Raw genomic sequence first — 72089 nt, 5'->3', positions numbered from 1 at the left:
TATTTGTATTATCTTGTATTTCCCTTCAGACGCATTGTACTTAAAAGTTGTTGATCATAGTGGATTTTGTGATGGTGTTCTTGTAGTTATTGTTCGTGGGTTATGCTATATCGAATCAAAATCATATTTGAAATCCTCCTTGTAGGATCCCAGGATCGGAACCTGGTGTATAGATGCCGGGAGCCGAGAATGGGGTACTACAGAGGCTGTCAGCGCCGGATTCGGCAAATCGGAAATTTTATGAGCCCGGTTTCCGAGTTCGGGGCGTGACAGCTTACTTATAGGGGCCCTTTAAAGCCCCCAGGAATCAACTCAGAGTCCGTCGAGGATGAGTGTTAAAAAAATCATATATCTAATCCATATATCCAAAGCACCATAAAACAAAGAATTAACAAAAAGTAATATAATGGCTTTACACACATTTATACACAAGAATATAAACAAAAATAAAACAACTTTTGTTTTCATTTCATCATTTTTACATCCATGTAAATCGTCATCAACCACATATAGGTAGGTATACGATTAGCCTATACTTAAGGGCAAAATGTATATGTAACCCATCTCTGCACTTGTGTCACCAACTTATTCAATTCGTAGGACCCTTGGATCGAATGCTCACGACTAGGACATGGCAACCTATCGAGAGAAATATCGAGCCAATGCTTTAATATGCTCTTCATGTAAATGAAGAATCCTCTGTGTAGAAAATTCACTCTCTTACTAAAGCACCCCTCCTAGAGTGTACCACATGCCCTTCAAAGCTAAGGCAGGCCCACAATCAAAACAAATGACCCCACAAATAGCCAAGTCGGTCCCACATTGATGACACCCACAAGCTACCACACGCCTGCTAAATCAAACATCTAAATCATCATTACAGCCTAAGTAAGCATCTATCCAGCTATCCATTCCATTTCCATCTGCATGCATACAATACCTTGTTTGATTTTAATTTTCAAATACTCTGATTAAAGCATTCAGATATTATATAACAGATCGAATCCGCACATCCATCACAACATATTCGATCTTAATAGTTAAAATGCTTTGATCGAAGCATTCTGACGATTATGATAAATCGAATCTACGCATCAATCACACCATATCCAATCTTGACTATCTAATGTGCTAATTGAGGCATTTGGACATTGTATGACACGTCGATCTCGTATATCCGATCTTAACCATTAAATACTTTGATTGAGGCATTCTGACATAGTATAATAGAACAATTTTGCATATCGATCACATATCATGCATTCACACACACCGTGCATTACATTTCATACATTTTTTCCATTCCCTAATAGATCCCTGGTCTTGACCGTCTAGCATCCACTCAGAGCCCTCTGAACATCGGATGACCAATCAAATCAATTTCATTTCATTACATGCATTTTTATTTTATTTTATTTTATTTCCCTAGTGAATATCTGATCTTGATCGTCCCGCATCCACTTGGAGCCCTTTGGATGTTGGATGATGGATCTGATCCATTACAGTGCCTCACACCATGACCATTATTTCATCATACCATCATTTCCATAAGGGGACCCTAATTCCAACCATCCAAATTTCTAATTAGACATTTTGTACACCGTGTGGTAAATCAGGACCATTCCATTTCATCAAGCATTTCTGATCTTAACAGTCTAGAGCTTTAATCGAGGCCATTAGACAATGTATGACAAATCGGATTTACAATATCTACATCGATCAAACCCTGATTCTGACCATCCAAATTTCCCCAGAAGACCTTTTGGATGCCAGATGGCAAATTAAACTTGTTCCATTGCATACGCATCTCCGATCCTGATGGTTTAAAGCTCTAATCGAAGCATTTAGACACTATATGACAGATTGGATCGACACATATCAATCACCCCAAATCCTAACCACCCGAAGTTTCCATCAGAACCAATTAGACACAGTATGATGAATCAAATCTATCATGAGTCATACCACATTTTGTACATGTAACACCTATGCGAACGACAGAAGGTAGATATGTCTATTAAACACAAAATTCATAAAAAAACAATAAAAACTTTCAAAAATATCAAACGCGTTCAACATCTTATACAGTGATTAGTTTTCCATACTCCCAATGGATACCAACGCAATAATAAATTTGATTTTGGTTTAATCTCAAGTGGATTTCACCCAAAGATTAAAAAAGCAGATATAAGATGATCAGCCTGAACTTATAGTGTTAGTCCGATCATTTAGGAAAATGATAGATTCAAAATACGTTGTTTTGATACTTAGATTAGTGTAGTCGTGCTCCAACTTGCGAAAAAAGCTTTTACGAAGCACAATGACAAAATTCAAAACTCGAATAGTTAAAAGCATAATCCAGACAACTCTAACCTGATACAACTAAAAAACTATCGCATTGTAATGCGAGATATCTATAAAGTCGTAAAATGTGCAAGCAATTGTCCATTACAAATAATACACTTGTAAGTGATCCTCGGGGATTGTGCAGTATCGAAAAAACTACTCTATATTCAACATGTGTTATTCTCGTAAGGCCGCGCGTGCAGAGACTTTAACTATTCAAACATCCAACTCGGTTGATTCTTTCAATGTGTACGTCAGTCAACAATGCGAAAGTGTTGTAATTAGATATTGCAACATTTTTCCCCTTCGTGAATTATTTGAGTTAAACCTCTAACCAAGCAAGCTTCTTAACTACAACACTGATAAGCAGAAGTTCTAATTAAATCATCATCTACTCCAAATGGGATATCCACTTACTTTAGCAATCAGTTGTATCCCAACCTCTGCCAAAGAGAGGCATCTATAGACACCCTATTTACACCCATTTACACCCGAGGTTATACTAAATTAGGTGTACCCCAGTTTACACACTAAAACGGTGGGGTTGCCAACGTCTTTATACAAAGATGACTAGGTTGCAGTCATTCCAATTGAAAAACGACAGCACCCTAGCTGTTTACGAGTTTTGACTCCTGCCAACATGGACTAGCCCCGAGTTGACAGGTCAGCACTACACAACACTCTACCAATACCCACAACGTACCTTTTGACACAATTCACGCAAGCGCTCGAGGTTGTGTTCGTCACTGACCACACCATCACCCATGCCCATCCATGACTCAAGGGATGACATGGTTCACATGAACCTAACCTTGCATCCGAATCTGTGTAAGTTCTTAACCTATCCTCCCAAATGCTTATAAAAGGAGCTAGGGGAGTGTGGGAGAAGTCCCAGAGAGTTAAAGTCCAAATGCAATGATTCGAATGGAAAGCCTGACTTCTTACTTTTTACCCTCTACTTTAGCTTTTATCATCTTTGGGCTTTCCTTTCCACTTATTTACTCTTTGCTCTTATGTCATCTTAAAACTCAACCCTTTTTGTTTCTTGTTCTAAAACCTGATATGTATTTTCTATTCATTCATTTTCAATCTGCTTATTCTAACCTCTTCCCAACCCCCTACTTTGAACACTTAGGAAAGTAGGATTTGCTCTGACATCACGTAAAGTATGCTTTACAATCGCCTTTCTTGAGGATATTTTGTATTAGAAGTGTGACCCAAAAGAGTAATAAAAAACTCTATGTTTTTTTCTGTTTTGTTCTCATATTTTTCTTTTATCGTTTTTACTTCATTTTTACTTTATCTTTTGTATCTTAACTTAGTTTCTGACCCGATCCGGTGGATCCGACCCGATCCGAACCGAACTGAAGGCCTGGATCGGTGCGGTTCGAGTAGGGCCAATCAGATCCGATCATTCATCGGATCGAGTTCGGATCCTGGTTAATCCGGACCGATCCGATCTGACTAGATCCGATCCAATCCGATTCGATCCGATCCGGATCTATTATTAAGTATATATATTTTTTAAATATTTTTTATTTTTGTACTTTTTTTACCCGTGTCTATTTTATCTCTTTTGCTTTTTATTTTTTACCCCTGCACTTGTCAATTCCGTGCATAAGAAAAAGTTCTTGAAAAACGACGTACCACCCTCCATACCCATCTACATATACTTTGTGGGCCGAAATATCATTCATGCAATTTATCCACTCCATCCATCTCTTTTAACATGTAATTTTAGGGATTTATCCAATACTCAAGTGGAGCACACCACCGGAAACAGTGCGAATTGAACATCTACTGTTGAAAAACTATTAGGAGCGAAAGAAGTTTTAGATCAAGCTAATATTTATTTTTTCCCTTAATCCATGTCTTTCTGATCTTTAGACAAATAAACATCACTGGGCCTTATAAAGTTTTCAATGGTGGAAATCAATACATTTACTTTTTCTTATGGTATGGTCCACTCAAGCTTTGGATATACATGAGTTTTGGGTTCAACCCCTAAAATGATCTGGAAAAACGAATGGACGGCGTGGATAAACCTCATGCATTCACGATGGGCCCAACAGAGTTTACTCAATACAATAAGAGCGTACTGAGTAACATACAATAGCCAGATTTCTTGTGAGACATGCCAGCCAGTAGGAAACGAATTACATACTGAGTAACTCAATATGCTAAGCGTGATGAGTAAACTCTGTGGGATCCACCGTGATTTATGTATTTGATCCACCCCGTCCATCCATTTCAAAAGTTAATTTCAAGTCCCAATACCAAAAATAAAGTATATCCAAAAATCAAGTAAACCACACTACATGAAATAGTGTGAATTGAGTGTCTACCATTGAAACATTCTGGGGGTCACAGAAGTTTCAAGTTGATATTTTTGTTTTCCCTTCATCCAGGTCTTTTTGATCTTATGAACATGTCGGATGACAAATAAAGATCACTTTGGGCACTAGAAAGGTTTCAACGGTCGAAATTATTATTCCCTTTGTTTCATGTGGTATGGTCAACTTGAGCTTTGGATATGCTTCAATTTTTGGTTCAACGTCTAAAATTAGATGAAACAACAAATGGACTGATTGGATAAACCGCATACATTCACGGTGTGCCCAACTGAGTTTACTCAATACGAGAAAAGCATATTAAGTAACTCAGTACACAATCTGATTTCCACCTACTAACCCGATTTCTTGTGAGACACGCCAGCCAGCGATACAGCTGGTGTAGATACGTGTCGTGCAAAGACGAGCCTGAACGTGCCTCGAGCTCCGAGTTGTACAAACGGCTCAAATGAGACCAAAGTTACAGGGGCCCCACCATAACCTTTATTTTCCATCTAATCTGTTAATAAGGATAAAAATACATGGGTGAATAGGAAAAACAAATTTCATATTGTTTCGAAACTTCTGTGATTTCCAAAAATGTTTCAATGGTAAACATTCAATCCCCAACTGTTTTTTGCAGTGTGGGCCAACTGATCTTTAGATCTATCTTATTTTTCAGCTCAAGCCTTAAGACGAACTCTCCAAATGGATGAACGGTTTGGATATAACACATACCTCATAATTTGACCCACAGAATTTGCTCCACAATTTCTATTACCCCGTAGATTATTTTTATTTTTATTTTTTGGACAAGTCCCAGCTGAGTTTGGTGTCTGCCTGATTTGTCCCGGACTTGGTCTCGATTCGGATCGAGTTCAGATCAGCCCGTGTAGATTTTTGACCGAATCAAGTTGGACCCAATTCGATCCGACTCAATCCGATGCCCAGCTCTAACCGTACTGGAAGTTCTTTAAACTCCTTTTGAAAGCGTATAACCTAACAAAGTAGAAACCATGATTGACACGAGCAGTAAAATGGTGCCTAAACTCTTCCTTTTATGTAACCGATGCTCTTACTCGGAATTAACGATGTAGATCTATCCAAGAGTCAATTGAGTTAGGAATTCTTAGGTTTTCCTAATTTCTAGGTGATTCCAAGGATTCTATCCAACTATGGATTTTGGATAGGGGCGACTCTGATTAATACATGGACACAAGTGTGTTGCATGAAGTTCATGAATGGTATACATATAATTATTAAGCTTTTCTTCTCAACCCCTTTGTGATGTTCGAGTATGAAAGTCTTAACTATGAGTTTCGCTAGATCTGAATAGACTTTGGATATGGGCCTTCATTTGTTATCGCCCATATCAACCAAGCACCTTAAACTATTAACATTCTCTTCTTAATCTCTCCACGAGGTGCAGGTATGGAGGTCTCAAATATGGATTTCATTAGAGACATACTTTAGGTATGGGCCTTCATATGCTATCGTCTGTATCAACCAAGTACCTAAAACTATTAACCTTCTCTTTTCAACTCCTTAATAAGGTTCAAGTATGAAGGTATTAGTTATGGGTTTCACTGAATTTGGATAGACCTTAGACCTAAGCCTTCATATGTTATCGTTCGTATCAATTGAGCACACAATATGCTAGGTTTACGAAAGACATGTTCCGTGACTTGCCGGATATTTTGATCCTGTCACATAATAAATCTGAATAAACTGTCACATAATAAATCTGAATGAACTCTAGTTCTACACTTATCACCGTATATGCATGCACAAATCATTTGACTCATGCAACCATTACATGATATGACACAAATGTCTAGTGGCCCGTCATGGAGAATCACCATCCAACGTCCATAGATTCATTCCCTAAAATATGCTGTAAAAATGAATGGACAGTGTAGATGTAAGGCACATACAACACAGTGGGCCCCACAGTTAGAAATCCACCAACCTCGATGTATTAAGGATCCACCCAAACCGTGCCCGGAACCACGAGGGTAGGAGTAGGAGTATCAATGAGCCGGGCTCAAGCCTAAAAAAATTAAAATTTTGAATAGGGTCAGCCCAATGCCTGGTTGAAACAGTTCAAAATCCAGGCGGTGACTTAGCCTGGGTCCGGCCCATTGACAGCCCTACCCAGGGGTATAGATAAAATCCCTATTCTTAAAGTATGGGCCTCATCCAAGTACTAGATGAATGGTCGAGATCTCCCGTATATGCAGTGCAAAAGGGATGGAACCGAACTTCCCACCCGTAAGATTTCAAATTTGAAATCAGTCTTTCCGCTCAGCTCTTTTATAGCCATTCCAAGTGTAGAAAGCCTTGAAAATGGAGTTATCAAAATACAGATACCAGGTACAGATCACCACTTGGACGTGGATTGCCCACTGACACTGCCAGTAGGACGGTGCTGTGGCCCCCACCACGATGTATGTGTTTTATCTAAGCCGTCCATCCATTTTGGATCATTTTTTTAAGGGAAACGGATTGGCTGCTCCCCCTGCCACCAGCCAATGGCTGATGGATTGGTCGGTGCTTTGTGGACCCCACCATGATTTATGTATTTCATCCATGCCTTCCATCTATTTTTCTAGATCATTTTATGGTATGAGACAAAAATGAGGTATATCCCAATCTCAAGTGGACCACATTACATGAAAAGGTGTTGAATGAACGTGGACCATTAAAAAACTTTTGGGGGCCATAAAGGTTTTGGATCAAACTGATATTAGTTTTTTACCTTCATCTGGGTCTGTATGACCTAATCAACAGATTGGATGTTAAATAAACAATACAGTGGGCCTTTGGAGGATTTAAATGGTGGATATCCATTTACTGTTATTTTCCTGTGGTGTAGTCCACTTGAGATTTACATTCGCATTTTTGGAATCAAGCCCTGAAATGATGTGTAAAAATGGATGAACTGAATGGATGAAACACATACATCACGTAGATGGGTTCAATGGGAAATTTTTAATGGGTCTATCATGGACGGTTCAGATAAAGTGATAAGTGTTCTAAATTTAATGGGAAAAATTAGACTGTTGAGATTGACCAATACATACAATCAGCCCGCGATTTGGACAGTCCATATTTCCATACAAACAGTCCACGTGTACAGTAGATGGGTGACAAGCACCCGGGATGCAAATGTAAGGTGGCAGGTCAAGTACGGTCAGATAGGGTGGACGCGAGCTGCGTGTAACCAAAGCTTGATGGGCCATTGTCATATTAGTGTGAAATCCACTCCGTCCATCACTTTTTATGCATGATTTTATTATGTTGGGTAAAAAATGAGGAACATAAGAAACTCAACTGGATCACGCCACAAGAACAATCCAATTGAATTCTCAATGTTGAAACCTTATTTGGGCCCACCGTGATATTTATATATATATCTAAACCGTTCATAAGGTGATTTCAACCAGAAAATAGGAACACACAAATATAATCCTGATCCAAAGCTTCTATGGGCACAATAAGGTTTCAATGGTTGCCGTTCAATCCCCAATTTTTCTTGTGATTTTTCCCACCTGAGTTTTCTATTTTCCTCAATTTCTGAATGACTATCTAAAATGATCCGTAGAAGCTGATGGACAGAATGGATGTCGCACGGATATCTCGGTAGGCCCCACTGAGCTGCGGGTTACGCGGGCTCCGTGCAACATGGGTTACACGCAGCTCGCGTCCATCGCGAGTAGCCGGGCGTTTCGGTCTGACTATCAGTGGAGACGGTATTTTAATTTATCGCGGTTTTCTCATTGCGACAAATTTCGATAGAGCGAGCGGATCAGTGCCCCGAGATTTTGCTTTTTCCATCTCGAGAAGATGAACGTGAATCGGTAAGACAAAATAGAAATCGTACGGTACAATGGGAGGGGAGCCGGATTAGCTGGTGTACCTCACCCCAGCTATGTAGCTGCTGTATACGCTCCTCGAGCTTCGAGTTGTACGAACGACTCAAAGGAGAACAAAGTTACATGGGCCTCGTTCATTTATGTTTAGAGATAATTTTAAACATTATAAAAACGATAAATCATATCCAAAGATTATCTGGACCACACCTAAATAGCACTGGTGATAATGATTTTCACCGTTAAACAATTTGTAGGGCCCACCATAACATTTATTTTACATCCAATCTGTTCATAAGGTCAAAAATACCCTAATGAAAAGGAAAAACAAATTTCTCATTGATCCAAAACTTCTGAGACCCCTAAAAGAGTTTCAATGGTAGACGTTCAATCCCTTACTGATTTGTGCAGCGTGGTCCACTTGATCTGTCTTATTCTCTTTCTCAAGCCTTAAGCAGAGCTCGCCAAATGGATGGACGGTTTGGATATAACACATAATTCATGATAAGACCCACAAAACTTGCTCTATATCTGGTGTAAGGAACACCGGCCAATCCGCTTCCATGGGAGGGAAGCGGATTGCACGTGCCCCGGGCAGAGAGACATACCGAGTGCCTAGGGTTGTGTGGGTCATACAGAGATGTTCGTGACAAATCCACTCCGTCCATCTGTTTTTAGAGGCCAAAATAGGATATGAATATAAAATTAAGCTATATCCAAAGATCACGTGGGCCATACCACATCAAACAGTGGGGATTTAACGTTTGTGGTGAAAGAACTTTTTGGCAAAGATTATATTTATTCCCACAGTTTATCTGAGTGGTTATAAGCATATGAACGGTTTGGATGGCATATGAAGATCATGGTTAGCTCCATGAAGATTTCAACGGTGGACATTTCGTTTCCCACTGTTTCGTTTCTAGTGGCCTACATGAATTTTGGGATCTATCTGAATTTTAGAATCCTATATTATTGTGGTCTTTAAAAATAGATGGGCTGAGTGGCTTTGTCATAGATATCTTTGTGGGACCACAAAGCCCCGGCCATATATCACGGTGCAGGGGGCACGTGCAATCCGCTCTCCTATGGGCTATGGGTGGGTATGCTGAACTGTACTCATGCATACATCCACCGTTCTCATTGAGGAGGTTTGTTAATTCGATACGCCTATGGGAGCCGTCCACATTCCACACGCGGCGACATGTGTCGCATGCCAGACTCGGGATCCGAGCTTACATGGTGTGTGATATACACTGTTTAAAGAGAGTGTCTCGAATCTAATTGGTCGGACCACAAGTTACGGTCCACCCGGCAACCCAGCAGATAACTTACAATCTGTTCTGTCCATGTAACATCCAACCTTTCAAATAGGTTTCCCATCATGATTATCCCTTAAAATAAAAATCGGCCACATCTACTCATCACGTGGACCACGCCATAGAAAACAATAAACAATTTATAGCCATTGATAAATAGAAAAAAATAGAACATGTTAACTCAATAAATCTATAGGACTGATTTTTGAATAATGATTTTTGAACAATGTGATCCAAGAGCAAATAACAGTTAAATAAGATGCTTTGGAGATCTTAATTATTCACCCAAAATAACCTAAACATTTATATAATCCTAAACCCAATAGGTAAATCCTTTTTTGATTACCCTTTAAGCCATGTGAGGCTAGATTGACTATCCTTTTATTGACTTTAGAGATCCCGTATTGTTGGAAAAGCTGCACAATTTCAACGACTTTTAGTTCCACCAATGACTAAACATACCTTTGGTCCAACCGAAAACGGGTAAAACAAGACAGCATGCTGAGATAGAATTATGGGTAATTTAGCTGTAACTGAATGCCACTTTCGGTCTCAACAAAGACTTCTTTCGGTGCGATCGAAGACCGCCTTCGGTGTAATCGAAAGTCCTCTGATATGTCCGACGACTTTCCTCCTTAAAATCTTTTCGACCGAACCTTAATTAGGTGCGATCGAATATAATTCGATGCAACTGAACATCTACTCGGTGCGACCGAAAATTAGCCATTATAGATCCGTTAGAACTTTTTTCTTATAAATTTAGCAATCAGATCTTTGAAGAAACGATATATTTTGACATTTTAGAGACTTTATTGCATCCCAAGCTCTACCAAACCCCATAAGCTCCATCTCATTGAAATTCATGCTCTCTTCTCAGCAATTTTTTACTCTAATAAGCATTTCAAGCTTATCTACAAGAATATCATGATCCCAAGCTCTTTCTAAAGTTTAGAAACAATTTCTCTTTACAAACCCAAGTGTCTATCAACCTCTATAGTGTCCATTAAGTAGAATCCAATAGGCTTTATAACTTCCTATTAATTGTAGGAGATTATACCTAACTTCCCATCACCTTGGTCATCGCATCGAAGCATCACATGCAAGGTGTTTGATCTTAGAACTGAAACATTGACAAAGCATCAACATCATGATCAGGAGGAGCAAATGAGAGCCGATTGAAGCACGAGAGAGCATCAATCATACAACACAAGAAGGTGCTACAAAATGGGTTCAATCCGACAAATAAGTTGTCATATATAAGAGTCCGCATACACTTCTTTCTTGTGCAGTATTGAATATAAGAGTTTGAATTTTCAAACTCGATTAGGTTCTTATTTAGTACATTGGCTTTTATGTAAGGTCTAAATGAAAGTCCTTATGTAGGCAACCGGCTACTGGACATAGGTGTACATATTAGTCTCCATAGGAGCTTCCGACGAGAGTAAATATAGGTCATTTGATTATGACCAAGGTTATAGGTTAACTTATAAAAAATCAATTTAAGTCTCTTGTGGGAGCTTTCGACGGAAGCGTACATCAATATGTTTTTATGTAGGATCGAGTTCGTGGCGAGCTTATACAAAACCATATAAAGTTTCTTGTGGAAGCTGATCCTTGTATAAGATTTTAAATGTTAGAGATGAACCTGATTTAAAACTTTTGATGATGAAATCCCATACACTTATAAGTTAAGTACATTCGTCAGGAATAAAGTAGAGAAATTGAACTACTATACGTACTTGTGTTTGAGATTGAATTTGAACACTTGTTTAGTTATACTTATATGGTGAATGCTTAATTTTATATATGCCTATAAACCCTAAATTTATATAAGGTATAATGAAGGTACTTGTATCATAACTGAAGTCATTATGATCATTATACAACAGGGTAAGGAGCATGGCGTGGTTTCACAACATTGTTCACGAGCACTTGTTGGGATTGGGTTGCATGTCCATATCTAGCATCGACTAGCAATTGTAGGTGATCTTAGGCGTTGATTTGGTGGGATGTGTGGAGGCCAATGGTCTTTCAAATAATCGAGTAACACTAAAAATAAATGGCAATCCAATGGATCTCCATCGAATGGACGGTTAAAAGTACAATAGCGATGGAAAGTCAAGTGATTAATATCATCTTCTTGGTGTAGGTTTTCAGTTTTGTTCTATCTGAACTAACATAGATGGCCATATAACCATGCATCCATGTCGTGGGCAATTAGTGAGATTATCCCTTAATCCGACTTGTCACCTTCACACAGATGGCAAAGATTGTCCAACGGGTGTGATTTTCAGATTGCATGTGCCATCACATCAATCCGATCCTAACCTTTCTTAGAAAGCTAAATAAATGTCATTTCGTTCCAAAAATCTCCAACCGTTGATGGGAAGTGTGCAGGTATCCCTACGCCCATTTCTTGTTTTTTGTTAATGCTGCATCCGTTGTTTATTCTGCAAGTTGGATGGTTTGGATTATCTTATAATTATGACACAAATACAATTTTCTGTGTGAATGAATGTGAACATTTGTAATATGAACGATATGGACCCACCGATTTCCCTAATAATTGATTGGACGACTGGGATCATTCAATTGAAGTTATTTTCTTGGAATGATTGGCATTCAAGGGTACGTAGGATCCAAATGATGGCTGATGTAGAAATGATTAGACCATTTATAGTATTATCAACATAGATCCCACGGACCCATGGTCATTAAATGGACCGTTAGGATCATCAGCAGACGTGATTTTTTGAGAAGGATGAATGACCAGGAGTGGGACCCACATGATGGGGATAGTCAGGGTAAACGATCAAACCATTTGATATATGATCAATATGGAATGGATGGTTGAGTAACGTGACAAAGGTGAACCTTTTTTTTTTTTTTTTAGTGATTGGTAGTAAAGGGTAGGATCATGTGATGAACGGTTTAGATCAATGATCGAACCATTCGTAGTGTCCATTTCACTAACCATTAAATGGGGCAGTTACAATTTTCCAATAAAAGTGATTTTTGACCGTGCGTGCGATGAAGCCTGAGAACCACATGATGGACGGTGTAGATCAATGATCAGAAGTGTGATCAATATAATCAATATAGCCATGCATTTCTCTCGCCATTGTGGAGTACACGTGCAAAGTTGCTCACATGTGCAACATCCAATCCACTCATCAATTTAATCGCATGATATACAATTATCATCAAGGATAATAATCCATCAGGCGATGGAGCGGGCCACATATGATATGCAATATCCAAGCTTATATATATTTATTTATAAAAAAAATTAAAGAATTATTAACTCCCAAAAAAAGGGGGGCCAAAGATTGAACAGCTGAGATCTTCCAATTTTGGAAATTCTGGGAGGACGGTCCATCCATTGTGGAGCAATGGATAGGAACACGTAGGTACCTCCCCCTAAGCCAGTGCCACGTGGGATCCAACCGTCCATCAAGTAAGTAAATGATCAACATCATCATGATCTAAAATCAGGTGGGCAACACCATAGGAAACAATTGGGATGGAAAATCTACTGCAAGTTTTTTGTATGGCCGCCATCCGATCCATTCATCTGATGTGCCTCATCATAATGAAAGAACTACCTAAGAAACCCAGTATTCTAAAACTCAGGTGAGCCATACCATGAGAATTGTAGAGGGCTATGTATGATTTTAATATAAGTGAGTGTTGAACAAGCTTGATTTTGGGATCAAGCCCAAAGAAAGGGTGGTCTACCCGACGGACGGTGTGGATTTCATTCACGTTAAATATTTTCCCATATGGTTAGAGAAGTTATCCCTTAGGTACCTACCAACCGTTGATTCCATCTAGGTATTAACAAGTACAGTTTATATTATATATTAAAAATGATAAAAATATGCAACAAATATCAAAGTGGCGCAGCGGAAGCGTGGTGGGCCCATAACCCACAGGTCCCAAGATCGAAACTTGGCTTTGATATTTCTGTTTTTCTTTTTTACTATTTAATCAGAACCGTTCATTTTCATTGTTTTTTCTTTTTTACTATTTCCTCATAATCATTCATTTTCATTTTAAATCAGAGCCATTCATTTTCTTTTTTTCTTTTTTACTATTTCATCAGAGCCATTCGTTTTTTTTTTTTCTTTAACGAACCGAATCAGGAGGGCCCATACTAAGAACTGTAGGGAAGAATGTGCTTCAAATCCAACCCATCTGATAGGTGCACCGCCATATTTTTGTAGTGGAGCCTAAAAATCAGTTCAAACCAAGATAGGTGGGCCACACCACAAGTAATAGTGTAAAATCATGCCTAAAAACGTGCAGTGAAGGTACTGCTATCCTGGCAGAAGTAGAGGGGCATAATGATCAATTCTATAGCAGAGGTAAGGAGCATTGCATGGTTTTGCAGCATTGATCACAAGCACTTTTAGAGATGGGGTTGCTTCTCCATTTCAGGCATCAACTAACAATTATTTGTGATCTCAGCCATTGATTTGGTCGGATGTGTGGAGGTGGATGGCCTTTCAAATAGCCGAGCATCATTAAATAATGGCAACCTTACCTTGATTGGGTAAGTTTTGATAGTTGCTAGGGAAAAAGACAGGCAAGCAAATGGTCTTTTCTAATTGCTAAAAGTATGCATTTTTAAAATATATTAAAAGAGTTTTAAACCAAAATAAAAGACATTGGGTCCTTAACAGGACAAAGCCATTGATGCATATCCCTCTTTTTTATAAGGTTAATCCATGAGCCTCCCTCTGATGTGTTTTACCATTTGAATGGTTTGTTTTAAGCTACACGTGTGGACCAATTAGTGGAATGAACACAATGTCTATGTATTAAGAATGGAAATTACAAACTCAAATTTTAAATGCATGCATTAATGGAAGATATTTCTGATACCGTGATGCCTTTCAAGGGAGGATGCTAGATCTTTTGCACATTACACCTTTATGAAAAACTATCAATAAAACTAGTGTCTCCTATTGATGCTAAGTGAGGGGATCTAGATATGTATTTATATATAAAAAAAATAACTAAAAAAGCTTACCTATCACACTTATTGTCACGTCTCAAATCTTATTTCCAACACCCATTCATGATAACTAGAATCCAGAGCTGACAACTTCCGTAGCACCATGATTTCGACCCGTAGCTTCTATATGTCAAGTTTCAAAAACAGGATCCCGCAATGAAGATGCATAAAAAACTTAATAATTGAGCATAAGCAAAAAACTCCACAAGTAATATACATCTCTATTAAACAATGGTTCAAGACAGTGTTTTAAGTATCGACGATATCGGTTAATATATCCCACAATATATCTTATATCACATGTGTACGATATGAAACATACAAGTAGTGTGATATATCTCACATGTTTGATCCGGTGAACATTTTCAAAATTTTAATCTTTTTTTTCTCTGTAAATCATATTAAATTAGTGTCAAATTATTACAAATCTATGATTTTTCATATTTTGTATAAAAAATCATGAATTAGGAGCTTCAATTTCAAGATTTAGAAAGAGACTAAGTTATGAAAATTTTTAAAAAATAATAATTTAATTGCAATATCCGCTACCACGGCACATAGCTCTCCTCCAACTCATCCAAGGACTAAAGACATAGCTTGCATAGGATTCCGAGCTTACTCTTGACCATATCTCTAGCTTGGGTACATCTATTGCAACATCGGTGCCTGGCACTGAGGGTCGTGTCACAATGTAATGACTCGTTGAGATCCAATCTCATCTCATCCCAAGCATGTGAGATTCATAGGATTGTTGGACTAATTACAACTTGTGTATGCTGAGGTCTTCATAAGCTACCTCCTCTGCTCAATTAACAATCTGACTACTCTGAAGCTAAATAATTACAAATTAGAGATAATGCTACTTATGCCACACAACATGATAGTCTGATTGACTTTTATTTTTCAATGATTTTTTTTTATTTTTTATTTTTTTTTAAATTTTTTGTAGTGATATAATTAAAGGCTTGTGCTATACCACAATCTGAAATGTAGTTTTACCCCAGATATTAATAAAAACTACTTGGCATGAATTATTAGGGATGTGCATCATGCATACCATAGGCTTGTTTATGAATTGAAAGGAAAGATCATCCAACATCTCCCATTGTTTTGAATATTCAAACAATACACATGAAGTCTATAGCTTATAAGATATTTTCCACTGGACATTGTCGTTATCATCTATAAGGATATTAAACGCTTCTCTAGCTACATTGTTATCCAACGTCATCATCTCTTATAAACAATCCCATGATGCCAACCTCCTCTTTATGAGACGTTTGATGCCCAACGGCTAAATGATACACTTGATGCCTGATAGCTAACGAAAACATCAAGATGCCCTCATCACAATCTTACAATTAATAGAAGATATTTTATTGCAAAAAATAAAATAAGATGATAACTTTGGTGGCGACGAACATTGATCTTCCCTTTTGCCTTTTTAGAACAATAAAGAGTGTTTGATGTTTAAAACATCGAGGATATTGGTTGATTCTCCCATTTCAATTCATGACGATGCGCACTATATGAATTTTATACATCAAAAATACTAATTACTTAGCAAAAAATGACGACTCTTAAAACGAACATTCTCACCTTCATCCCTTAGAATAAAAACTAACACAAATATTTTATGTTCACGTGCATGCCGACTCTTCAACCTACTCACCTTTGATATATCTAATTGTTACCATTGTGGCTTGCGGGAATTACTGGCCATCCTTAATAAACAACAATAAGGAGATGCGCTACTATAAAAAGGGGCAAAGGCTACTAATAAAAACCGTAGAATTAACCTATTGCTACGGTTATAGTCCGTAGTACTACCGTAGCAGTTTTGCTGTATCTAAAGCTGAAAATTATGGCTACGGATTAAATTCGTAGCAATAGATAGCAATAGCTATTCGTAGTTATACTTTTTGTAGCGAAATGTACATATAGCTACGGATAATATCTGTAGCCAAAAGTAGAACGAAATGTGTAGCAATATACTGAAGTTAGCAATAGCTACAGTTTTTATAACAAGAGCTACGGCTAATATCCGTAGCTAATTTTTAAAAATTATAACAATGATCTTTGTTACCATTGCAAGAATCATCTAAGCTAATACAATTAATGCTGCTAGGAATAGTACATAAAATGCAATCAGGAAAGAAAACGATGCATTCATATTACAAATAGCAATCAAATCATAAATTCACATTTCTAAATAAACAAATTTCAAAATACAACAGATCGCCGGTTTTAAGTATAATAAGAGTAGAGGAAGATGATCAAACAGAAGAAGTTATAGGATCAGATCCAAAACCATCTAGAATTGCTAGCGGGTTCGCTGGAACACAACTCTGAGAATAACCACTACAGCCTTACTCTGACATGGTGACACCAAGCACATTCTAACTCCGATTCTCCATTAAGACTTCATCATCTATCTCCTGGATTTGAAGAGAAAATGCTTTCAGTCTTCGGCTTTGGCCAGCTTGTGCTATGCCCATGCCAAGCTTGGGTCAGGCCTTTGCTCTTAAGTGTCAGGCTGGGTTTGCGACCCTTACTAAAGAACCTGGTTTTGCCCTGCCTAAAGCTTATTATAGCTCAATGAGGATAAGCGCTAACCAAATTCCAAAAAGAGTGCAACATACACAAGCAACTTGTGAATAAACCTATTGATCACATACTGGTCATTAGCACCACATCTTAAAAGAAAGAGCACACGCACCTAGAGGGCATAACCCACCATCTTTGAGAAAGCTGTAATGGTCACATCTTTTCCTTCTCGTTCTATCTGTCAATGGAGGGCATGAGATGTGGAACTTGAAGAAAAATATTAAATTTGCAGATAACGTGTGATGCACTCCAAAAAATCATACCTTAGCATTTCCTATTCGAAGGCAAAAACTAGAATCAAGAACTTCCGCTAAAATAGGGAAAGACTCTCCATATTTGGAGCATCCGAAAATCAATGCCAATTAGACAAATACTTCAAGTTTCACATGACAAAAATAATTCCATGTTCGAAAAGCTACTTATAGCAACTCGTTTTCAAGAAAAACTACAGGATCAGGATCTCTAATAGCAGCTTTTAAAAGGCCCTGAGCGTCTTCTGATGAGTATGGAGTCAGAACTTTCAACCCAGGGAAGTGAGCATACCAAGCTGTTAGATAGGCTCACTTACCTTCTATAGTTAGTTTCCATATGTAGAGGATTCCGATTTCCGATTTCATTATTTTCCTTGTATAGATGATTGTAATCTCTATATATTCAACCCCTTTGGGTTGTCTCAAATACAGAAAAGCTTCAGCTCCTCTCGGTTGTCATGGTATCAGAGACACACTGATCTGAAACCACCTCTGCATCATCCGGTCACCACCCCTGCTGCGTCCGGCCCCCATCCTTGCTGCATCCGATCGTCCCTGCGTTGTCCGGCCGACCCTACTGCGTCGTCCGACCCCTCTGCCCTCTAAATCGTCCGGTCCCTTTGCTCTATCCCTCTGCATCTGTGCATCTGGTTCTGTTCATCTGCGTCGACCGGTGTCTCTGCTCGACCCATCTGTGCATCTGCATCGTCCTGATCCAGATTCAGATCCGAACCTGTTGCTGTTGGTCCCGATCCAGATCCAGATCCGATCCGCTCCAGGTCCCCTCTGATCATCTCGCTCTAGATCTAACTTCGATCCGCTCCAGTGCCCCTCTGAGCATCTCGCTCCAGATCTAGAACCAGATTCAGATCCAGATACAGAACCTGTTGCTGTTGTTGTTGTTGTGCGGTGCATCTAAAACTTTCTTCTATTGCAACTCCTTGGGTGCTTTATAATACTTCAACTCAATGGACAAGAACTCATCACGTCAAGAGGCCCCACGTTGTAGTTTTGATGGCACCAACTATTCTCTATGGGCCATCCATTTTTAGAACTTCCTTAAGGGTCGTGGTTTGTGGGGACTAATTGATGGATCTGTTACTATCCCCACTTCCACCGATGCCGACAAATTAGCTGATTGGGAAATGAACAATGGACGGATTATTACCTGGATTCTTGATTCAGTCGATCGTTCCATTGCTATTGGCCTCACACCTCATCGCACTGTTAAGGCAATGTGGAAGCATCTCCAGACAATTTATCAATAGAGTAATGCGGCCCGGTTATACCGCCTGGAACAGGATCTCGTTAACCTTACTCAGGGTGATGACAGTATTCAATCATTTTACTCCAAAATTGTCACTATTTGGACGGAGATGGCTATGATGGATCCAAAATTTTCTTATGACTTTAAAATATTCCAATCTATGCGCGAGAGTGCGCAAGTAAGACAATTTCTTATGAAGTTGCGTCCAGAATTTGAACATTGTCGGGCTGCTCTCTTGAACCGTAGTCTTCCTTCTTCCTTGAATTCAGTTATTAATGATTTATTAACTGAGGAACAACGACTGAAAGTTCTTTCTCTTCCTTTCTCAACTCCGGGATCATCTGATATGGTGCTTGATGTGTCCACTACTACACGTGGTTCCACTCCTTTGACTTGTCGCGGTTGCAACAAGGTGAGACTTGTTGTTGCTCAATGCAAAGAATGGTGCGTTTATTGTCGACGGACTGGTCATGGTATTCAGGACTGCCGTACACGTACCTATGCATCTTCTTTTGGCCGTGGACGTGGTGGTCGTGGTCGTGGCCGTGGTCGTGCTCTTTCTGCTACTGCTACCACTATTTCTTCCAAACCGTCTGTTAGTGATTCTGCATCTACTGTTTCTGCTGAAGGTCTTTCATCACCTTTGACTCCTGCGATGCTCCAGCAAATCGTTCAGGCTCTTTCTGCGGCCGGGATGTCAGGTATATCCCCATCTTCTACATGGTTCTTCGATTCGGGTGCTTCAAATCATATGACTGGTGTTGTATCCCATCTTCGTGATATTCGTCAATACACCGAAAATCAAGCTATTTCTACTGCGGATGACACTAGATTACCTATTCAGTCCGTTGGATCATTGACTTTCTCTCCATTTGCTCATCGCCAGTTCACCCTTCATGATGTGTTTCATGTTCCTAACCTCTCCTCCAATTTAATTTCAGTTGGTCAACTCACAGCCAATAACTGCTTAGTCATATTTCTTCCCAACTGTTGTTTTGTGCAGGATCTGACAACGGGGAAGGTACTTGGGATGGGTAGGCGGCATGGTTGTCTGTACGTGCTGGACTTTGATCGATCTGTCACTCCAGCTCGTTGTTTCTTTTTTCTATCTTCATCAGATATTTGTTCGGCAAATAAATTGTAGAAACTGTGGCATTTTCGCCTGGGTCATCCACATTCCGATCGGTTAATTCAGTTATTTTCTTCTAGCATGTTAGGGAATGTTTCTCTAGATAAAAATGATTTGGATTATTCTTGCTCATCTTATTGTCTTTTAAAAAGTAAGTGTATTCCTTTTCCTTTAAGTATTATAAAATCATCTTGTATGTTTGAACTAGTTCATACAAATGTCTGGGGTCCTTCACCTATTATGTCTCTCTCTGGGTTACGTTACTATGCTATATTCATTGATGATTTCACACGTTACACCTGGATTTACTTTCTGCACTCAAAGTCACAGGTTTTTGAAAAAGTCAAGATATTTCACTTTATGGTGAAGATTCAATTTCGGGTTCCAGTACAAACTCTCCGCTCTGACTCAGGGGGGAATATCTCTCAACTGATTTTCATACATTTCTTCAGAGTCGTGGGATTATTCATCAAACCACCTATTCTGATACTCCACAACAGAACGGGGTGGCTGAACGAAAAAATTGCCATATTGTTGAAACCGCCAACACCCTGATGACAGCTATGAGTGTTCCTCATTCTTTCCGGGCGGAAGCAATGTTACATTCAGTCTACTTGATTAACCGAATGTCAACCAATATTTTGAACAGTAAATCTTCATACTTTGTTCTCAACGGCTTACCTCCTACATATTCCACATTTCGTATTTTTGGTTGTGTCTGTTATGTTCACTTGGTTTCACGTGAGCGTAATAAACTATCTCCAAAATCGATTAAATGTATGTACTTGGGATTTAAAGAAACTTAGAAGGGTTTTCGATGTTATGATCCGGTCGCACGTCGTGTTCGGGTTTCACGACATGTTGTTTTTCTTGAACATATTATCTTTCATTCAGATCTTCCTCCTGCGCACGCCCCAAAATCTCCTGGTCTAACCACCTTTCCTGACATTCCTTTTGCCTCGAGTACTTTTCCTTGTCCATTGCAGGTTTACTCACGTCGACCACGTACAGATCCACCACCTATTACTCAATCCGAACCCACCGTACCTGTTGCAGATCTTGAACTTACCTCGATACGTCATTCCGATCGTGTACATCGAGCGCCTGATCGCTTGATATGCTCTATGTCTGCCATGAATGCTACTCTGGATACTGTTTCTATTCCTACTTCATACTCTCAGGCAGCTACTCATGATTGTTAGAAGAAAGCTATGGCAAAAGAACTTGCGGCATTGGATGATAATCATACATGAGACATTGTTACTCGACCTGCTGACCAACAGCTAATTGGTAGCAAATGGACTTATTCTGTCAAACTTAAGTCTGATGGATCATTGGATAAATACAAGGCTCGATTTGTCGCTCAAGGATACAGACAGGAATACGGAATTGATTACAATGAGACATTCGCTCCCATGGCCAAGATGAAAATTGTTCGTACTCTTATAGTAATATCGTTCGTCCGCTCTTGGCCACTTTCTCAGATGGATGTGAAAAATGCTTTTCTTCATGGAGACCTCGAAGAAACAGTCTATTTGAAACCTCTTCCTGGTTCCTTAATCCCTGACAATAAGGTATGTCGCCTAAAGAAAGCCCTGTATGACCTCAAACAGGCACCTCGGGCATGGTTCCAATGCTTTCACAATGTTATTACAGGTGTCGGCTTTACTCAAAGTGGTCATGACCCATGTCACGCCCCAAACTCGGAAACCGGGCTCACAAAATTCTCGATCGTCGAATCCGGTGCTGACAGCCTCCGTAGTACCCCATTCTCGGCTTTCAGCGTATATACGCTAGATTCCGATCCTGGGATCCTACAAGGAGGATTTTCCAACGTACATTTATCTCGTAATAAGCATAACCACAAGATTACCCAAATCACAAAAAAACAGCATCATCATCATATATCCACTAATATAATCGTTTGAGTACAATACTGAAAGGGAAAATACATATATAAAATAAATCAAGACTCCAGACGACCGCTGCACGCTCCAGGCTCAAGGCTGCTGCAACCTAACATCACCTGCACGCATCTATCGTGCATAAGCTTATAGAAAGCTTAGTGGGTGGTGAGAGTGTGTGCATAACGTAAGTGCCAAGTAAGCAATATCAGAGTAATCAGAGTAAGCGGAAATACTGAAAAACCCATAATCATACAATATCAGAAACACTAGCAAGACCATAAATCATACGAAATCAGAGTAATACGAAGACATACAATAGGCTCATAAATACCATCAGTCTTATCCAGGCTATACGACGCAGAAATATAATAAAAACAATATCATATACGGATGAAGCAATGTAGATCAACTATGCAATGCGGAGACAATAAGCCAAATATCAGATGTCGTTGATACAATGCAATATACAAATCCTGATGAGTCCACTAATACCGTCAATTGTATTTAGGTCATATAAATGCATAAACATAGTAACCCGAAATGCCATATGCAGCGGATGTAATGCGATATGTGGTGCGAATGGAATGACCATGCTGGAGTGTGAAGTCGGGATGATAGTACGTAGTATCGCAGGTCACGGGGTTCATCACAAGGGACTTCTATCCAAACCAGTCCCATACCTAAATTTGGATAGTCAGACTCAATGTGGTAAACTCCTGATCTCAGGTTAGTCGCGCGCCCAACCGAAATCCTAGTCATGCGAATATACACGTAACAAATAGTTGCGCACCACTAGCCCGAGTGGATAGTGAATAAATGAATGAATGAGTATGCAACGGCTGATCAATAAGTCCACATATCAGTACGGTTCCTCTATGGAAAATCACCGGGGTCTATTACACTCTAAACCAAATTGCCGCCCCATCGCGCGCAACAAGGTGAGTAGAAGAGACCTCATTATCCGCCTGCCAATATCAGGCCCGGCTCGTCGATAGCGGACCCATTTCTCGAGCTGGTCAGACTCAGCCTAGCATTGCCCCCTCCTCTCGGGCAGGTAAGGTCGTACCCCCTTCCAACCGACCACGACACAGTGGGAGACGCGACCTAACTGTATACGGCCCTCATGCGCTCATGCATCCACTCGGTCTAGACGTTGGAGCAACCTCTGGAACCAAGAGGGTTTAGGGACTTTCACCCAGGGATATCTATAGCACCCCATGTAGAACAGATTTTTGGTGTTCCATCTGGCCATCCACAAAATACCTGTAGAGGCTACGACCCTGATGTCGCTAGGGCGTATAGTGATCACAATGCAAAATGCATGAGTCATACAATCCAATCATGCATCACTCCTACGCATACCATGCGCTCAGATGAGACAATCTCTGCCTATCAGGGAGTTTCATAACAACCTGCCTAATGACATATGCAATGGTCAACCACATCTCATAACAAACATGCAGATGATGCGTATGGGCATGTATCATAATGCTATGCTGTCAAATACTCATAATCGATATCAATAACCAGCATCGACAATCAACCTCTAAAATAAGGTCATTTGACCAACATTGCCCCTAAGGAATGGCCCACATAAAGCCTAACATATAGTGGACCCGTGGCCTCACACAAGGGCCTAATACACATCACGATGGGCCTCATATAGGTCTCGACAATCGGCCTCGACCATTGAAATCAGCCTCAGCAATCGGAATTGACCTATATAATCGGCCTCGACAAATCGGAGTCGATACTCGGCCTCGACAATCGGAATCGGCAAATCGGTCACGTCAATCGGAATCGGCAAATCGGTCACGACAATCAGGATCGATCAGAATCGGCAAATCGGGATCGATCGATAATTAGAGTCAGCAAATCGGTCACGTCAATCGGAATCAGCAATCGGCTACGACAAGCAGGATCGATCGAAATCAAAATCGACAAATCGGTCACGACAATCGGGATCGATCAATAATCAGAATCGGTAAATCAGTCACGACAATCGGAATCGGCAATCGGCTACGGCAATCGGGATCGATCGATAATCAGAATTGGCAAATCAGTCACGACAATCGGGATCGATCGATAATCAGAGTCGGCAAATCGGTCACGACAATAGGGATCGATCAATAATCAAGGTCGACAAATCGGTCACGACAATCGAGACTCGATAATCAGAATCGACAAATCGGTCACGACAATCGGGATCGATCAATAATCAAAGTCGGCAAATCGGTCATGACAATAGGGATCGATCAATAATCAAAGTCGGCAAATCGGTCACGACAATCGAGACTCGATAATCAGAATCGGCAAATCGGTCACGACAATCGGGATCGATCAATAATCAAAGTCGGCAAATCGGTCACGACAATAGGGATCGATCAATAATCAAAGTCGGCAAATCGGTCACGACAATAGGGATCGATCAATAATCAAAGTCGGCAAATCGGTCACGACAATCGAGACTCGATAATCAGAATCGGCAAATCGGTCACGACAATCGGGATCGATCAATAATCAAAGTCGGCAAATCGGTCACGACAATAGGGATTGATCAATAATCAAGTCGGCAAATCGGTCACAACAATAGGGATCGATCAATAATCAAAGTCGGCAAATCGGTCACGACAATAGGGATCGATCAATAATCAAAGTCGGCAAATCGGTCACGACAATCGAGACTCGATAATCAGAATCGGCAAATCGGTCACGACAATCGGGATCGATCAATAATCAAAGTCGGCAAATCGGTCACGACAATAGGGATCGATCAATAATCAAGTCGGCAAATCGGTCACGACAATAGGGATCGATCAATAATCAAGTCGGCAAATCGGTCACGACAATCGAGACTCGATAATCAGAATCGGCAAATCGGTCACGACAATCGGGATCGATCAATAATCAAAGTCGTCAAATCGGTCACGACAATAGGGATCGATCAATAATCAAAGTCGACAAATCGGTCACGACAATAGGGACTCAATAATCAGAATCGACAAATCGGTCACGATAATCAGTCATAACAATCGGAATCGGTAAGAATGAGCTTAACAAGGCTTAAGGGAAGGTCACATGAGGACATTTAACCATCATTGCCCATCAATGTGGACATCTAACCAACATTGCTCCCAAGGAGTGGCCCACATAAGGGATTCATACGCAACGTAACGGCCACACATACATCACATCGGGCCTCAAATACATCGCAATGGGCCACAACCCATGGGCCTCGAATACACAATAGGTGGGCCCTACACATGGGTCTCATATGCATCAAATGGGCCACGTATCTGGGTCTCGAATACATCAAATGGGCCTTGCCCATGGGCTTCAGATACATTTTAATGGGCCTCGAATACACCACAATAAGCTACAACCCATGGGCTTTAAATACACAATAGGTGGGCCTTGCACCTGGGCCTCAAATATATCATATGGGCCGCATCGCATGGGCCTCAATACTGGGCCTCATATATTAAGTGGGCCTCGTTACATGGGCCTAACAATACAAACGGGTAGGCCCCGCCCACGGGACAAAATACATCGTGATGGGCCGCACCATTGGGCCTCATATGCATCAAATGGGCCACGTATCTGGGTCTCGAATACATCAAATGGGCCTTACACATAGGCCTAATAAATATCACAATGAGCCACGACATATGGGCCGGAAGTACATCTCATTGGGCTTTACCAAATGGGCTGGAAATACATCACAATGGCCCCATCATATGGGCCATAAATACACAACAGGTGGGCCCTGCACATGGGCCTCAAATACATCACCATACATATCGCAATGGGTCGCATCTCATGGGCCTGTTCACATCAAGTGGGCCGTATATCGGGCCCCATATACATCACATTAGGCCACCCAGCAAGTGGGCCTTGCGCCTAACAAATGGGTCCCACCAGGTGAACCACCTGGACGTACAACACATGCATTGAGAGGGCCGCACGGGCCAAGGAAAATGGACAGATGGTGTGGTTAAAACACATACATCAGGGTGGGCCACGTCCAGTGCTGCTGGACAGCTCGAATCCAATACATACATTAAGACGGGGCAGGACAACACTGTTCAAACGGTCCAGCACCGTCCAGATCATGCGATGACCTCCGAACCGGGTGGCCTACCAACCAATCTGCTTCCCAGGTGGGCCCACACGTGTGGGACCAACGAGCTTGGGTGGACGGCTGGCATAAAACACGTACATCGTGGTGGCATCCCACCGTCCCAATCATGTGGACGGTGAGGATGAGACTCATGCATCACGGTGTAATCCACACGTGTGGATTAAGCCGCCCACTCCATTGCAGACTCCACCATCCAGCTTTTCTGGACGGTGAATATACAACATATTAAAAAGGGTGGTCCCACGTCCTTGCTCAAAGCGGACGGATGGTTTGGATTTAAACCAACATAAGGTGGCTACTCAAAGCTCCTGCCCGTCCTTGCAAATAGTATAGACGGTTTGCATGGAAATCATCCATCAGCGGTGGGTCCCACCGTCCAGACCTCTGGATGGTGAGGATTGCACCTCGCAGCTGACCGTAGTACAACTACTACATATAGCTGATGTAGATACGTTGGCCAGCTAGCCAGCAACAAAGGTGGGTCCCACGTGGGGCCCACAGAAATATTATATATATATATATATATATATATATAATACTATATAATATTATATTATAAATATGTATATATATTTATATATATATATACAAGAAGGGGGGGTGTCTAGATCCACCGTCCAGACAATGGACGGGTGGATGGACGGTGTTGATAAAACGTTGATGGACGGCGTTGGTAAATCACATACTCCATGTGGTCTTCCAAGTGCATGTGGGTCCCGCGGCTGCTGTGCAGCATTGATAAAATACATATATCACGGCGTGGCCGCCACAGATGGACTGCTGGATATAAGTCACGTACATCAGGGTGGGGTCCACCATCTGCTGGGGTGACGTGGATAAGACACGTGTGTCATATGTGGGCCCCATGATGGTACAGATATAACACATATATCATGGTGGGTCCTCACAGCAGGACGACATGGATACACCATGCATCAAGGTGGGGTCCACGGCGGCCCACCAACTTTGGATCTGACCAATATTTGTATTTTTTTTCCTTTGTCAGATCTGTCCCAAAAGAAAAAAAGAGCAGCAACATGGTGGGCCTCAAGATCAGACGGTGTGGATCTAATCCATCCATCAAGGTGGGCCATCATTTACAAAAGGAGAGAGAAAGAAGAAGAGAGAGAAAAAAAAAATCATGTGATGGAGGGGCCCCACCACTATGGGTCCCTCATACATGATACAAAGCATACGTCAAGATGGGTCCCACCATATGTGGGCCCTCTAATCATTAAACCCAAACAAAAAAAATCACTCACCTAAGATCTCTTCTTCTTTCTTCCGCCAATGCGATCTAGAGCTCGAATGGGTATGATTCATCGGTTGAGATCGGCTTTAAAGGATTGGATTAGATGGTAGGGAGTGGGCCACACAATGCTCCTCTCATGGAGAACCATGGACGTGGGGTGCTCTCATGGTGCTTGTGAGAGCAAAATGAGAGAGAGAGGATGTAAGAAAGAGAGGGATGGGTGAGTGATGGGGTGAGTGATGGGTGAGTGATGGGTGTACTTGAAAAGTGATGGGTGGAGAGAGGGAGAGTTGACTTTGGGTTGCTTTTTGAGTAAGGTGACATGTACTTGATTGATTTGACCTATGTAGAGATTCTCTCGGTATTGCAACGTGCGACGTTTCCTCGAACTGAACGCGGGCTCACATCTCCTGGCCTGGGTATCGCCTCGGCGCGCGAGACGCAACGTCAGAACCGTGACGACGGCGCGGTCACACTGGTACAAGTCTCGGGTCGAGCCGACTCTGGAATACAAAATACGATTCGGGGTCGCACGCAACTGCCGATAAAAGATCGCGGGTCGCCGGAATTCGACCGAAAAGACCGCGGAAGCCTACGGAACGGTACGAGCTAGGACACGGGTCTTACAACCCATCCTTATTTCTGCGCACCACTGCTCGCGGAATTGTCATTGTCCTCGTTTATGTTGATGACCTACTTCTGACTGGTAGTGATGCGACTGGCATCTCGGCTTTAAAGGAAGTTCTGCAATCCTCCTTCAAGATGAAAGATCTCGGCAATCTCACATACTTTCTTGGGCTTGAAATTTCACGTTCTAAACGTGGGATCATATTCAGCCAGGGTAAATATACCAAGGATCTTCTTGCCCTGGCATCATTGACGGATCAGAAGACAGTTCAGACTCCCCTAGAACTTAATGTTCAATATGGCCGTGATAATGGTGATCTGCTCACACAACCCGACTTATACTGCCGTTTGGTTGAGAGTCTAGTTTATTTAACTATGACTCGCCCTGATATTGCCTACGCTGTCCAAGTCGCCAATCAGTTTGTTTCTGCTCCTCGGACTCTTCATATGACTGCGATGTTGCGCATCCTACGGTACTTATGTGGAACCCTAGATCGATCTCTATTCTTCTCCTCCACGGTGACTCTGGATCTTCGTGCTTATTTGGATGCTGATTGTGCTGGTTTCGCTCTCACACGACAATCTACCACTGGCTACTATGTTTTTCTCTGCACTTCTCTCATCTCTTAGCAGTGCAAGAAGTAGGCCACTGTTTCCAAATCAAGCACAGAAGCCGAGTATCGGGCGATGTCCGCTGCATGTAGTGAGCTTGTCTGGTTACGTGGACTTCTTTTTGACTTGGGTGTTCCTCTGCAGAATCCTACTTCGCTCCATGTTGATAATTTAAGTGTCATTCAAATTGCCTCTAATCCGGTTTTTCATGAACGGACAAAGCATATTGAAATTAATTGTCACTTTATCCGCGAGAAATTTCAGTCTGGGCTCATTTCTCCTCCACATGTTGCATCCCATGATCAGATTGCAGACATTTTTACCAAGTCCCTAACTTCTGCACGTTTCTCATTTCTAGTTGGCAAACTATTACTTGTCGATGACCAGCGTTAGTTTGAGGGGGGATGTTAGACAGGCTCACTTACCTTGTATAGTTAGTTTCCATATGTAGAGGATTCCGATTTCCGATTTCATTATTTTTCTTGTATAGATTATTATAATCTCTATATATTCAACCCCTTTGGGTTGTCTCAAATACAGAAAAGCTTTAGCTCCTCTCGGTTGTCACAAGCTGCATAGCACTGGATATGATTTCAAAATGAGAACCATCCTACATTTCTTCTAACACACTTTAATGCATTATACAACATATTTAAGTTAAAGTAGCTTTATTAAGCTCTATTCACTAACAATAAATGCAACTTACATTAAACAACAAAGTTTCAAACATTGAATGCAAGTTTATTTACAGTGGAATTAGAACAGTAACTCTTTTTGGGCAGCAACTTGAGAGATATGGAAAGAACTGAGATACACATACCCAGTAAACCCACTATCTATTCCAATCTGAAATGCAGGATCGTCCAAATGCCTTGTCAACTCCGGTACCACAATAGTATTTTGCAGAAAACTAACACACAAAAAATGTATTTTGCAGGCCCCAAATGTTAAATTGTGACAATTAAGCACACCTGCAAAATCCGGGCAATAATTTAAAAATGCAATTCTGACGGATTCTTGAATTTCTTAAACATGCAAAAATATATCATCTGACTTTGTGGCTTCACTTTTTAGATTTTGAATCATCATAGAAACAGTAACAAACTTTTTTTTAATCAACTAAATGTAACCAGAATGAAATAAAGAGTCTAATGTTTTTGCATTTGGTACGTCTCCAACATCAGATATGCCAAAGTTCATCAGAAGCTAAAAAAATAAAATAAAATGGAGATATGCAAGCAGAACGGCTCAAAACTTGGCTAAGGCCCCAGCGAATTCATTAGATTCTGATGGGCCAAATAGAGAGGATCAACGAGCTGGATGTGAATGGTAACTTTTGGTCCAACAAGCTGGATGTGAGCATCTCTCATTAAATAAATCAACCAAAGTTCCTCGGAGTAAATCTACCCATCCTTTCTAATTTTTAGTTATAGACCTATACATTTGTGTATACAATACTAGATGCTTGTGGGACCCACAAACCAAGATAACCATCATCAATCAAGAGAGTGAAATAGTAGACCCCAAAAACTAAAATAACCATCATCATCATTAAAGTAATAGTAATTACCTCCCATTTCCAAGGATGGAACTCAAGGACACTTCCATGAAGAGACATGTCTAGATGTACAACACTGAAAACTAGGAGGACCTTCCATCCACATGGAATTGAATAATCTGGACCACAGAAATTGAGTTTCTTAATACAAATTGTGGGAACATTATAATAAATGTGCTCTTACATGCATGATTCTATAAACATATATACAAAAAAGGTCCATGGCAGGTGGATTGTTTACCTTAAAATCTAACATCCTTGAGGGCCTTTCGGTGCACAAACTTGACTATGTTCCCACATCTGAGAGCTTCATTAATGACCTTCAATTAAAAAAAACATTAAAAATCATACACATCATTGGAAACAGGCTAGAAAGTGAGAGAAAAAATAATAATAAAAAGAACATTGAGGACAGATAGAAGAAGCAATAAACAAAAAGTGCTAATCTAGCATGTGTGTTTTGCACCATTCATTAAAAGTAGGCAAGTAGGCTGATCCACTATCAAGCTTTTTAGCTTGAGTTTGAGCTACAATTCTACATGTGGGCCCATTTTGATTTGTGAATGACGTCCAATCTAATTAACTACCTTTGGGCTTCTTCATGTTCTCCTTGTCACTCAAAAGAAACTCACTTGATCCGATTGATGGTATAGGGTGATCCAATTGAAAATACTGTCCAGAAAGAAAGCATTCATTGAATGCACAACAATCAATTGCTGCCACACAAGATAAGGTGAAAATACTTCATTAAAACAAAATGACTAAAGGTCTAAAAAATGAAAGCAATTTCATCTACTTTGGGAGAGAACAAATTAATAAAACAAATGATACCACATAGTCATACCTTGTTTGGAGCTGAACAGTAGACTGACCATTGACAGGAGGGCCCTTTCGTGCCACAACAGCCTCAACAATTTCGTGCCAGCATCCAAATGTTCCCCTGTTCAGCAACAGCCAACAAACGTGAAATGGGCCCACTTCATGACATGATATCTAATTCATATGCCAACGGATCAATGGTGGATTCCTTATTGCCCAAAATATCATTAGTAGCTGTTGTTTTTGTTGGGTGGCCCAATCAGTGTGTACATGGCCCACTTTTATCACGTGTGTGGTTGATTAGCATGGCTCTAAATGAAACAACAATAAGATCTTCCCAATTAGTCACCGTTTCAAATTCTACATTGGAGTAGGGTCCCTGAATCTAGATGGTTCATTTTCTATTTTCAGTGTCCGTGTGCTTGATGGCTAGGCGTGCTCTTTTTTTTTTTTCCTTCTTCTTCTTCTTTTTTTTTTTTTTTTTCCTGCCACAGCTCATCAATAGTGTGGCCCACCAGATGGACCATCCACATTCACTGACTGAGCAATGCTGGTTAGGAGCATGAGTTAATAAGGTCAGCCCCAAATAAAAGAATGCACACAAAGACACTCAACCTAGTCTTAAAACCTTGATGGGCATGGACATGAGTTGCGGTTTGACCGGTAAAACAGGTAGGGACAGTTGACCCATTAGGATTTTGGCCTGATGGGGGATTCTACAAATTAGGCCCTTGGTATGGTGATCGAACACTGTCCTACCAAGATCTGACTGCCTATCAGTTGCATCACTTGGAATGAGATATGGTCCTATGGATCTGACGCATCCAAACATGCATTCATTGCTTGTACAGAGCTTTTACATAATAATTATATAAAAAAAAATCATTTAATCTCATATTCAAGTTGTAGTAACAAGGAAATCAACAAAACCCTAGAAATTTAAGGGAGAGAGAACCTTTGAAGAGGAAGAAGCCTCAATGTTAGGGGGAGTGGGGGCGAGGGAGAACTGGTGGAGGTAGCGCTGCTGAAGATCCGGTGCTATTGAAGGAGGTGTGAAGGCGTGGGAGCTCAAGAGAGGGAGAGGGAGACGGCGAGGGCGAGGGACCTCGAGAGAGGGAGAGAGAGATGGCGAGGGCGCTAACGGTGGGAACGGAGAGAGAGGGGGGATTGAGGAACGGAGAGAGAGAGGGAGGAAGATGAGAGAATGAAAAAAGGAACGGAGAGAGAGAGAGAGAGAGAGAGAGAGAGAGAGAGAGAGAGAGAGAGAGAGATGGGGGAAGATTTGGGCACGGCTCTGTTTTGAGCGCGCGCCCAATTTTGAGCGTTGGGCCATGGACGGTCCTCTCAGGGCTTCATGGGGCCCATCATGATGTATTTGCTTAATTCATTCCATCCATTAATTTTACTAAAATATTTTAGTTTATAGTCTCAAAAATAAAGTATACTGAAGGTGCAAGTGGACCACACCATAGGAAGCATATGTGATTTAATATCCATGTTTCCTACCGTGTGGTCCATTTTAGCGTTCGATCTAGCTGATTTTTGGTTTCATGCCTTATAATAATATTTCATAATATATGTACGGCTTAGATAGAACACATATAATTTTTTAGGCCTTATAGGGCGCCTTACACCACCATTAAGTATTAATGGTGTGGTACATTTTTAGCTACGGATTAAATCTGTAGTATATATAGATACGGTTTAAATCTGCAGCAAAAAGCTAATGTGGTCTGTATCCTTTGCCCTTTTTTTAGCAGTGATGGCTTCTACATTAACTTAGAAGCCGTTTCTCTTCTTCCTCTCTAATGAAAAATTCATTGTGCCTGCATTGCATGCTCCATTCGTGCCATCTGTTGCCATTATAGTTCAGGTCAAGGCAACATATCGACTAAGGTCCTTCATTCAACCAACGCCCACTTAATATGGGTAAGGCTACTTTTAAGGTCAGCATTGCCATAATGGTCCAACCCCCTGTTAAGGCAACATCAATAGTTAACATAATAAGAACAATCTAGGCCATTGCCAAGACTAAAGACTACTATAATGATCAAGGCCTCGATAGAGGTGAATGCTAGATTGTGAGGATCATGCTCACTTGGGTCCTTTTCAAGCTTATGGCCATGTGATTATTTAGTCTAACTTGAGATATGAAATATTTAACTTACAGTTGTCACTAGCCACCTTACAGAATTTATAAAAACCGGAGAATATTAAGATTTCTTGTATTATAATAACTCTTGATGATAGAGAAGGAAGGTATTAGGCACCTTCTCAGCTCCCACATATAGGTGTGGTCTTTACTTTGCAGCATTCAATGGGATTACAAAGGATTTGATTAATCTAATGTTAAACCGATGATAAATGAATGATATGAAATGCAGTAGTGCAATGTCCAACTTAAGAGTAAGAGTAAGGGATCCGTGCAATGTCAACTTAAGAGTGAGAGTAAGCGATCAAAACATAGGTAATCTATCAGACCCATTAATCTAAAAGAGATAATAAAGAAAATAAAAATAAATGCAAAGTACAGTGTCAAACTCAAGATTGGAAGGGATGGAAACATAGGTAATTTGTTAGTACTCGATTACCTAAGGGCCTGTTTGATTTTCAAACCCATGGTAAATACATTGAAAATTATTAATAATTAGTAATACCAATGCTTTGATTTGACGTTTGCTTTTTTAGTGCTAAAACCAATAAATATGTATGGCCCACCGTGATATATGTGGCGTAGATAAGACATAAATCATGATGAGCCCTCATAGTTTACTCAATACACACTCTACGTCCCATGTTGGCCGGGACACCAGTAATTCACCACTAACGAATGACTAGAATCTTCTACGGCAGCTGTTCTCAAGTAGCAGAGAACATCTGAGTTGGGGCCAACAATCTACTTCGTCCATCGTATTCTTTTTTCTATTGAAGGTCTCGGGGCCAAAATTCAGTGAGATCCACGACTAAGTGGGCCACATCACAGGGACAATGGGGATGGAATGCCAACCATGTGTTCCTCTATCGGGCCACAATGGTGTTGATCTACAATCCCCGCATGTTCCGAGTTCAGGACAGGCTGGGGCTACAAGGGGTTGCCGTGATGTATGGCTTTTATCCATACAGTCCATTCATTTATCCATATCATTTTAGATCATGAGACCTAAAATATGTCAGATTCAAGGCTCAAGTGGAACACACAGTGGGGATTAAATGCTCACCGTTGAAAATTTCTTGAGGATCACATGACCTTATGCACAGGTTGGCTGGAAAATAAGCAATACGTTGGGCCCTAGGAAGGTTTCAACGGTGTGCAACAACAGTAGGCATCATTAGTGGTCCACTTAAGCCTTGAATCTGACTTATTTTTGGGTTAATAACCTAAAATGATATGAAAAAACGGATGAATGGTGCAGATAAAATCCATACATCACTGTGGACCTTTGGAGCCCGAGACTGTCCCCAGCTCGGAAGGAAGCGGATTGGCTGGTGTACCACACAGCAGCTAGAGATCAAAGTTACATGGGCCCGACAGTGATGTATTTATTATATTTATACCGTTCATGTATTTTTAGAGATCATTTTAGAGCATTATCTAAAAAATGAATCATATCCAAAGATCATCTGGACCACACCACAAATATTAGCGGAGATAATGATTTTCACCGTTAAAAAATTCGTAGGGCCCACCATAATGTTTATTTTCCATCCAATCTGTTCATAAGGTCACAAAGACCTGAATTAAGAGGAAAACAAATTTCATATTGATTCAAAACTTCTGTGACTCCAAAAAAGGTTTCAATGGTAGACGTTCAATCCCCCACTGCTTTTTTCAGTGTGGTCCATAGTTAGATCTCTCTTATTTTTCATCTCAAGCCTTAAGACAAGCTCGCCGAATGAATAGGCGGTTTAGATATAACAAATACCTCATGATCAGACCTACATAACTTGCTGACATCAATACACCAGCTATATAGCAGGTAGAGGTGGGCATCGGACTGAGTTGGATCGGATTCGGCCCAACCCGACCAGATTCGAAATTTGTAGAGCTTGATCCGAACTCGTTCCGATCCGGGACCGAGTCTGGATCATCTAACTCGAACAGATTCGAACTTCTGTTGACCTGAATCGATTCGGGTCCGACGCAGTCAGGAAAACCGAGTCAGATCGGATTGGGGAAGGCTTGAATCGTTCGTTTTTTCTAACGGCATGAAAATCATTATTATCAGTGTTTCGTATGGTGCGATCTACTTGATTATTGAATTCACTTAAAATTTAGTATCAACTCCTTAAATGATCTGAAAAAACTGATGGACGGTGTAGATAAACCAAAAAAATTCACGATGGGCCCACATAATTTACTCAGTTGAATAAACACTACTGCTATGTAGCTTCTTGAAGAAGCTTTACACCGGTGATATAGCTTCTTGGAGAAGCTTTATAATTGCTACATGTAGCTAGCACCAGCTAGCCTACGAAATTGGATTGTGTAGCATGCTCTTATTGTGCCAAGTAAACTCAGTTGGGCCCATCGCGAATGCATGTGGTTTATCCACGTCATCCATTCGTTTTTCTAGATCATTTTATGGGTTCAACTCAAAATTGATGCATACACAAAGTTTAAGTGGGCCATACCACTGAAAAAAGTGGAACTATTGATTTCAACCGTTGAAAATTTTTTAAGGCCCCCAGTATGTTTATTTGTCATCCAACCTGTTCATAAGATGAGAAGGACATGGATGAATGGAAAACACAAATATCAGCTTGATCTAAAACCTCTGTTGTCCCCAAGAATTTTTCAACGATAGATGTTCAATTCACACAGTTTCCGGTGGTGTGGTCCATTTGAGGTTTGGATATAATTCATTTTTGGGACAAAGACCTAAAATTATGTGTTAAAAGAAATGGACGGAGGTATAATACACGAATGACACAGTGGGCCATGGAGTTTACTTATCGTACTGAGTTACTCAGTATGCAATCCGCTTCCCTAGCCTATAGGCTATAGCTGCTCTTGGTACGTGTTGTGCGAAGACAACACTAACGCTCCTCGATCTCCGAGTTGTGAGAACGATTCAAAGGAGATCAAAGTTACATCTTACGTGGGCCCCACAATGATGTATTTATTATATCTACACCGTTCATCTATTTTTACAGATGATTTTAAAGCATTATCCAAAAAAAAAGAATCATATCCAAAGATCATCTGGACCACACCATACATAGTAGCAATAGAGATAATGATTTTCACTGTTAAAAAATTTATAGGGCCCACTATAACATTTATTTTACATCCAATCTGTTTATAAGGTCAAAAGTAACTGAATGCATAGGAAAAATAAATTTCATAAGTTCATAAGTACTAAATGAAGAGGAAAAACAAATTTCATATTGATCCAAAATTTATGTGACCCTAAAAAGGGTTTCAATGGTAGACGTTCAATCACCTACTAATTTTTGAAGTGTGGTCTAGTTAATGGTTAGATTTGTCTTATTTTTTGTTTCAAGCCTTAAAACGAGCTAACCAAATGGATGGACGGTTTGGATATAACACATACCTCGTGATCAGACCCGTTACACCGGCCAATCCAATCAATCTGCTTCCGTCAACTTCGGGTGTGACCGTCAAGACACAGCCTGTAAACAGCTATATGCACCTGCTACGAGTACAACTCTCTCTCTTTCAAATTAAACTATATACCATTTCTCTGTATATATTTCTCTCCAGCAGAGAAATACCCTGAAGCTACGAAACCTAATAGCAAAAAAAGAAAGATTTGATCTATTAAAGAACATCTAATTAGCCTTCTTCGTACTTTTTTCTTCAACAGAGACAAAGGGGCAAATATATAGAGAGAGAGAGAGATATATATATATATATATATATATATATATATATATAGAGAGAGAGAGAGAAATGGAGTTGGGCGGGACTTTCTGGCGCTGAATGAAAAGCCTAGGCGATGAAATTTTTGTTTAGAGATATATTTGCATTCGACTTGGGTCGGGTCGGTTCGGACCATTTCGGTTCGAGTTTTCGGATTGGTTCTGTCCGGATACACCTCTATCCGAACCCGATCCGAAAATGATCGGATCTGAATTGGCAAACTCGATCAGGGCCGATCTAGGCCGTCGGTTCTGTTCGGAACGGTACCGAGTCGGGTCGAATCTACCGGATCGGATCTAACATACCCACCTCTAATAGCAGGTGTGAGGTACACCACCAATCCGCTCCCAGCTCGGAACAGGCACGGGTAGGACGCGGATTAGTGGGGCCTGCCATGATGTTACGTTGTATCGACACTGATGACACTGTCCATCCATTTGAAGAGATCATTTTAAATCATGATCTTAAAAAAAAGGTAGATCCAAAGCTGGAGTGGACCCACGATAGAAAACAGAGGGGAGAGTGACAGCCACCGTTGAAACCTTCCTCAGGTTCACCGTGATGTTTATTTGAGATTCAACTTATTAATTTGTAAGTGACAACACAAATATCAGCTGGATCGAAAACGTTTGTGGCTCTTTGAAGTTTTTAAAAGTGGGTGTCACTCTGCCCGCTGTTTTCTGTAGTGGGGTCCACTCGAACTTTGAATCTGACTTATTCTTTGGACCATGTCTTAATATGATCTCTACAAATGGATGGGCGGTGTGGATACAAAACATACATCATGTTGGGGCCACAGAACCTGATGACATCACTTCAGCAGGGAGTCTCGCTACTCATCGCGTCCGTAGCAAAACCGCTGAGGTAGTACCTAAACCGCGTCCGTTAGCCAGGTGTAATTTTCCGTACTGACTTGAAATTCAAAAATCATCAGGATCGAAGCAAAAGGTTTTAGAAGCAATTTTATAGTTTTCCCATTGATATTTGCCAATAATATTTTTTATCGGCACGATCTTTTCTATGTACGGCTTAAATAAGATTTATCCCCGAGAAAATGACTACTGTAGACAAAACCTTTTACCCAGCGGTTCTTATGAAGGAATACAAACTTAAGTTACCAACTTAGACTAGCACGTGCGGACAGCGACTTTGAGGACGAAACTACCCCTCCTTTTCACTGCGAAGACGAGCGCTGACGCTTCTCCAACTGACAGTTGTACGAACGGCTTAAAAGAGATCAAAGTTACATGGCCCCACAGCTATGTATCTATTATATCCACAACGTTCGTCCATATTTCGAGATCATTTCGGAGCATTATCCAAAAAAAAGAAAATCATATCCAATGATCAACTGGGCCACACCACACAGAGCAGCGGAAAATTGATTTTCATCGTTAAAACTTTTATAAGGCCCACCATAACATTTATTTTCCATCCAATCTATTCATAAGGCCACAAAGACCTGGATGAAGAGGAAAAACGATTTTCATGATGATCCAAAACTTGTGTGTCCCCTAAAAGGGTTTCAACGATAGACGTTCAAGTAGAATGGTAATGGCGTGTGGACAGAGATACAGATATAACTACGGTTATAATCCGTAGCTATAACAGTAAGTCGGGGATCAATAGTGGATTCCATGATTCCATCGCAAGTTGCTGTCCCTATCGGCGATTAATCGTGAACTTCACGATTCCACCCCCTATGGCTACGGATTATAACCGTAGCTATAACCGTATCCCAAAGCACTTTCTTTCTTTCTTTCTTAATCTTCTTTTTCTTTTTCTTTTTTTAACATGGAGAATTTTATTCTACCTACATTTTTTTCTAACACATATTTATATAAATATGTAAATATAAGCATATAAAAAAAATTCTCTTTTTTTTCATTTCTTTCTTTATTCATATAATAAGAATATTTTCTAAACCAAAATTAGTTACTTGACGTACCATATATAATTTTAGGGCTGAAAGTTGGGCGGACTCAACCTAACCAACCTGTAACCGACCCGACATTGGGTTGGGCTTAGTCAAGATGTATCGGGTTTAGTCTTGGGGTTGGGCCATACAAACATCAACTCAATAAAACTTGGGTTGGGCTTGGGTTGAAGTCTCGGGAATTACCAAGAAATGCATGGAAATGACCGTGAAATGAAGGAAAATGACCATGAAATGCATGTAAATGACCATGAAATGTATGGAAATGACCGTGAAATGAAGGGAAATGACCATGAAATGCATGGAAATGATCGTGAAATGAAATGGAATCGCTAGGATTGACCGTGAAATGCATGGAAATGACCATGAAGTGAAAGGAAATGACCGTGAAATGCATGGAAATGACCATGAAATGAAACGGAATCGCTGGGATTGATCATGAAATGCATGGAAATGACCGTGAAATGAAACGAAATCGCCGGGATTGCCCATGAAATGCATGGAAATGACCATGAAGTGAAGGAAATTGACCGTGAAATGCATGGAAATGACCGTGAATCAAAACGGAATCGCCAGGATTGACCATTAAATGCATGAAAATGACCGTGAAGTGAAGCGAATTGACCGTGAGTGAGGGAAGCTAGAAATTCAGCGAGATAACCTAAAAATTGAGTGAGGCTACCTACGAATTGAGTAAGGAACCCTAGAAATTGAGCGAGGCAACCTACGAATTGAGCGAGGGAACATAGGATTTAAGCGAGGGAAACTAGAAATTTAGCAAGGCAACCTAAAAATTGAGCGAGGAAACCTAGGAATTAAGCGAGGAAAGCTAGGAATTGAGCGAGGCAACCTAAAAATTGAGCGAGGCAACCTACGAATTAAGCGAGGAAAGTTAGAAATTGAGCAAGGCAACCTACGAATTGAGCGAGGGAACATAGGATTTGAGTGAGGGAAGCTAGAAATTCAGTGCGGCAACCTAAAAATTAAGCAAGGCAACCTAGGAATTGAGCGAAGGAAGCTAGAAATTGAGCAAGGCAACCTACGAATTGAGCAAGAGAAGCTAGAAATTCAGCGCGAAAACCTAAGAAATGAGCAAGGGAACATAGGATTTGAGCAAGGGAAGCTAGAAATTCAGCGAGGGAACCTACAGATTGAGTGAGGCAACTTATGAATTGAGTGAGGGAAGTTAGGAATTGAGCGAGGGAAGTTAGAAATTGAGCAAGGGAACCTACGGATTGAGCAAGGCAACCTAAGAATTGAGCGAGGGAAGCTAGGAATTAAGCGAGGGAACCACGAATTGAGCGAGGGAAGCTAAGAATTGTACGGGGTAACCTAGAAATTGAGCAAGAGAACATAGGAATTGAGCGAGGGAACCTAGGAATTAAGCGAGGGAAGCTAGAAATTGAGCGAGGCAACGTACAAATTAAGCGAGGCAACCTAGGAAATGAGCAAGGAAACCCGATCGACCCCGCAAATGGCATTCACACCCCAAACATTTGAGATCATTTTTTATTCCTTTAATAATTGAAACTGGAGAAACAAGTTTTTAAAATAAGGCAAAAACCAACTTTGGTGTATGTGAAATCTTTTTGTAATTCAATTTTTGACTCAAGGTCAAGGGCTATTGATTAGCATAAATGTTGAGAGTTTTGACGTTTTGAATGATTTACGAGGAATTATGCTTGAAGTGGCTTGTGGCTGCTACAACTGATAAGAAAAGGATAGCTTGATCCGGGAATTTAGGAGCAAGGGTTGTTGAATGTCATCGTTGAGTTAAGAAATCCTGTAGGTAGCCCTAGTGAATGGGTTAGTAGTATGAGTTTTGTGTTTCACTTGCCTAAAACCTCAAGAAAATCAATTCTTTTTTATATTATTTACACTGCTACAAATTAGCATGTTGATTTTTTGCTTTCACATGTGTGCCTCTTCGAGATGCAACTGTGTCAGAACTGGAAGATTTAATTTCTCATTTTATTGGTGGCTTATGCATGATGTGAGTGAGGTCAAACAAATGAGTATGGATTAAGACTTACCGAGGATTCTTTTCTTATTCCAGGCTTCTTATGCCACCTGGTACTCCTCTTTTTCTTATCTGGAAATGGAGTCAAACAAGTCAATCAAGTTCAACTAAAGTGGATCGAACAAGCCAATTGTGGCCAGCTCGGATTAGGCCGCTCCTTAATTCAGGTGGTTAGTTGAGATTCCCATGAAATTTTTGAAAATTATGTGTCTCCGTGGCTTGACAACCGCTGCGATACTAGCATAATGTTATTGTCGGGCCCACACAGGGATTTCGTCGAACATAAAACACATCGGTGGGTTTGCGCATTTATATAATCATCAAATTTAACATATGTATAGTATTTATAAAGGAATTATGAAAAAGAAAACCTGATTAACATATGGTTTGGTTTTTTGGGTCGTCTGAACCTATCCAACATATGGAGTTTATAAGGATATTTGGAAAGAGAAAACCCGACTAGCCTAGGGTTTGGGTCAAGGGTCGGATCTCACCTCTTTGTCTTAGGGTTCTTTTTGCAAGGGCCCTGTGCCTAAGGAATCGCATGTCAGGACACATGCATGCGGCCATGGCTAAGAAAAATGGAAGAAGGCTCGAATTTGTTACCTTTTATCAGCCACAATTCGCATTTACGACGGTAGGGCCGCAGTCTCCAGCGAATGACGGATGTAGGAGTGTGAGAATTTCAATTTCCTGCTCCCCAAGCACTCACACCCTTTCCCCAATCCTCTCTCTCTTTCAAACCCATCCTTCTCTATTTTCTCTCTCTCAGCTACTGTAAATTTGCTGTGGGAGTTAGGGAGAGAGGGTTTAAAGGTTTATATATACCCTGCAGCTTAATTCAGTTGGCCCCAGGTGCCACTTATTAGCTGAGATGGCCCTTTGGGCTCATATATGGTAAATCGAGCTGCCCTGATGGCCCCTGGCCCATCTAAGTTATGAAATGGGTGCCCTATGGTCAGAGAAGGGACTGTCCAATGTTTAAACTCAAACGGATGTGAGGATTTATTGCAAGATTCCGATTTGCAATTAATAGTCATCGTTCCTAGAGCCAACGTAGAAAACGAGCGAAGCAACCTATAAATTGAGCAAGTCAACCTAGAAATTCAGCGAGGCAACTTATGAATTAAGCAAGGCAACGTAGGAATTGAGTGAGCGAAGCTAAAAATTGAGTGAGGGAACCTAGCAATTAAGCGAGGCAACGTACAAATTCAGTGAGGCAACCTATGAATTGAGCAAGGCAACGTAGGAATTGAGCGAGGGAAGCTAGAAATTGAGTGAGGGAACCTAGCAATTGAGTGAGGCAACCTACAAATTGAGCGAGGCAACGTAGAAATTGAGCAAGACAACATAGGAATTGAGCAAGGGTAAGTTTAAGGTGAGATAGGGAAACTTGAAACTAGGCGGGGTAAACTAGAAGTTGAACAAAACAAGCATGAAAGCTGAGTGACGGAAACATTTACACGTTATGAAATTTAATTCATTGTAAATTTCCTGAAGTACAAATTGTGCGGGGTACATACAACACTATATATAATACAATATTCCTCAAAATTATCCTTTTCATCTCATGCCTACAACAAGTATCATTTACAGGTTACAGGCAAACAATCATACGCTATCGACTTCCTCCAATGTATAGTGAATTTTTACATGTCTGTTCCCTCCAAGGTGCGACCGCTGCACAGTATATCGATGAATTTCATTACAAATATGCCACAATCAAAACCATTGCATTGCTTTGGCACAGAGTTCATGGATTTGGCAGTCCAAGTCTTCCCTTCATGCGCGGTGACGTCTCCGGTGGCATGGAAGAGAATCGGGAGCACCTCCGTCATCAAATTGATCATCTGCTTATACTTTAGGAGAGCGTTTGACACTAAGCTTTCGATAATAATGATCTCCCGTTGTCTTGGATATAGGACCATCAAGAACCAATGAGAGTTATCATGGTTGACGGGTACATAAACCTGTCCATGTTTAAGAAGTAGGCTATCAGTTAAAAAATATGATCAAAGAACACATTACGACCTTTTTTGATGTTATGTGATGAATAAATTACCCGTTCACTATACCAAATTTCCTTGGCGTGTGATTTACCCCGCTGCTTGTCAATTGCAATAACATTGTTCATCATGCCTACCAACTTTGCACGTTCTGAAGCAGACTTCGAGTCCCGATATGCCCTTAGAGTCGGCATACTAGTTTGAAGGCATGGCTGTAACAAAAATCAAAGATCAATACAAGTAGAAAAACACGAATTAATTGAAAAAATAAGTTAGCGATACTCTGAACTAAATATTTACCATAAAATAAGTGGGACAGAACTTGCAATCTTGGGGATATGCAATTGCACAATCAGACTGCCTTTCCTCTAGGAAGTCAACATATTTGTCGATAGCCTACTCCACAAGATAATATGATTCAGCAATAATCGATTAAAAGATATAACTATATGAAAGTCAATGTATATAGACACTCTCATACGAATGCTTACCACGCTATCAACCCACGCGTCATCTACCCATATAGACTTGAACCATGAAGCCTCTCCCATCTCCTTATTTGCTTCATAGTAGTTTTCTACCTCTTTGAGTTCATCCGTTGATAGCATCCTGAATGGATCCATCTGTAGATGAAATGGTATCAGAGATGTAGGAAAGTTTACGGCTTCCTCAGGTCGCCTCACCACGTTCGGGGTTGTATTGATCGAAGACAGGAACAAGAATGGAGAAACCATATAATAAGATGGCTTAAATACCCTTTTAGTTCTCCTTACATAAACAGGAAGAGAAACGGGTGCTTCATCCAACAGATTACGCTCCGCCATACCATACGATTGCACCTCCAACTCCACATTTCCCTATTCTTTTTCTTCCATATCCTCAACTTTGACTTTCTTCTTCAACTCCTCGTCCTCATCCCTCATAAACTGTCCTCTCTGTATATAGAAATATTCATTCTCCTTCTTCAAGGGCTCCTTCTCTTTCGCTAAGTTTTCAGTTTCTCTCAATAACTCATATATCCGCCTATTCAACTCCTCGTTCATGATGAAAAATAATTCCTTCTCTTTCTTCAACTACATTCTCTCGTTTAGATCTACTCTCTCCATCTTTAACAATTCTTTCTCTTTCAACAACGCCTCCCTCTCATCAAGCCTCTCTTCTCTCTTTCTCAACTCTTCCTTCTCTTTCCTTAGCTCATCCCTCTCCTTCTTCAACTCATCTATCCCAACCCTAAATTCATTCATCAAAAGAGATGGTTTCACGATATTCCCCCCTGATCCCCCCTCACCCTCGTCATCATTCTCGTTACCCTCATCGCTCAATTCCTGAGCTTCGATGACCTTCAAAATGTATCAATGCACATATAAGAGTCGAAAAACTTTTAACGGTGAATTAAATAACATTTCATTTTAATTAAACGCCCATGATATCTCACCTGAAAACTATCACGGAGCAAGCGAACGGCGTCCGTTTCCCATTCTTGTAGGGTGGGTTCTAAGTTCTTTATTAAGATAGTCTGCAAAAGAACCCAGATTGATGTTTATATACGGAGTGTAAGTGTCAAATCAAGCAAAGTGAACGGTCGAGAAATACATATACTTACAGCTTCACTCTCAAAAATTGCATATATTTTGTTGTACCTCCAACCCTTCCAGCCTCGATATTGAATGAAGCGTGGAATTTGCGAGGGAACAAATGAAATAACACACTCTTGTAGGGCCGGTAATCTCTCTACAGCCCATATCTGTTTTAAAGAAATTGCATGAGGATAAAAATCCATAATTGAATATAATCATGTAGAATAAATAAAGAGTTCTTACCCGCAGAGGAAAGACACAACCATATACATTGTAGCGAACCGCACCTAATGCCATCACAACAGCTGCGACCCCTTGCGACATTGTATTGTAAGCCAAACTACCCCAAGGATAGCTATAGAAATCCTCTATGGAGTCTACTAGGTACATATAATCCATGTTACACATAGTTTTCGATTCGGTTCCCCTAACAAAATACTCTACACACATAAGTAGAGCAACCTTCACTACATCCTCGTGCTTATTGGTATCAACTAATTTATTAAATGCATCTAATAAATGCTTCTTAATAACTGGATATTCTCTGAAGTATTTGTCCATTAATGTACTACTGATGGGACGCTTTTCTGGTATTGTAAGCTCCCCAGTCTTAAGCCCTGTTATGAGGGCGAAGTCCATCTCCGTGAATTGCAACCGTGTCCCCCGTATTTCAAATATAAGATCCCCTTTATATCTTATAAGAAGAAGGTGAAATAGAGCCCCTATAAATCGAAAGGATGAGAGGTGCAACAAGAAAGAAAATGAGGATTGCTTGAATAGGCTTAGCCGAGTATCATGCTTCTCTAATCCACCCTTCACCGTGTTGAACCACCATCTCAATGAACACTTAGAGGATGGGTTTGGGAATTGAGAACAAGAATCATCACCTACAAACATGTAATTGAAAATATATTAATAACAAATTTCACTACTTAAAGAATCATAACGCAAAAAATTAAACATAGTTGAAATCGAGCGAAGCAAACTAAAAATTGAGCGAGACAAATTACAAAATGAGTGAGGGAAACTTGAAATTCAACAAGGCAAATATTAAATTTAGCGAGGCAAGATGAAACCGAGCTAGGCAACCTAAAAAATTGAGAGAGGCAAGGTGAAATTGAGCCGAAAACCTAGAAATTAAGCGAGGCAACCAAAAAATTCAGCGACGGAACCGAGACAATGAGCGAGGGAACCTAAGAATTCAGCAAGGAAAGCTAAAAATTGAGCGAGTCAACCTAGAATTTGAGCGCGGCTACCTATCAATTAAGCGAGGTAACCTAGGAATTGAGCGAGGGGAGCTAGAAATTGAGCGAGGGAACGTAGAAATTCAGCGAGGTAACCTAGGAATTAAACGAGAGAAGGTAGAAGGATCCTAGAAATTGAGCAAGGCAACGTAGTAATTGAGCGAGGCAATGTAAGAATTCAATGAGGGAAGGTAGAAATTAAGCAAGCGAAGCTAGAAATTCAGCGAGGCAACCTAGGATTTGAGCGAGGGAACCTAGAAATTGAGCGAGGCAACCTATAAATTAAGCGAGGCAACGTAGGAATTCAGCGAGGTAACCTAGGAATTGAGCGAATGAACCTAGAAATTGAGCGAGGCAACTTAGGAAATTGAGCGAGGTAACGTAGGAATTCAGCAAGGTAACCTAGGAATTAAGTGAGGGAAGGTAGAAGGAACCTACGAATTGAGCGAGGCAACGTAGGAATTCAGCGAAGGAATGTAGAAATTGAGCGAGGGAAGCTAGAAATTGAGTGAGGGAACGTAGGAATTCAACGAGCTAACCTAGGAATTAAGCGAGGGAAGGTAGAAATTGAGCGAGGCAACCTAAGAGTTGAGCGAGACAACCTAGCATTTGAGCAAGGGAAGGTAGAAATTGAGCGAGGAAAGGTAGAAATTGAGCAAGGCAACATAGGAATTTAGCGAGGCAATGTAGGAATTCAGCGAGGTAACCTAGGAATTGAGCGAAGGAAGGTAAAAATTGAGTGAGGGAACCTAGAAATTGACCGAGGCAAGGTAGGAATTGACCGAGGCAATGGAGGAATTCAGCGAGGTAACCTAGGAATTGAGCGAGGGAAGTTAGAAATTGAGCAAGGGAAGCTAGAAAATGAGCGAGGCAACCTATCAATTGAGAAAGGGAAGCTAGGAATTGAGCAATGGAAGCTAGAAATTAAGCAAGGGAACATAATAATTAAGCGAGGCAACGTAGGAATTGAGTGAAGCAACGTAGGAATTAAGCGAGGTAACCTAGGAATTGAGCGAGGGAACCTAAAAATTGAGCGAGGCAACGTAGGAATTGAGCGAGGCAACCTAGGATTTGAGCAAGGAAAGTTAGAAATTGAGCGAGGAAAGAAATTAAGTGAGGGAACCTAGAAATTTAGCGAGGGAACATAGGAATTGAGTGAGGCAACATAGAAATTTAGTGAGGGAACCTAGAAATTCAACGAGACAACCTAGGATTTGAGCGAGGGAAGCTACAAATTGAGCAAGGGAACCTAGAAATTAAGCAAGGCAACCTAGGATTTGAACGAGGTAACCTAGGAATTGAGCGAGGCAACATAGGGATTGAGCGAGGGAACCTACAAATTGAGTGAGGCAATGTAGAAATTCAGCTAGGAATCCTAGGAATTGAGCGAGGGAAGTTAGAAATTGAGCGAGGGAACCTAGGATTTGAGCGAGACAACCTAGAAATTGAGCGAGGCAACGTAGGGATTGAGCGAGGGAAACTAGGAATTGAGCGAGGCAACATAGAAATTCAAAGAGGAATCCTAGGAATTAAGCAAGGCAACGTAGGAATTCAGCGAGGCAACGTAGGATTTGAGCGAGGCAATTGAGGGAACCTAGGAATTGACGAGGAAAGCTACAAATTAAGCAAGGGAACCTAGAAATTAAGCGAGGCAACCTAGGAATTAAGCGAGGGAAGCTAGGAATTGAGCGAGGTAACCTAGGAATTAAACGAGGCAACGTAAAAATTGGAGCGAGGCAACCTAGGAATTGAGCGACGGAACCTAGAAATTCAGCGAGGAAACCTAGGATTTGATCGAGGCAACCTAGGAATTCAGTGAGGGAAATTAGAAATTGAGTGAGAGAAGCTAGAATTTAAGCGAGGGAACCTAGAAATTCAGCGAGGCAACCTATAAATTGAGTGAGGCAATTTAGGAATTGAGCTACGCAACGTGAAAATTCAGCGAGGAAACCTAAGAATTGAGCTAAGGCAGCTAGAGGGAGCTAGAAATTAAGCGAAGGAGGCTAGAAATTGAGAGAGGGAGGCTAGAAATTGAGTGAGGGAACCTAGGAATTGAGCGAGGCAACAAGAAAATTTAGCGAGAAAACCTAGGAATTGAGCTAGGGAAGCTAGAAGAAGCTAGAAATTAAGCGATGGAGGCTAGAAATTGAGAGAGGGAACCTATAAATTGAACGAGGCAACCTAGGAATTGAGCGAGGGAAGCTAGAAATTGAGCGAGGCAACCTAAAAATTGAGCGAGGGAACCTAGAAATTGAGCGAGGGAACGTGAAAATTCAGCGAGGCAACCTAAGAATTGAGCGAGGGAAGCTAGAAATTAAGCTAAGGAACCTATAAAATCAACGATGCAACGTATAAATTTAGCAAGACCACCAATAGATTGAGTGCTAGTTAAATCATCAACAAAGATGAGAACGACTTTATTTTGAGAGACTATCTATCCTCTCATAGATAGAGGGATAAATAAAACAGAGAAGATCTTTATATCTTTTCTCATAGATATAATATAGAAGAGAGATCCGTCTCTTTTTTCATCAGGAGAGATCTCTCTTCTTTGAGAGCTTAGGATTCAACAATTTTTAAGAGCAAGATAGAGAAAAGAAGTGTTGAGATAATACCTTTCATCCTAATCTCATCTACTGGAAAAGGGGGCCCTCTTGATCACTTGAATAGATTTGTAAGCAGAATTAGCATAATTATGACAGTGAGGATTGAGCTGTCAAATGAGATTATCCTCATTCCTCGGTTGGGGTTCTAGAAGATAACATTTATGCAGTAAAAAAAGTCTTCTAAATTCAGCGAGGGAAGCTACAAATTGAGTAAGGGAACCTAGGAATTGAGCAAGGCAACGTAAAAATTCAACGAGGCAACCGACAAATTGAGCAAGGGAATCATGAATTTGAGCGACATAAGCTTGAAATTGGGTGAGGCTAACATGAATTGGAATGAACTTTAAATTTAATTGACATAGCCTAACAATTTGCTCTTTGGTGAATTTGATTGAGTAGTTAATGAAATTGACCGAGATTTACATGAAATTCTCTTCGGTGAATTTGACCGAGCAATTAATGAAATTGACCGAGTGGTTCATAAATTTTTTTGTTACATTACATGAATCCGTGGAAGTTCCCCATCATATTTTTATGATATCTCCGTCAAATTTATGAATTGCTCGGGGAATTTCACCAATCGTGACCCGAGAAGTAGGTCAAATAGACCAAAACCTCTCGCAATTTGGATTTATAGTTTGGTCAGTACGCACTTATAGTGCTGAGTTAATTAAGTTGGGCACACCCAAGTCTATAGCTCAATTGGCAGACTGAGTGGAGATACCTCATGTCAAACACTTGAAGTCATGGTATTGATCGCTAGCAGGAGTGGCTAACATGGAGTGTGTGTACTGACATGGGTGTGTACTAACAAGCTAACCCAATAAAATAAAATAATAATAATAATTAATAATAAATTTTTTTAAAAAAATTACATAAACTGAGTTGGGCCCGCCTTGAATGTATGTGGACTATCCACGAAGTTCATCCGTTTTTCCATCTAAAGTAAGGGTTTTAGCCCAAAATGGTGGCATATCGAAATGTCAAGTGAATCACAGCACAGGAAATAGTGGTTCCACCGTAGAAACCTTGTTTTGCCCCTACGATGATGTTTTACTTGTAATCCATCATATTCATATGATGATTTTTGCATGGATGTACCGAAAACTAAGATTCGAGCTTCATCCAGCAGTTCAATGGCCCACAAAAAATTTACACTGTTTGGGTAAATGTACTCCATAATACCTGTAGTGCGTACTTTCTTCCATGGAGGAACCATTTTCAGCCAAACGAGATAACGCTGCTGAATAAAGATGGTGGGATCCAGCTAGAGCGTGGAAGCAGCAGATGTAGCGCAGTAGTTTTCGTCCTCCTTTTTTTCGAAAATGGAGCGAGTGAAGGGAGGGAGAGGAAAAGCAACCGCAATTTCGTCCCCAAACTTACTGTCCGCACGTGCTAGTCTAAGTTGGTAACTTAAGTTTGTATTCCTTCGTAAAAACCGCTGGGTAAAAGGTTTTATCTACAGTGGTCATTTTCTCTCTCTCCCCTGATGGAGGAAGTGGATGGGCCCCACATCTTACGTAGAACAGTATCATAGTTGATTTCTACACTCTCGTCACATGCGACTAGATCAAAACCACTCATCTGATAGTTCAAACAGTGAATGGACCATGCTTCAGAAAATCAGAGCCTAACCCCAAAATCATGCATGCAAACGGACACGATAGAGACAACACAACAACGGCTCACATTCATCGATGAAAAGGTCCATTTAAAAGAAGGAAACTTGGGTCGAATCAAGGTATGTATATGTCACGTGTGCGGTAATAGATCTGAATGCACGGCATGATCAGATACCCTGGTCCACTTGCTGTTGTTGTTGCAACCGAACGTGTAGCCGAGAACCCAACTCCAGCAATTTATCGTGAGAAGATAGGCTGAGAAATTGGCTCGTTTCGTGACAGAGATTTTGAAAGAGAGCTCGATTCCACATGATTTACTGTAACAAGGACATCGCTCCCTCTCTCTCTAGGGAGACGATACGGTGTACCGGGCACACCGTAATACGGTAGATCCATCTCTGTAAATCATACGTGGAAGCTTGAAATGAAAATCGTGTCCGTTCATGTGAAATTTCTTAGTATTTATTATTTATAAATAAATAATTAAACATATTTCACAATTCTAGCAATCTGAACTGTGACCCATTAAAAGGACGGTTGAAAATTAAAACTAATGAAAGAGCAATGATATGATTGGATCATGCATTTTGTTTTCAAGACACGAGTCATCTATCTAGGGATAGCACACGTGTGGAACCGATCGATACATCAACCTCACACGTGTCCTGAAGAGAGACGGCTGTACAACGTTGCGGTTTTTTACGGTTCTACCGTATCCTCTCTCTCTCTCTCTTCCTGGGGAATGACCGAGTACATCAGAACGTATGCTCACTACCGTACGTTAGAGGTATCTGGGATCCACCGTAATATTTTAATAACATCCGAACCGTCCATCAGCTGAGGCACGCTATTTTAGTCTATTTCTATAGATTCAACCTGATATAAATCTGAGGAGTCCGGATCCTCTGTTATCAGGTCAACAGAGAATTCCTGATACCCTAATTCTCATTGGTCCACGTCACTACTCACTAAAAAAATAAAAATAATAAAAAACAGCTTCGGACGCCAAACCATTAGGATAATAGGAATTCTCTGTTGACCTGATAACAGAGGATCCCGACTCAAATCTGAGATGGACCAAAATAAAAGGGGGATATTGGGAAGAGGGAGGCTTACCATGGAAACTTGCAGATGGAATTTAAGGTACAATGCCTTGTGTATATATGTCATCTAACACATTCATAATGTGTGTCCCACCATTTTAAGCCATAAATAGAAAATCAAGTAATTCTAAACCTAGCCGGGGTACAATAAATAAATATACAGTTTATAATTGTCAACGTGCATTTCTTCCTGTGATGTGCCCCATATGACCTTTACAACATCATAATTATTTTTATTGACGGTAAAAATGAGTACCATAACCAGATGAACAGTTTGAATTATACATAAACATAACATGTGTTCCCCATTCAGATCGCACGTACAGTCAAAACCATACGTCCAAATGCAATCGACTATTCCCCTCGTCGTCCTCGGCTCGGTCTGGAACGGCACGCTTCCCACACCAGCTTTTGTCTGGACACAGTTTTCAATGACCAAAATACCCTACCGGTCTTTTCATTCCCATTTAATACATTGATACTTCAGCAGAACTTCGTGGTTATCATACACGGTAGTAAAAAATCATATATTTAGTACGACTATAATCAAATATAACCGTCCAAATAGTGGGAACAAATTTAGATAGTGAATATAAGTAGAAAAAATTGTACTTTAGGTACTGTTATCCTTTGATTAATTGGAATTATTTTAGTTGAGTTTAGACCGTTTAAATTTTTTAGTTCAAATAGTCCATTATGTGTTCACCAATTTTTCATTTCCAATGTCTTTTCATTGAAATTTTTGGTGTATGAACAGTATAAAGTGGTAAGTGAAATTTTAACGGTTTGTATTGAGTTAAAATAAGTATTTTATGTTTTATTTTGTGAGTGCCTGTGTATGGACCATTACTCTCTTTCAGAGTATCAAAGTCTTTCGCATTTAAAATGGCAAAATGCCCTCCTAAACGGCACCGTTTTAATACAGGAGGAGGAAGAATTATGGTATATTCTGGTGGAGTGCGGCTTGGTTTATCTAAAATACGGTGGGGCCTTTACCATGGGGCCCACCTTGATGTATATATTGTATATCCATGCCGTCCATCCGTTTTGACCTATCATTTTAGGGTATGTTTCCAATAACGAAGCAGATCTAAATCTTAAGTGCATTATATTATACGAAACAGTAGTGGTTGAATGCTGCACCATTAAAAACTTCTTAAGGCCCATAGTAATGTTTCCGTAATTTTTATTTGACATCTAAACCGTTGATAAGGTCACAGAAAAATGAAAGAAGGGGGAAAAAATGATCGTGACCCATAAAAAGATGTTAATGGTCAATAACCAATGTTTCCTACAGGGTGGTCCACCTGATATTTGGATGCGCTTCATTTTTGGTGCATAACCCAAAAACATCTGCAAAAACGGATGGAGGGAATAGATGTATAATACATACATTGAGGTGGGCCCCACGGTAAGGGTCGCACCGACTTGGGTGATGCCGGGGTCGCACCTAATCTGCTCCCAAAATGACAAAGTACGCGGTCCTGTGGGGCCCACCTTAACGTGTATTTCTGATACCCATGCGTGCCTTCTGCTTTTCCATATCATTTTAGGGAACGATCCCCAAAAATGAGGTATATAAAATTCCCATGTGGACCACACCACAATAAAGAGTGGTTATTGAACGCCCACCATTAAAAATTTCTCATGGGCTATAAAAGTTCTTGATCCAGCTGATATTTGTGCTTTCCCTTCATCCAGGTCCATGGGACCTTATCAATGGTTTCGATGAAAAATAAACATAACGTTGGGCTCTGAAAAGTTTTTAATGGTTAGCGTTCAATCACCACCGTTTCCTTTAATGTGGTCCACTTTATAATTGAATGTACTTAAATTTTATCATCAAGCGTTAAAATGATCTATAAAAATGGATGAACGGAGTGGATATAAAATACATACATCAAAGTGGGCCCCACAATCACGGATCTGCAGAACGTTTATCGGGTTCCACCAGGCGGTGTCCAATTGCAAGCGGATCAGACGTGTCAGTCTAGTCACGAGAGTTGAGTTCAAATCGTACTATGCAGCCACCTGTCGGACATGTGTAAGTGATCCAGACCGTTCATCAGTTGATCCCAGCATGCATCGTGGACCCCACCTGTCCCCTAAATGAACGACCCTGATCATCCCTCGGTCATATAAAAACAGCACCGTCTCCTCCAACAAAACCCGTTCAAAACTGTTGAAGCCCTTCCACTCTCCATCAGAGATGCTGAAGACGGTGGGCTTTCTCCTCCTCCTGTCTCTCTCCTTGGGTCTTGCAGGTAAGCACATACACCAAAACGACCGTGTATCTCCCCACCATTCTCCCTCCATTCCATTCATCGCCCACTCCCTAACATTCTCCATGTCTTTTCTCAATACAGGTCAAGATTCAGTCAAGCTCATCAACCTCTACGACCCACCTCATCTCTTCCATCCCTCCCTCACATACACCAATGTCCCCGTGTATATCTCCCTCAGGAATACAGACATATATACACTCTCATCCACCCCTTCAATGGCAAAAACCTGGCTAAAAACCCATATCCCAACAGCACCAAAACCCACAACCATTGTAGTTGGGAAAGGCCTTCTCTGCATAAAAAACCACCAGAATCAATGGGGTTTGGTTTTACCCACAATGAAAAACATGGACCATGCTATCAAGAATCTGGGCCTAGATAAACACATCAAAGTCTCAGCTGCTTTTTCCAATGACTGCTTAGATAGAGATGGTTCCATGCTCAAACCATTGCTAGATTTTTTGAAAAGTTCCAACACCCAATATTTGATAGACCCACCACCCCATTTTTCATCTTCCTTGAATGAAATCATCAGCTTAGTTTCTTCCCATGAAAACCACATCAAAACCCTTGGATTCTCCATGAGTGGCATTAACGTAATTATCTCCCACTTTAGAGAAAACCCAATTAAGAGAAAGCTCTCTTTTACAGAGCCATACCCAGAAAGGCCCACCCCACAACCAGTTCAGGGCCCACCATCACCTATCCATTCATCCGTTGGTTTCTCTGCTCCATCTGAGGAAAACCCAATTCCACCATCACCCCAAATTGTGGCCACATCACCTGGTGGATCCTTCTCCTTTGCGCCAGATGGCCCGCCGATTGTAGTCCCCGGGAACCCACCCGATGTATCGATAGAGGGCCCGCCCTGCTTGGCGGCAGGGCCTGCACCAGATGCTCGGGACAGAGGGGAGGAGAGAGGACTATGGTGTGTGGCTAAGCCGAGCGTGCCATCAGATGTGTTGCAGGAATCAATGGATTATGCATGTGGGGAGGGTGGGGCTGATTGTGAGGAAATTGGGCCACATGGGAGCTGTTATTCCCCTGATACAATGGTGGCCCATGCTTCTTATGCTTTCAATAGCTACTGGCAAAAGAACAAGAAGAGTGGTGGGACATGCAGCTTTGGTGGGACGGCCATGATCATCAATGCTGACCCAAGTAATGCTCAATCTCATTCCTTTTATTGATTGATTGTTGTTATTGTAGTAGTAGTTGTTGTTGTTGTTATTGTTGTTGTTATTGTTGTTGCCATTGCTGTTGATGTTATTTGATATTTACGCCCCAACTCAAATGGTTTGTTTCACAAGATATTTTGCCTTTTAAAAAAAAAAAATATGTTCTTTTAAAACTAATGTAATGTTCACATCTATCACAATGGATCTGCCTAGCATCTATTGAGCACATTCAGGAACGGCTGAAAAGATAGGCCCCACCTAGAAGATCATTGTCAGCAAGAATCAGTCTGAACCGTTCATCAAGAGGACTGCATTGTGTACATTTGAGGAAATCCATTGGTCGTCAATCGTTTTCGATGGTGCAGTCCACTTGATAAATGGATCAGTCTGATTCTTGCACATAATGAACTTCAATGTGGGGCCTACCTTTTCAATGGCTTGGATGTCATGGACACATGATACATTGCCTTGGTACACTTAGGGGCTGTTTGATTTTCTAATTACAGTGGTAATTCCAGGTAAATGGGCAATAATTATTTAATTTTGTATTTCCGGTTGAATTTCCAGTGTGATTTTGACAGCCACCTTCATTTATAACACTCCTTAGGTCACCAGAGGAAAAAAAAATGTTAAATCGTGGGGCCCTCCATGATGTGTGTGTCTTATCCACACCGTCCATCCCTTTAGACAGCTTGGCATGAGCCGAAAAATGAGGCAGATCCAAAGCTCAAGTGGACCACATCACAGGAAACAATGGGAATTGAACTCCTATCATTGAAAGCTTCTTGAGGACCCTAGGAGTTTTGGATCAAGCTGATATTTTTGTTTCCCCTTTATTCATGACTGTGTGACCTTATGAACAGGTTGGATGACAAATAAACATCAATGTGGGCCCTAGGGAGAAAACAACTTTCAACCGTTGACATCTTTAAGATCATTGTTTCGTAAGGTGTGGTCAACTTGAGCTTTGGATTTGCCTCATTTTTGGGCTCATGCCTTAAAAATCTGCTGTTAAAAAGGATGGATAGGGTGGATAAGTCACATATATCATGATGGGGCCCACATGTAAATAGGTAATGACATGGTTTTTATGGACCGAATTTCAAAACGTAATTACTGCCTATTTCAAACAGGTGGAGTAAGTCATAATTACTTATGTCCCTGTATTTACCAGGGAAATTAAAAATCAAACAGCCCCTTAATGAAGGGTAATGTTTGGTCCACTGCAATGGATGTAGACGTTCCTCTTTCTTTCTTTTCCTTTTCTCTCCTTTCCTTGTTTTCTGTTGACTACTTTTTCCTCGAGGATGGAATCGGTAATTTTGCCATTAGGGGTTGTAGTTGGGTTAGTGTATATGTGGCTACTAGAGGCTGAGTTCCCTGTTTGTAACAAACAATTGAAAAAGGAGGACGGAGTTTGTACATGTGGGGCCGTGGTTGGTTATCCAAGCCATTGATCTGGTGGACCCCATCTTAGATGGAAGACCCTAAAAAAATCTCCTCAATTGGTCAACTGTTCATTGTTGGCATGCAAATAGATGGTTAAGAAGAGATGCACCAAGAAGCCACATCACACATCCAATGGAGGAATGACCAAAGATCTGATGGCTAGGATCATCCATCCATGATGGGACCGTTAGATCAATGGCTTGGATAAATCAACTATGGGACCCACATCTACAAACTTGTGCACAACAGGGAAGGTCCCTGTTAGTGACAAACAGAGAACTGGGTCCCATGGTTAATGTTACATGTTTCTTTTTTCTTTTGTAAATTTTATGAGGGTTAGGCTTTGAAATGAGTATGGGGAGTTATTTGATACTCTGGCCCAGTATGAAGCTGGATATGCAGCCACTCAAAAAGTCTATATGTGGCCCACATTAACTCGAGTTAAACGGAGTAAATTTTGGCTTGGTCACAGTCTCAAAATCAGATTGTTTGAGCAATCCTAACCTTTGATTTATGGACACTTGTTTGTTGAAATAGGACCATTGGATTTATTTATTTATTTTCATTTTAAACCATCCAGTGAATCCGATGAGTGCAATAGTTGAATAATCAGATAGGCATAACATTTGGGTAGGGGCCCCATAAATTGAAGAGATAAATATGAATTACATGTCCGCCAATTATGCAAATTCTAATTAATTTAGAAGTGCATGTGCATCATCCATCACCGCTAGAATATTGAAAATATTTTTGGAGGGTTTTGAGTAGAGAAAACTTATGCATGCACTTAGAAATTAGTGATTTTTACAAGGTATTTCATAACAGTTTTACCTTTACGATACGGGCTGTAATGGTCGTTACAGATTCCTTTATGGTCTCTTCCTCTCTCTCTCTCTCTCTCTCTCTGATTTAAAAAAAAAACTGAAAAACCTTTATTTGCTCCGTAAGGGAATGTTACAAGGCTGTTACTGCTTTTGCAGGGGGCGTAATGCGATGTTACGGGGTTGATAATGGCGGTTATGGGTCATTTTTTCCATAACAGCTGTTATGACCTCATAATGTGTTGCGGTTGCTACCGTTACCTTTACGTAACAGCTTTTATGCCCCGTAACAGCTGTTACGGCACACGCTGAAATGCCACCCATTTTTATGCATAATTTGACAGAATTACGCAAAAGTTTTCTTTAGATGTCAGTACCCACATTTTAAGGGGGTCTCTTTACTCTACCACTTTAGGTCGAATCCAAAACACAATCAATGGCCTATTTCTGAAAATAATGAAAATACCCCTAAGAAGTAGTGGTATCTTGGCATACATATACCCAAAGATCTGTCAAGATTGCTCCCACCATCTTGGAATGATTTGTATCACTGTCCAACTACTGTTGAATGGTCTGGATACCATCCACTGTCTTGGAATGGTCCAGACGACTACTGTTCATGTACTTGTGAACAGTTCAAATCACTAACCACCGAGTGTTGAACAGTCTAGATTGCTATCCACAATCTTGTAACAGTCTAGATCGCTGTCCGCATATTTCTGGACTATTTGGATCAATGTCCGCAGTTACCACTTATTAGGGGTATTTTTGTCAATTTCAGATATAGGTTAATGGCTGTTAGGGGTGTTTGGATGGGAGTGAATGGAGGTTGAAAGGGGGAACTGGGAGTAAATGGGATTTGAGGTATGTTTGGATGGGAGGTAAATACATGGAAATGAAATGAGAGTAAATGGGCTGTAAATGAAATCCTCTCCTTTTGGAAGTAAATTGGGTGAATTGACTTTTTATAGCTCCTTGTACAGTCGTGTGAGTAAACAAAGGTACCGCTACACTCGTCCACCATACTCGCAACACAATGATGATACTCTGAAACAATCCAATTATTAGATAAATTAATAAAATCATACCAATAGAATGATCCAAACTGTTTAAAGGTTGGCCATTTAAATGGATGATTAAAAAATGTTGACAAGTTGGTTGTTTGTGATCCTTATGTTTGTGGCTCACTCGAGTCTTGAAATTTCCTCATTTTTGTTAGAAGTATAAATTTCAATGGGCTTATTACAATCATTTTGCTAAATATCACATAAGTACACTAATTTGGGATAATTAAGGCTGATTTGGGATATTAGATGTTCTTGTGAATATATTGGAAAAATCAAATGCATTCCAATTCCTTCCATTTACTCTCATTACCCAAACCGAATATTTGGATTTCAAATGCATTTTATTTACTCCAATCCAAACACAACTAAGTCATTTACTCCCATCACCCAAACAAAATCTTTGGATTTCAAATGCATTTCATTTACTCTCCTCCAAACACAAAGTAAGCCATTTACTCCTAATTCATTTACCTACCATTTACAAGCTCCCCAAAGAGCTCTTACTGGAATTGGATGGAAAGGAGTAAAATAAAGATGTGTAGTAGTAAAATGAGGAGACTCCTCATAATGTGGGTGGTGTAAGATATCCCATAATTGTAATGGTCGCCATAACGGCCACCATTGTTACCTTTACGATTTGGGTCGTAACAGCTGTTATATTTCCCATAACAACTGCTATCGTCTCTTTCTTTTATTCAAAGAAAAAACTCAAAAACCTATATCTATGTTGTAACGTTGAAAATAATAATAATTTGAAATTCCTGCATCTGATGGCCTTTATAGGGGCGTAACGGGCCATTAACGGCAGTTATGGGTTATTTTTTCCATGATGGTTGTTGCAAGCGCTACGACCTCGTCTCCGTTACCTTTACATAACAGCCTTGACGAGACACCATGGGGTGGTGACATCTAAAGAAAATCTTCTTAAGGTAGTTCTATCTAATTATGGTAAAAAAGTGGGTACCTACTCATGGCTCAGTGGTAGTCCTGGAATTTCGTACCTAGATGTTGCATCCTCCTGGTTGCGATTGGCAGTCTGGATTTTTAACTCAAGGGGACATTAAAAGAGGAGAGCAGTTGTGATAGTTCAGAGGAATTTTAGGAGTTATTTTTGGGATTTTTAATCAGGTTGGATTTGAAATCTAGGATTTTTGGGTTGCCAAACATGTTTTTATTGAAAATCTTGGATTCTAATTCCTAACTGCCCAAAATCCATACTGGCCTTACATATGCATATAGAGGGGTCTGTAGCATACATGCTTTCCTATTTGAACGGTCCAAATTGTGGGCTCTGTTGTGGATGGAGCATTGCCTGAAAGTCCCAACTGATTGGGCCATCTTAACCATCCGTCTGATTTCACCTGTTAAATTTCAACTGCTGACTATTTTTGTTTTAACCATCAATCTGATGCTCACTAATTGGACGGATAGGATTGTTTGATCAATGCGATTCTCAAGTTTTGCTCCATCCAAATTGGTGTCCATGAGTCCGACCATCCGAATCAGATCATTAATTTGTGATACCCCATAAGTCAAGGAACTATAGCGTATTAGTACACCCACTCTTGAAAAGTTGGGCCTAAGGTTTGGTGATCCAGACCGTTGATCTTATGGTATGATCCACGGCTGATGTGGGATGACCCAAAATTCTTCCAGATAAGATCCCAGAATTGTCTATTGGCCATTTATTTGTAGGGCCATTGATATGACAGTTAGGAACCTCTGTTTGGTAGATTTTGGGGAATCCTCTATCCATGGTGGGGTCCATTAGATAAACCATTTGGATTACTGAATAATGGGCCCCATCTGTACAGATCTCTAATATTATCATCATCAAATGTTTCTCCTTGCAGGCTTTCTCCACTGTCGGTTTCTTCTACTATAAGGTGTGGTGAAGGGAGAGACTCCAGAGCTGAAAGATTTCATGTGATGTTAGGTCACAGAATGTCCATCTTCAGGTAGGAAGTAGAAACTTCTTTAATTTCTATTGGGATTTGGATCTTTGTTTTTTTAATTACAACAAGAACATGGTCAGACTCTCAAATTGATGTACATGAAAATTTCATTGCCCATCAACGGCCTCTGGCCATACACGTGGCATTTGAGTCCACTGATAGAGATTTCTCTTAGTGGATTAATCTCAACTACAACTAATTAATGGGACATTTCTGACATTGAGCTATTTCTAGCCCTTGGTTTTATATGCCACACTTTAGAAGTGGATGTTGGTCCAACCTGTCTCATTTTTAGAATATATGGCCCATTTACAATTGACCCATCAAATGAATGGTTATGATGAAATAAACCATTTCTAGTAAATGGGCCTTTTTCTAACTGACATCTAACGATTCTGCCTCAGACTTTTATAAGCCACTAATAGTCCAGACAGAATATGGCCCATTAGGGCTGCAACTTGGGTTTGGGTCAACCCAAACCCGATTGACTTGATTCAAGTTTTGGTCGGGTTAGTCTGGGTTGTTGATGCAGGGAGGGACATGATGAGGTCGGTCACCGTCTTCCTCAGGAAATAACTACTCCAAATCCACATAGCTTCCTCAAATCCAGGAAATAACTACTCCAAATCCACATAGCTTCCTCAAATCCAGGAAATAACTATTCCAAATCCACATAGCTTCCTCAAATCCACGAGGGATATAAAAAATAGAAATAATTTCGAATAAATTTTTTGATGATTAAAAAAACGAATTTACAATCCTTTAAATAATGAGCGCAAACCTACCTAGGACGAAGTTTTAGACTGCAACTCAGACTTCATGTTTTTCGGCCAAAAATATTAAGTGTCCAATTTGGCCTAACCACGTTATTCTCCTAATTTTTCTAATCCCTTTTCATGTTGGGCATGACTCCTACAACTCGAAGGATCAAAAGTTATGATCAAATTAAAACTTTAAATACGAACAGAAAATGGACTTTTGACCGTCAAAATGACGGAATCTCGCAAATCCGGCGCTGGGTTGGTTGGCTAAAGTAGCTTCTCTTATCCCAAAATCATAAGTGATGTGTTCAAAAACTCATTCTGGTTTGTGAGATATGACTGTTTTAAGGTCCCGATCACTTCCTCCTCCAATTGGGTCTTCTCTTATCCATCTTTGCCATGAAAGTGTCTGCGACCTGATCTGCATCAATTGTCAAGGTCCTGGGGTCAGTTTAAGGTTTGAAAATGCCAACCTGATTTGCAATCAGGTTGGGTTCGGATCAAGCATATATGGGTTGGGTTGCGTCAAGTATATTGGAATTTCAGGTTGGGTACAGGTTGGACACCTTGGGTTGGAATTCGGGTTGGGTTGTGGGTGGGGCCTTCTTGAAGTCAGGTCGGGCCCCTCAACCCAACCCAACCCACCTGAGTTGCAGTTATAATTACTATGGATCCATTAATCTGCCACCGTTTGAAAGTGGATGGTAGTCCAAACGTTTCTAATTTTAGAAGATAAGGCACCGAGGCCACCTGGTTGTATCATAGTTCATGGTCTGCTCAGCAAACGACTTCCAACCTTTCATGGGTGTATGTGACATCCAACCCTTCCAATAGGTTGGCCCCACCATGAGGATCGCCTTGTGCAATAATCAGCCTCACCCGCTCGATAGGCGGGCCACAACATAGAACAAAATGTTTAGGCAGCTATAAATAACAAAATACAAGCGGTCCACTTGTTAAGTGGATGTGGTTGATTTTGGGACAATGTAATCCCAATGACTCGGCCAACCTATTGGAAGAGTTCGGCATTGCTGGTTGGACCGTAAGTTTCGATTCTACTGGTTGGACTAGAACGTAGATGAGTGATGATTTTATTTTTATTTATTTATTTATTATTATTTTACCCATCTAAGTGTATGACCCATTAAATGAATGGTTTTGATGGGGTTCGTCTTTTATATGCCACTGATTCTAGAGTATGGCCCATTTCTTAGTGATCCATTGGTCAATAAGGACTGTTTAATGAGAACGTTTATATGCGAATGGTGCTCAAAAGATTGATATTTTTATAATATGTGGGCCATTTAGTTTTTAACCCCATCAAATTAATGGTTTTGATGAAATAATAGAAAAAATGGGGTAGCAGATGAATTTTACTCTACAGTGTCAGAGCCAGGTTTGCATGCTGGGACAAACAGTCATATTCAAATGAATGGTTCTGATGAAATGAAGAAATTTAAACAAAAAATAAAAATGAATGGCTGGAAGCTACTCTTATTTATCAGAGCCAGGTTGCAATCCTGGGACCTGAGGGAATGGTTCTGATGAAACAATAAATAGAAAATGAAAAAATTATGGTTGTGATGAAAGAATAAACAGAATACAAGTGGATGGCTGTGATGAAACGAAGAAATTTAAACAAAAAATAAAAATGAATGGCTGGAAGCTACTCTTATTTATCAGAGCCAGGTTTCGATCCTGGGACCTGTGGGTTATGGGCCCACCACGCTTCCGCTGCGCCACTCTGATGTTATTGAAATATTAATTCAGAATTTTTATTTTATAATATGACATGCAGCAGTGGATTTCGGTAATCTCTTATGGCGGTCGAAAGTATTCAACGTAGATGAAATCCACTCCGTCCATCGGGTAGACCATCATTTGTTTGGCCTTGATCCCAAAATCAGGCTCCTTCAACACTCACCGATATTAAAATCATACAATCTTAAATTCTCATGGTACGGCCCACCTGAGTTTTAGAATATCGGTTTGTTTTTGGTAATCCTTTCATTAGATGAGGCACATCAGATGAATGGATTGGATGGCACATGAACAGCACGGTGGGCCATATACAAAACTAGCTGTAGTTTTCTCATCCCAGTTGTTTCCTATGGCGTGGCCTACCTGAGTTTCAAATCATGATGATGATCGTTTGGGTACTTGATAGACGGGTGGATCCCACGTGGCACTGGATTAGAGGGATGTACCGACCTGGTTCCTATCCATCGGTATACATCATGGTTCCCATCCCAATTGTTTAGGGCGCGTATTACCTGTTCTGTGGGCCCCACCATGATGTGTGTTTGATCCACTCCGTCCATCTATTTTTCCAGATCGTTTTAGGCCATGAGCCTAAAATGACGTAGATCCAAATCTCACGTGGGCCGTACCACAACAAACAGTGACGATTGAACGCCCACCATTAAAAACTTCTTGGTGGCCACACAGGAGTTTTGGATGAAGCAGATATTTGATTTTTCTCTTCATCCAAGTCTGTGTGACCTAATCAACAGGTTGGATGAACATTACAGTGGGCCCTAGGAAGTTTTTAACGGTGGGTATTCAATCACCACTGTTTTCCTGTGGTGTGGTCCACCTGAGATTTGGATGGATCTTTTTCATTTATGGACAGTGTAGATAAAATTCATAGATGGTGAGGCCCACAGAGCACTGTCCAGCAGGGTCAGTAGGCAATCTGCGTCCATCGGGTATGCTAGATGATCCTAGCGGTCAATTCAATGCCAATGGGATCCATGTAGATAATACCACAGATGGTCTAATCATTTCATGACAAACCATCATTTGAATCCGACCATTGATTGTGGATACTTCTCAGAAAATCACTTTGGATGAACAGTCCCAATCAATTGAGTAGAGAAATTAACGGTTCATGTTGATCAAGTTACAAATGTTCCTATCATTAATCTCCAGAAATGGGTGGGATTACAAATTTAGGGTCAGTTTGGCGTCTGTGGAAGGACAATGAGTGAGATCCAAACCGTCCATCGGGTGTGCCACCTCATTTTAATATTTCATGTATATGCACTCAGGATTTAATATCAGTGGACTTGATGTATTGGATTTGTCAAGCGTTGCTCATATTTTCTAACAATAAGAGATTTTAAATTTTAATAGGGCACCAGTTAAAAACTGTAAAAACAAATATTTTAGAAAATACTTTTTAAAAGATAAAACAAAACATTTTGTTTTCTTTGATAGATTAGTGTAACTTAAGTGAGAGAATGTAGGAGTTCTATTAGGTGAGCAACACATGATCATTAATTTTCTATTAAACGATCTAGTAGGCCCACTACAATTGTGATCAATACAGATAGGTATGAAGCGGGGTGTTTAGACTATGGTCGATATACATGTTATTCAACAAATATGGAAACCTACAATGTGGAGACTTTAGATAGGAGATATACATGTTATTCAACAAATATAGAAACCTACAATGTGGAGACTTCAGATAGGAGAAGTGTAAGATCCATGTTTCGTTGGAACCTTTAATATGCATGTTTTCAACATTGGGATCGACTAAATTATTGATCACCAATTGTGTTCGTATTTTAATATCACTATGACTCAAGACTAGGGGTGTGCACGAACCGAGTTAGCTCGCTCGACTTGACTCGAAAAAGCTAGATTCGACTCGGTTCGAAGTCGAGTTCGAACTAAATTTTTGAGCTCGAAAAATTTTCAAATTGAGTTCATTCTTGCTCGAGCTCGACTCAACTCGATCAAACCCCAACTCGAATCGAACTCATATCGAACTAGTTCGGTGACTCGGTTACCTTGATATTGATATTGCTCACCAAGTGTTTGATGAAATGGCTTAACCAATGTCAGTTGGTGACAAGGAAGGTATGCATATGAAATAAATATCATTTTTCCTTGATTTTGATGTTGCCTAGAAGGTGTTTGATGAAATACTTGTAAACAGTTGCTGTTGTTTTACATACAGTGAGAAATTAAAAGTGCACTACATGTGTTTGTAAAAATGTTGTAGAGGCTCGATTTTGGCTCGAACTCGGCTCAAACTGGCTCAAGTTGTTGACTGAATCGAGCCGAGCTGGCCAATCATGCTCGAGGACCGAGCTGAGCCGAGTTCGAGCTAGGGTCAACTAGTGGCTAAGCTAAGTCGAGCTGAGAGCTCGACTCGGTGTACGCCCCTAGCCAAGACTTATATCCTAGCGATCGCAATTGCACTGTCACTACGATTCCAACACCTCACGGTACATCCCGTTGCAATCCCAGGTTAGTGAGATACATGCGTATACAACGTGGAGCCCACTTACAAGAAATCTTAGGGCGTGTTTGGGCAGTAGGATTAGAAGGGATTAGGTGGGATGGGATTCATATGGTCTTGTGCCAATTCCACTCCATGTTTGGGAAGACTGGAAAAGCTTGGAATTAGAATAGATGGAATTGCATTGGGTCTGTGCCTATTTCACTCAATGTTAGCAAGTTGTGTAGGTCCCACCATGATGTGTGGGTTATATCCACACCGTCCACCCATTTTTCGAGATTATTTTAGAGCATGGGCCAAAAAATCTGGTAAATCTAAAGCTCAAGTGGACCCTACCATGGAAAGCTTTCGAGATTATTCTAGAGCATGGGCCAAAAAATCTGGTAAATCTAAAGCTCAAGTGGACCCTACCATGGAAAGCAACGGGGATTGAAAACTTACCGTTGAAAACTTCTTTGGGGCCACATTAAGTTTTGGATCTACCTCATTTTTAGGCCCATGCCATAAAATGAGGTTACAAAACAAATGGACAGCTTAGATATAATACATGTGTGTTATTCTAATTTCAAATGATGGTAGGTATATCCATTCAATGTACCACTGTGTTAAGCCATGGGTAATAATTATGTTTTTTGAATCCCATCCCACCTAATCCCTTCTAATCCCACGGCCCAGACACGCCCTAAAAAGAATCTCAAAAATATATACTTTCTTAATCCCTAAACTACCCCTCACCCCTTTTACACCGACCACACCAACCCCTTGCCAAATGACCTACAATACCCCTACAAAATAACTCTACACTCCCTACTTTTCTCAAACCACCCCTACTCCACATCCCCTCACAACCTTTCTCAACACAACCCATGCCTAGCCCATGCTATCCCACTCTATCTCTCTCTTTCCCTCTCCCCATTCTAACCCTTCTTTCCCTCTTTCCCTCTCTATCCCTACATTCTCTATGCCATCTTGAGAAGGTGGGACCTACCTCTCCACGCCCTCCAGCATGGACAGTGTCCAGTCCACCTAGATGCATATATTATCTTTTCCCGTGGTTCCCTTTCTGTGATTCAAGTGGGGTCCACCCAGGGTGGCCCACACCGTCAAGACAGCATGGTGGATACGCTGTGGTGGCCCACCTTGATGTTGAAAATACAAGAATCATCAGGGCTCATCATGACCTGGCCGAGATGATGGATAATGTGGATTTCTGAGTTGGACCTACCTACTTTGCAAAAAAAAAAAAAAAAAAGGAGGGAGAGAATACCAGCACTGATGCTGGCTGCAAGCAGTGTCCAGAGAAGCTACTGCTGCTTTTAGAAGGTAATGGGGTGGGGCCCACTGTTAGCCCCACTGCAGTGTATATGTTCCATCCACACCATCCATCTGCTTTGCCAGATCATTTCAAACCATTGGCCCAAAAATGGAACAGACCCAAATCTTAGATGGACCGCACCACAGTAAACAGTGGGTGTTGACGCTTACCCTTTAAAACCTTCTTACGCCCACTGTGATATTTATTTACAGCCCAACCAAGGGCTGTAGGAACCACTGTAGAGATCCACCATGATGTATGTGTTTTTCCCAGGTGGCCCACCCTATCTGGCCATTGGAAAGGAACCAAAGTTGAGGCAGATCCAATTTCGAGTAAAAATACATGTGGGTGTGGGGGGTTGGGCCCACTTGATTTCCATTTCTCATCGCATCTGGGGGTCGCGGGGCCCACCTTGGACTCCCACCATCGTGTAGGTAAGGTACCCGAGTAGCGCCCGGTTTAAACACAGTAGTAGGCCATGAGCCCTTATGGGCAAAACCAAAATGCAGCAGATTCCAATCCATGGAAGACTACATTGCTGGACACCCTTGCTATCTAGCATGTTTTCCCACGATGTGGGGCCCACTGTAAGGGTCCTACCTTAATGTATTTGTTCTATCCACACTGTCCATCCTCATGACAGCTCATTTCAGGACATGAGGGCCGGATTTAGTGGACCACACCAAACGAAATAGTGATGATTGGACAGCTAGCATTGAAAACCTCCTTAAAGTCTCACTGTGATGTTTATTTGCTAATCCAACCTATCTATGGAGCCTGCTGTGGACCCAACCAGGTTATATGTATATCCAGGCTGTCCATCCCCTTGAGATCTCATTTTATGGTATGAGTCCAAAACTGAGGTAGGCCCACAGCCCACGTGGACCCCGCGTCGCTGTCCAACGTGTGGGCCCCAAAGGGGCCCATTGTGGTCATATCATGTTGTATATATTTTATCGACACTGTGCAACTGTTTTGGTAGAGCATTTTATTGCAAGAGCCAGTTGTTGGGGGTGGATTCAAGTCTCGAGTGGGCAATGCTACATGGATGGTTAACCCCACTACTGATAGCAGTACCTTCATTCAAGAGCCAGTTCTATTAGGATAGCTGTACCTTCATTGCGCTACGCCACGCGAATAAGATTTTACGCTATTACTTGTGGTGTGGCCCACCTATCTTCCATTGAACTGATTTTTAGGTTTCTACAAAAATATGGTGGTGCACCTATCAGATGGGTTGGATTTGATGCGCATTCTTCCCTACACGGTGCTTAGTACGGGCCTCTGGTGAAATAGTAAAAAAAAGAAAGAAAGAAAGAAAGAAAGAAAATGAATGGTTCTGATTAAAAAATGAAAATGAATGGCTCTGATGAAATAGTTAAAAAGAAAATCAATGAAAATGAACGGTTCTGATTAAAAATGAACGGCTCTAGTAAAAAGGAAAATATAAATATCAAAGCCAGGTTTCGATCCTGGGACCTGTGGGTTATGGGCCCACCACGCTTCCGCTGCGCCACTTTGATATTTGTTGAACATATTTACCATTTTTAATATATAATATGAATTGTACACGGTGATATTCAGCTCTAAATATTGACCGTAGATGGAATCAATGGTTCAAATTGTTTTGAAAGCTATGGCTCCATTCATCACCGACTCTCACTTACGTGGCGTAGGTATCTAAGGGGTAGCTTCTGTAGTGATAGGGGAAAGTATTTGACGTGAATGAAATCCACACCGTCCGTCGGGTAGACCTCCCTTTCTTTGGCCTTGATCCCCAAATCAGGCTGGTTCAACACTCACGCAGATTAAAATCATACATAACCCTCTAAAATTGTCGTAGTATGGCCCACCTGAGTTTTAGAATACTGGATTTCTTAGGTAATCCTTTCATTAAGATGAGGCATATCAGATGAATGGATTGGATGGCACATGAACAGCACAGCGGACCATACACAAAACTAGCGGTAGATTTTCCATCCCAATTGTTTCCTATGTTGTGGCCCACCTGATTTTAGATCATGATGACGTTGATCATTTACCCACTTGATGAACGGGTTGATCCTACGAGGTTCCTATCCATTGCTCCACCATAGATGGACCGTGCTCCTGGAATTTCCCAAATTGGAAGATCTCAGCTGTTCAATCTTTGGTTCTCAGCCTTCATCGTACGCACGGTCAAAAATCACTTTTACTGGAAAATTGTAACTGCCCCATTTAATGGTTAGTGAAATGGACACCCATATTTATCACACTATAAATGGTTCCATCATTGATCTAAACCATTCATCATGTGATCCTACCCTTTACTCCCAATCACTAAAATAAAATTTAAAAAAATAAAAAAATCACTTTTGTCACATGACATCAACCATCCATTCCATATTGATTATATAGCAAATGGTTTGATCGTTGACCCAGACTATCCCCATCATGTGGGTCCCACCCCTTGGTCATTCATCCCTCTCAAAAAATCACTTCCGCTGATGATCCTAACGGTCCATTCAATGACCATGAGTCCATGGGATCTATGTTGATAATACTACAAATGGTCTAATCATTTCTACATCAACCATCATTTGGATCCTACCCTTGATTGCCAATCCTTCCAAGAAAATCAATTCACTTGACTGATCCCAATCGTCCAATCAATTATTAGGGAAATTGGTGAGTCCATATCATTCATATTACAAATGTTCTGAATCATTTTAACAGTTCACATACATTCATTCAGAAAATGTATTTGTGTCATAATTACAAGATAATCCAAACCATCCAAATTGCAGAATAAACAATGGATGGAGCATTAACAAAAAATTCAACTCAGCCTTAATCATAAGTAGTGATTTAAGAAATTATCCATTAAAGATGTGTATGATGTGTGCCAAATGGGCCCTGATGGGCGTAGGGATACCTGCACACTAGCCATCAACGGTAGGAGATTTTTGGAACGAAATGACCTTTGCTTAGCTTTCTAAGAAAGGTTAGGATCGTATTGATGTGATGGCACATGCAATCTGAAAATCACGCCCGTTGGACAATCCTTGTCAATCTGTGTGAAGGTGACCAATCGGATTTATGGGACCGGCTCATCATGTTTGAATAGGGGTAATCTCACTAATTACCCACAAGATGGATGGCCCTGATTCAACTGTACACATGACATGGTTATATGGCCATCTAATGTTATTGTTAGTGCAGATAGAACATCATTGAAAATTTGCACTAAGAAGATGATATTAATCACCTGACTTTTCCATTTGAATTTGGACGCTCACCATTGTACTTTTAACCGTTTGCCATTTTTAAAAAAAATGTTACTCGATTATTTGAAAGAACATCGGCCTCCACACATCCCACCAAATCAACGCCTAGGATCATCAACAATTGTTTGTAGATGCCAGAGATGGACATGCAACCCGATCCCTACGAGTGCTCGTGATCAATGTTGCTAAACCACGCAATGCTCCTTACCCTGTTATATAATGATCATAATGCCTTCAATTAGGATACAAGTACCTTACACTACACTATACATGAATTTAAGAGTTTTTAGTCATGATTTTTACACCATTCCCTGTGGTGCTGGCCTACCTGTCTCGGATTGAACTGATTTTTACGATCCACCACGAAAATATGGCAGCAGCGCACCTATCAGACGGTGGATTTGATGTGCATACTTCGCTATGTGGTGCTCAGCTCGTTGTAGGTAGGGCTGTCAGCAGGCTTGGGCCGGGCTTCATGCTGCCAAATCCCAGCTCAAAATTCTATAGGCTGGCTCAAGCTCGAACCATGTCTTTTAAAAAAAAAAAAAAAGAACCCAAACTTGCCTATGCTCAGCTTATATGACAGTTTCTGTGCTCGTGACCAGATCATGCATGTCACCCTATGACCACTTGCACATGCCAAATGTGTAAAAATAAAATAAAGACATTAAAATTCAAATGGAAACCTCTAGTTATTTCAGTCCAGGTGAGAGTGAAAAAAATAAAAATAAAAATTACTATTCTAATTCAAGACAACTGTGCCGCTTAAATCACCCATGAACATCAGTACATACTCAAAAGGTTGAAATCTCATTTCGAAAGACTCAGGTGAGCACTTCTATCAAGCCCTAAGTTACTATCTCACATGTTCGTGCCTTAAAATGAGCAAACAAAACGGATGGACGGCATAGATAAAAACATATACATCATCGTGGGCCCCACTGAGCCTGGGCCACAACGTGCTCCAAGGATTTCCTTGAAAACAGGTGTTGCAAGCAATCCACTACAGGTCAAAAAGAGAGGCGGGGCTTTTAGGTTAAAGGAAGAATATGACAAAAAGCAAAAGTAAAGACATGGCATTTTCCTATAAAACCTAGGAATGGTAAAAAGATGGGAGTGGGAAAAGGGGCAATGTGGAGCAGGCCCTTTGATCCGGTCCAGTCGAATGTTTTTTTGGAACTGATGCTAGGTGGGAGTCAGAATGCTATTGTATGCTTTCTCTAAGTCAATAAGGACATGTGGAGATCCTCTCCCTACATTTCTCCATGGGTTGTCTAGGTAGGAAAATAGCCTCAATGGTTAACTTCCCTAACGTGAATTCAATTTGATTTTCTGATAAATTTGTTTGATGCCTTAATCTTTGTTTGATCACTCTCCCAAAGTTTCATAGCATGACTCATATAAGTTTATTTCTATGATAGTGCAGCTCTTTATATCTCCATCCGACTCTTAAATACCATAAAAACTGCCAACAAATGCAAGCATTTGCATGCATCACTTTGTTTTTTTTTTTTTAAAAGACCCTCACAGTGGACAACTTGAAGAAGCACCGTATAGCCTCAGTAATCATGTGTTTCATGTGCTGCTGTAAAAGAAGAAAGCATGGATCACTTGTTTCTCCACTGCAATGTGAAGATGAATGCCTGGGATCACTTTCTTGGCCTTTTGGTATTGACTGAGCTCCGGATGGCTCTCTTGCTAATCTGGTAAGCGCATGCATTGCCACTCTTTCCAGGGGAGGTGTATTCTGTGAAAGATGCTTCCCTACAGCATCTTGTAGGGCTTGTGGCAGGAGAGGAAGAGTACAATAATCCAAAATAAATCAATATCGGGAGAATGGCTCGGGCAAGCATACCTTAACGATTGCACGCTAGTAGCTCTCTATGCTTGATATTCAGTGGTGCTCTTGTGAGGACATCATGCTTGAATGGAGACCATTCCGTTTGTTTGTGTTGTTGCATGTGGATTCATGATGGTGACAGACTTGTTTGAGGAAGTGGCTGAGGAAATGGCTAGTGGGTCACTCGCAATAGGCTTGCCCCCTGGCCAATTTTTCTTTTTTACTTTTTTAATCACTGTTACTTGGGAAACAGCAAATCTAATACAATGGAATATAATTGAAACAACATGTCACCCACACCCATGCAGTCATGTACACTCCCGTAAAGTTGATATCTTCGACATAAACATTGTGGAATGCATATGAAATCATATAGAGGGCTTCTACAAGGGAGAAGGATGGATGCATTAGTCAGAGTGCAAAGTGCAGTATAAGTCCAAGATCTGGTTTGACATGGAACAAACAAGCAGATCAATATAAAGCTAGATGCAAACATGATGAAGTGTGACAAGTACACACTACACAAACAATAAGTATAATACTATTTTTATTTTTTTTTCTGCAATAACTTTGCAATCAATTGATTTCTGTGGAATCCTACTCCATTTGCAGAAAAGGACGTGGCATATAAATTTCATTTGCAAGCCTTTTTTTTTTTTTTTTACACACGCACACACACCGCCACACACTCACGCCGTAGTGGGATTTCGCCACCTATGGATGCCCGAACCCTTGACCAGGTGTTGAAATTCCTGAGAGTCTACCACTGGAGCAAGAGTAAGGATCCCATTTGCAAGCTTATCAACAAAAGTGTGGATAACCATGTTTCCTATAAAAGGGAGTAAGCT

At 40.7% G+C, this 72089-nt stretch overlaps 2 protein-coding genes, 1 long non-coding RNA gene and 2 other non-coding genes across 5 annotated transcripts; 1 reads left to right on the top strand and 4 right to left on the bottom strand.

Moving 5' to 3' along the window:
* Window positions 1-30304: 30304 nt before the first annotated feature.
* On the bottom strand, window positions 30305-31271 carry LOC131229020 (uncharacterized). The gene is made up of 4 exons (XR_009163135.1): window positions 31080-31271; window positions 30823-30951; window positions 30477-30555; window positions 30305-30354 (listed from the first exon to the last, which is right to left on the bottom strand). It is a non-coding gene; the product is annotated as an uncharacterized LOC131229020 (long non-coding RNA).
* Window positions 31272-42543: 11272 nt separating this feature from the next.
* On the bottom strand, window positions 42544-43094 carry LOC131228871 (putative ubiquitin-like-specific protease 1B). The gene is made up of 2 exons (XM_058224719.1): window positions 42957-43094; window positions 42544-42864 (listed from the first exon to the last, which is right to left on the bottom strand). Exons 1-2 carry the CDS (start codon window positions 43092-43094, stop codon window positions 42544-42546), a joined length of 459 nt encoding a protein of 152 aa, XP_058080702.1.
* A 10066-nt stretch (window positions 43095-53160) lies between these two features.
* LOC131229018 (glucan endo-1,3-beta-glucosidase 12) lies at window positions 53161-60034 on the top strand. The gene is made up of 3 exons (XM_058224871.1): window positions 53161-53316; window positions 53419-54498; window positions 59706-60034. The coding sequence occupies exons 1-3, from the start codon at window positions 53262-53264 to the stop codon at window positions 59735-59737; spliced, it is 1167 nt and encodes a 388-aa protein (XP_058080854.1). The 5' UTR covers window positions 53161-53261; the 3' UTR covers window positions 59738-60034.
* A 2211-nt stretch (window positions 60035-62245) lies between these two features.
* Window positions 62246-62317, bottom strand: TRNAM-CAU (transfer RNA methionine (anticodon CAU)). Its single transcript has one exon. It is a non-coding gene; the product is annotated as a tRNA-Met (tRNA).
* A 5269-nt stretch (window positions 62318-67586) lies between these two features.
* TRNAM-CAU (transfer RNA methionine (anticodon CAU)) lies at window positions 67587-67658 on the bottom strand. Its single transcript has one exon. It is a non-coding gene; the product is annotated as a tRNA-Met (tRNA).
* Between the last annotated feature and the right edge of the window lie 4431 nt (window positions 67659-72089).

Source organism: Magnolia sinica, chromosome 16 (assembly GCF_029962835.1).
Source record: "Magnolia sinica isolate HGM2019 chromosome 16, MsV1, whole genome shotgun sequence".
In the NCBI taxonomy this organism is placed as follows: Eukaryota; Viridiplantae; Streptophyta; class Magnoliopsida; order Magnoliales; family Magnoliaceae; genus Magnolia; species Magnolia sinica.
Note: the sequence above shows the minus strand (reverse complement) of the source record. Positions and strands in the feature narration are given on the sequence as shown.

Excerpts from the sequence above, each read along its gene's own strand:
- LOC131228871 (XM_058224719.1), bottom strand. The coding sequence starts at position 43,094 with ATGCCGACTCTAAGGGCATATCGGGACTCGAAGTCTGCTTCAGAACGT. Across the intron at positions 42,865-42,956 it reads AAATTTGGTATAGTGAACGG|GTTTATGTACCCGTCAACCA; the intron begins GTAATTTATTCA and ends AAACATGGACAG.
- LOC131229018 (XM_058224871.1), top strand. The coding sequence starts at position 53,262 with ATGCTGAAGACGGTGGGCTTTCTCCTCCTCCTGTCTCTCTCCTTGGGT. Across the intron at positions 53,317-53,418 it reads TCTCTCCTTGGGTCTTGCAG|GTCAAGATTCAGTCAAGCTC; the intron begins GTAAGCACATAC and ends TTCTCAATACAG. Across the intron at positions 54,499-59,705 it reads GATCATCAATGCTGACCCAA|GCTTTCTCCACTGTCGGTTT; the intron begins GTAATGCTCAAT and ends TTCTCCTTGCAG.